The sequence below is a fragment of the Rhinatrema bivittatum genome, chromosome 7, assembly GCF_901001135.1.
Source record: "Rhinatrema bivittatum chromosome 7, aRhiBiv1.1, whole genome shotgun sequence".
NCBI classification, from domain to species: Eukaryota; Metazoa; Chordata; class Amphibia; order Gymnophiona; family Rhinatrematidae; genus Rhinatrema; species Rhinatrema bivittatum.
In genome coordinates, this window is record NC_042621.1 from 65,707,176 (window position 1) to 65,768,177 (window position 61,002).

General features: G+C 47.5%; 1 protein-coding gene across 2 annotated transcripts; it reads right to left on the bottom strand.

The window, feature by feature from the left end:
* Positions 1-27,239: 27,239 nt before the first annotated feature.
* On the bottom strand, positions 27,240-56,380 carry C7H16orf87 (chromosome 7 C16orf87 homolog). Of its 2 annotated transcripts, none has more exons than XM_029608466.1 (4): positions 56,106-56,380; positions 37,563-37,659; positions 35,879-36,061; positions 27,240-27,519 (listed from the first exon to the last, which is right to left on the bottom strand). In XM_029608466.1, exons 1-4 carry the CDS (start codon positions 56,169-56,171, stop codon positions 27,458-27,460), a joined length of 408 nt encoding a protein of 135 aa, XP_029464326.1. In that variant the 5' UTR covers positions 56,172-56,380; the 3' UTR covers positions 27,240-27,457. The 2 variants fall into 2 exon arrangements, with proteins under 2 accessions (XP_029464326.1, XP_029464325.1); XM_029608465.1 differs by having other exon boundaries at positions 27,240-27,849; positions 56,106-56,372.
* Between the last annotated feature and the right edge of the window lie 4,622 nt (positions 56,381-61,002).

Sequence of the window (61,002 nt, forward strand, 5' to 3'; positions counted from 1 at the left end):
GAATTGAATCAAAGTTTGTGTGTTGCTCTTTGTGTAGGGGATAAGCTCCTGGGCTCAAGCCCCCAGATGTAGTCCCAGTAATTGTGTGTGTTTGTATGAGATAAGCCCCTCAGGTGGGCCCCAGTGTAGACCTCAGTGCCAGAGTCCCCTGGGCAGAATGCCAGTGTGCACGGTCTGAACCTGTGACAGACCCCTGGAATGCCCCTAAGTTAGCTGGTTAAATTCTAGCCGGTTATCTTATTAGCCAGCTAGAATATAGCCAGATAAGTGCCCAAATATTCATTTATCAGCTAACTTCTGAGTTAGCTGGCGAAATGCTTTTGAATATGGACCTCCACGTTTTCTCTACGTCTCCCTAAAGGAGCTTTTTATTTTTTGACCAAGTCCCTCGAGCATGGAAATGTAAAGCTACTATATTTTCAACTTCATGAACTCTTGCACATTTGGCAAGAAAATCATCACCTAATATAGTTTAGGTCTGAAAACAGCCAAGTAGATCACAGGTAACGAGAAGAACTCAGATGAACCACGCTGCACATCCATGTTGACAAAAACAACATGAATTAGGGCTGGACTTCTCGTTAAGGTTTGGATCCCCCACTCAACAGGGCCGGGTTGGGCCCCGGACGTGCCACGAAGGTGTTACATACAATGCCCTGGAGCAATAGAAGATGGCTGTCCTACCAGCCAACCAGTACTTCTGAGCATGGGGGGCCTCAGAGGAAGCCTTCCTCCCCCTACCCCACCAGTCTTGGCAACAATGAGGTCCCTGGATTCCTTGGTATCACCATCTGGGGACGGACGGGGCATTAGAGACTGCTAAGAGTACAAAGAGTCTCCTCCCCAAATACAAAATAAATTAATGACATGAGGCTGGCAAAAGAGATTCTTATACATATCAAACTGTTAATTGATACATATATTGTACAATGCAGGAAGGTTGTATTACAGCAGCTAGCTAAATATTTTTGCATCATAAAAGCAAAGATAAGAGGAGGCCCATTTCTAGGAGACTTTTACTTAGTCCTGATTTTACTGACACCCTCTGATGCATTATAGTACCTACAGCCAGAGGTCCCCGTTTTCCCAAGGCAGAAATTTTCAAGGTTCTGGGGAAGATTTTTTTTTTTCAAGTTTCTGCAGCAATTATGTGGCAAATTTGCATAGTTTGCATAAAGATTCACACCTCTGATTATGCAAAAAAAGTTCATTTGTTATTGAAAACCTTTCACATTGTGTTTAAACAAAATTTAACAAATAGAAAAAGAAGTAAGAGATTATCAAGCCATATAAGTTGCAAACTTTTAACTGCGAAATGTCACTTTTGCTTTAAATTGAAATAAAGCACAATCATCCTTTTTTATATTTTCTTGCTAAAGTCATTGCCTTCTTCCAAATATATGAGCCTATGAAGGCTGAAAATGCCCTCAACATCAGCAGTTTGTCATTCTGTTAATTACACAAAGCTATGTGCACATATATTGGGCACTTGGTAACACATAGTGCCTCTTCTCTCCTCTGCTCTGTCTACTTCAGCCTCTGTCTCACCCCCTCCCTCTCTTGATTCCTGCAGGCCGTTTGTGAGGGGAGGGGCTGGAGCAGGAGGGAAGTGATAGCTGAAGGCAGGCACTGCTGTAGCTTGTTTTTTCAAATGATTGAATTCAGAGGTGGGAAAGCGTCAGGTATATTGATTGGCCAGGAGGTTGTAAGTTATGCAGCAACAGGATAATATGGCCTCAGATTCATGGAAACCTGATTTCAGAAACAGAACTATAAGTACCAGAAGCAATAGCACGCAAGCTCAAACCTGGAACTGGACAAAAATCTCATTCCTGAACTGGATGTCATCACACCACTGTAAAAGGAAGAACTAAATAAAATATGTCATAGCTTCCCAAACCTGTCCAGCTAGAGCCAATTGGAGTTTCAGGATATGCATGAGATAAATTAGCATTTAATGGGTTTCTAATGGATGCAAATTTCTCACGCATATTGATTGTGGATATCCTGAAAACCTGACTGGCTGTGGAGTCCCCAGGACAAGCTTGAGAGGCTCTGCAGTATGTTGACGTTGCCCAAGCCTTGTAGGAAATATAACTGGCTACACCACATGTTTAGTTTACAACCACTGGTTTTGTTTATACTTGTTCTCCTCGTAAACATTGTCCAATAAATGGATCCTTGCCTTTCCCTACAGACAGACAAATTAAGGCACAGGCAATATAGCAGTTACCTCTGGCACCAAATTTTGATAGGTGGAGTGCCGTCTTTGCCACCATCTGGGCCCGCAGCAAGAACGTCAGCAAAACTCAGTATAGGACCTGTGAGCTGGCGTGTGAACTCTCAGGTCCTGCTGTGGCCCTTCCCCTTCCTCTTGCCTGGGTTACCCGGGAAACCTGTGCAAGGAGTGGGGCCATAGCAGGACATCTGAGTGCACTTGCTGACTCATAGGCCCTGCACTGACTTTTCCTGACGTTCTTGCCGCAGGCCTGGCTGACGAGGGCTGCTCTAGAGGACTGGATTACCTCCAGTGAGACTCGATGCGGATGCCAAAGGGGGGAGGGTAAGATCTTGGCAGGGGCTCCTGCACACTCCAATGATTTCTGAGGGAAAGGGGGACTGCACCCTTCGGTGATTATGAGGGCCCAAGTTTTAAATCCGGCCCTGCCTACAGATATGTGTTGTTTGTAAAGCTATATCTTCTCTGACTTTATTAGAAAGCTGTCAGATGCTATTCGCTTATTCTAAAAATAAAAACAATGGGATGTGTCACTGGATATTCGTGGATATTTATAGCCATCCAAGGAAACGAGATCACCTCCTGCTCCAGAGCTTGGTTACTCGGCCTGCACCCATAATCCAGATACTTTAGAATGAGAAGCAGAACCACATGGCAGATACCGACCGGTCCATGACCCTTTGTTCTCTTGTCCAGCTGCAACAGGGGAGAGATCGAGTAACCCACAGATATTCAATCCACCCATGGACGTACTGCCACGGGGGAAAGTTGTCAAACGTACAATGCAAACATCTGTTGTCAGGGACAAAATAAATCCTCATGTCAACAAACATGTTTCACTTGTGTGAGAAAGAGCTATAAACCAGTTAACCCCCTGGGATCTTGGACAAGATCAATAAGACTAAACATGTCCAGTGTTTTGGAGGTTTCGGCATCATTCCTCTAACAGCAAACTCATGATTCACAAAAGAATGCTGATACAGACAGATCTGAAAGATCAGGGACCCCAGGTAACAAGCGTAAACTGCACGCCTTCTATCTTCCCCTGAGCTCGCGGACCCCAGATGTTCTCTCTCTCTCCTTCTGGCAACGACACAGTGCTCATGCATGTGTGTTGCCGTAAACACATAGGACACGTCATTTGAATCCAACTATCCTGTTTATTTTCCTAAACACAACACGACATTACCTTGACAGAGAAAGAGGGGTAGGGTAGGGTAGATGTTATTGATAGAGTTGATAAAGTCAAGTACAACCAATGCACCTGTTAGATGGCACTTAAACTCTGTTGCAGCCAGGCATTCTGTTTTTCACTTGCTGAGGTTCACCGGTAGCAGTTTAATGTACAACCATGGTAATCACTGGCGACGGTTTGACTGAAGATCTCCAGTTTAGGAGAGATCCAATTACGCTTTCTAGCATAACCTCCCTGGTGCCACTTATGCTCTGCAGAGAGCCGGATCGTTAGGCCTCCATGGTGTTAGGAAAGCTTGAGCAGCTCATCCTTCTGCTTTCACTCCAGCCGGAGCATTCTCCAAAGATTGAGAGGGGGGTGGGAGAGAGAGAGAATGAGATTCCTTCTACTGAAGCATGCTCAGCTGCACACAGAAGGAGGCTCTGTTTGGTACAATGCAAGTACTAAGAAGGGAATTAGTAAATTTGAGAGACTGAGATCATCTCCAACATACCCTGGGCTTACGAATGAGGTTCATTCCTGTCAAAGTATGCACAAAACAAACCCATTTGGAGAAACTTCCCGAGAACAGAACCATAATTCATCTCAGCCTAGGGGAGCTAGAATGGAGCAATGTAGCAAGTAACTATGAATTACATAGCCCATTTTCCCCATGGATCCAAAATGGGAGAAAACCTTTCGTGCATAGGTCCATGGCTTTTTTTTTCAGGGAGTAAGTGCCGATATTGAGTACCGGCACCATTTCCTTTGCTGCTTGAATTTCTCTGTGGTCCCTCAAATAAAACATGCATCCTAGGCCACTTCCACTCCCCATTCCTGTGTCCTTTCTTCTGTACAGACTTAGGGAAGACAGATTGTTGCCTGGGCAGGGATGTGGGGGAAAGAGGAAGACTGATGCAGGGATCTTGATGAAAGAGAGTGAGGAATTCACTTGACTGGGTACTTTTTGATTTTCTGTCACCCTGAAAATGTCATGGACTAATGGTGGTGGGGGGAGTGAGTTGGAAAGCAGGAACACTAAAACATTTACATGTTCACTCTCTCTCCTCTCATTCTCCCACATACTTTCATGCTCATTCTTGCTCACACAATCTCCACTCCTACACATACACCCCACAAACTCCCACTCTAACACACTCACACACACATCCACATTCCCACACACACACACTCCCACATACACCTCTCACAGACACCCACACTCACTCACATTCCCACCCGCACCCAAAAACCCACTCTCTCTCTCTCCCAGCTTCCTAACTCATCAGCAACAGCTGCCTCTTCCTCTGGGCCTGTATGGCTGAGGGTACTCCTCCTCTTTCTGCCGGCATCACGAGCTGATGCTTCCCTACTCCTTCTGCTGGCTGACACAAACCACTGCTACTACTTCCGACCGCATGAGCTGTCACTAATATGCTGCTACCCTGCGGCCAATGGGACGACTTCTCCCCTTTCATTCTGCGAGCCCACGCAGGTCCCCGGTGACTGCCTCTTCCGGGGCTGATGTGGGCTGTCTTAGCTAGCAGCTGCAGCTGGAGTTTTCCTGGGTTTGCCCAAAGACCCGACAATTCTTTTGGAATTCGAGAGCATCTGGGACAAATCCAAAGAGTTCCCAAGTATGGCTCTTCAGCCTGCCTGCCGGGAGGAAGGTGAGAAACAGAGAGGACCCTGCGGAGGTGGAAAGGGCAAAGTGGTCCTCTTTGGGAAAGGGAATGTACTGATATCTTTGTATTTTGCACAGTAGAGAAGGAAATGCATTTCTGTATCTATTTCTCCAGTGCTACACTGCATGCAGAGTATGGCTTCTTGGAGTTTATAGTTCAGTTTTTGTCTGCATATTTCTATTAATAAATCGTGGCCACGTCTGTGTTCGGTGAGGATCTGTGTGATTGAGGTATTCTGCTAGTGTGTGGTTTCTCTGTAGTGATCTAAGCAGTCCGGCTTGTTCTATTTTCTTTTTTTTTTTTTTTAAATGATATCTTTTATTAGGATCAAAGGAATAACAAACATGGGCAAAAAATATAGCCAACCAGTTGACATATAGATTAAAATACAGCCAAAATTGTCGGTATAACAGCAGACAACTCGATGTTTTCCTAGGGATCCAGTTTTCACATTATTGTAGAAACTCACTCCCTCCCAGCTAGTACATAACCTACACTCATACACACATTCATACATCACACACCCAGGTCCGGCTTGTTTTATTTTCAAATAGGAGGTGCATTGGTTTTCTAAAGTCAGGTTTAATATTTGCATTGCTGTCATTTCAAAGTTTTTGTGGCCAGTTGCAGGGGGGCAGGGCCCTGGGCGGATACCCCCTGTTGCGTAGGAGGTGGATCCTTGGGCTGAGGTAGAGTTGACGCAACCCGTAGGTGAGGGCCTACGGGTCTCCACCGTCAGAAGGCGGAGTGGGCTGAAGCTGGAGGCCACTGGAGCGTCACCTATACCAACCCTCGTTCCCCTCGGGTTGAGCCTTCGGGTGCCGGGGCCAGCAGGACTTAGGTGGGCCTCAAGGTTAAGTACAGGTAGTAGATGGTTCAGCCCAGAGACAGCAGCCAGCAGATGGCGTGGTCCTATCCTGGACGGGATATGGAACAGGAACTCAAGCACCAAGGAACAAGAAGGAACTGAAGGTGCCTGAGCAAAGGGAGGCCGAAGTCTTAGAAGTCTGTGTCCAGAAGATAGAGACAGAGGTGTCACTGTCAAGCTTGAATGGAAGCTGGCGGCACTTGGAAGGTGTAGCAAGCAATGTGGAACTCTGGACTCAAGAAAGTCTGAGACAAAGTCGTTCCTAGCAATGGTCAAGGCACAGAGGAGGCAGGTGTGGTCAGACATAGCAATGGTTAAGGCACGGAGAAGGTAGGCGTGGTCAGATGTAGCAATGGTCAAGGCACGGAGAAGGTAGGCATGGTCAGACGTAGCAATGGTCAAGGCACGGAGGAGGCAGGTGTGGTCAGATGTAGCAATGGTCAAGGCATGGAAAAGACAGGCGTGGTCAGACGTAATAATGGTCAAGATACGGAGAAGGCAGGCATGGTCAGATGTAGCAATGGTAAAGGCACGGAGAAGGCAGGCGTGGTCAGATGTAGCAATGGTCAGGCTTGGAGAAGGCAGGCAAGGTCAGGCGTAGTGATGGTCAGAACCAGGAAGTCAATCAGCACACAGACAAGATGAACACGGAACAGGAACCAGGAACTTGGAGAAACAGGAACACGAAGCAAGACTCACGGAGAAGCAACAAGTACAAGGAAACCTGGAAAAGGAGATCAAGGAGACCTGTTGCGAAGGCAACGCTTCAGTGCGAGGCCCGAGCATTTAAGCGCTGAGGGAACTGACGTCAGCATCCGGGTCCACGGCCAGGTTCCCGCCACGGGCCCTGTAAAGGTTTCACTGGTGTGTGCACGCGCGTGCCTAGGGAGGGGTGCGACGCCACTGGCGGCGTCTCTCCGCGAACCCCGTGGAGAGGTCCAACAGATGGAGGCATCCTGGCTGGAGGTCCCGGGAAGCGGAGCAGGGCCGGAGGTGCTGGCGGAAATCCGAGGTCGGGACTGGCGGCCCACCGCCGCCAGCGACGAGGAGCTGGAGCCCGAAGCTTGTGTAGAGAGGTGAGAGGGCCGCACCGCGGGGCTGCCATGGGTGGCGAGCGTAACAATCCCTTCACATCACATCCCCAAGGAGGGCCTTGTATGTAAATACTGACACCTTTTTTTTCCCAGAAAAATAGCACTGCATAGGTCCCTAGGCTTGTAGTTGTGAACTCTTCTGAGATTGGAAGCACAGTCAGATAAAGAAACAGCAAAACCTGGGAGAGCAATAAAGTCTGTGTATTAAGTCATCCTCCCCACCAGGGCCAGTGCAAGAGTATGTGGTGCCATAGGCGAAACGTTGGTCTTGCACCAACTTCCCCAGATTACCTCTGGCACAGTCGCTCCCTCCTACCAGCAGAAGTGACTCCAGAACCGTGCTCCCCTCTTTGGCAGTAGGGGTGCTGGCCCAGCACTCCTCTGGGCCTCATGCTGGCAGGATTGTGTTGCCCCCAAAACTTTGGCACTCTGGGCAACTGCCTAGTTTGCCTAATGGAAGCACCAGCCTTGCCCCCCCCGCCTTGGCCAACCAATCAGCAGGAGGAGCAATAAAAATTCTTTCTCCCGCGGCGCCACTGCTCTCCTGCATCACTGCCAATACCACAAGCAGATTCAGAATTCATAGGCCAATGCTTCTGCTGCCGATCGCACGAGAACACCAGCAGAAGTGCAGGCTCCTGAGAATTGAATTGCTTTGCGGAGCCAGCATCAATGCAGGAGAGTATTGTGTAACCTTGGGACAGAACCTAGCCCAGGATTGATAATGGGGGGGGGGGGGCAGGAGCAACCAAATGAAGATGCCCAAGATCTGTCTGGAAGGACACAAAATAGAGCCCACTTGCCACATGAGGATATCTTTAGGCGGTGAGGACATAGCCAAAACAGTTGAGGTGAAGGGTAGGGGAGAAACAAGCTGGAATGGAAGCAGAGGAGAAGAGAAGATCCAGGAAGGAGAGGAAAGGCAGAGGAGAAGATCCGGGAAGGAGGCAGATCTGGGAGACGGAAGGCAGAGGAGATGACGTGGGAAGGGCCCGGGGCAAACCAAAGAGGGTGGCAGAGAAGAGATTCCGGGCAAGGGTGGGGAAGAGGCAGAGTAGAGGAGAGGATCCAAGAAGGTGGTGGGAGAGAGTAAGGAAAGGATCTAGAAAGTGGTCTGGAGGGGCAAAGGTGGGTACAAGGGAAAGGAGCCTGGAACAAGCCTCAGGGGAAAGGAAAGGGAACTGTGATTAGAAGGCCCCATCCCAAGTTTCTGCCATGGGAACCATTCTGTCTAAAACCAGCCTGCCACTCAAAGTAGCTGAAGAAGAGACAGGGGGCAGATGCTGAGGAAGGGGAGAATGCTGAGGTCTAGCCTTCAGGAAGGGGCAGAAGAAAATGGGGTGAATACTGAGTCCAGACTGGAGAGGATGGGTTGAGAAAATGGAAACTGCTGGAGACCATCCAATGGATAGGGGAAGGAGGAGGGTGATAGGGTGGAGTAGTGCAAGAAAGTGCTGGAATCTCTTGGGATTGGGAAATTGGAAGGGAGAGAATGCTGGGATCCATCCTGGGGAGGGCAATAGGAAGGGGGAGAATACTGGAGTCTTTCCCCCCCACTTATTGTCACGGTTTCACCTGCCGTGCAGCCTCACCGTGCCCTGTTCCAGTTTGCTGTGACACCTCCTCACCAGCAGAGGTCTCTAGTGAGCTCTGCCCCCAGCTGCCCAAGCAGTTTCCTTGCTGGCTACTCAACTCTGCCTGTGGTACATCCAATTCTCCAGTGGGTGGGCCTCAGCGAGCTTCAATCCCAGCATTGCCAAAGCTCCTCCTCACTGCTCGTATCACACCCAGGTTCTGGACCCATTTAGCCCAGCCTTTCCACAACCACCTTGCCATTTCTTAGAGTCTCTTGGCGCCTTGACCTGGCCTCTGTCTCTCTTTCTAAGCCTTGTGGCCTCTGGGCCTTCTGTTCTCCAATTCCTAGCTCTGTGGCATATTCAGGCCTTCCTTGCCTTTTGGATCTTGCTTTGTGGCCTGCTCAGGCCTTCCCATGTCTAGTGGCCTTCAGGCCTGCTCCTACCCTGCCTTCGGGCCTCAGTGTTCCCTGTTTAGTGTTGTCTTGTCCAGCCCTTGTTCAGTCCTGACTGCCTTGCCTAGTCCTGTCCCAGTCCCTGTCTTGCCATTGCCTTGTCTTGATCCTGGTCTGCTTCTGTACCTTGTCTTAGTCTTTGTCCTGGGTTTGCCCCAAGAATCAACCCTGCTCCAGTCCATCTTTACCTTGCTCCAGCCCAGTCTTGCTTCAGCCCAGCCCACCCTTGCTCCAGACCTGTTTCCAGCTGTTTACATCTTCCAGCTTTGAACAGCCCAGCCTGTTCCAAGCGTCCAGCCTTGTACCACTCTGGTCCAGCCTGTTCCAGCTTTCAGTAAGAACTGCCCCCGAAGCCAAGACCTGCCAGCCCCCAGAACCCAAGGCCCAACCTGCGGGGGAAGGGGATGACTGGGCAGAAGATAATCCCAGCTCTAGCCATGAGGTCCTGCGCTGCTCCTCAACGCAGCTCCCCGTGACACTTATCTAGAACTCAGAAGTTGTCGGGCATGCTTCTTGGGATTTCAAGTTCATTTTTTGTTGCCGGGTTTCTATTTCTAATTTGAGGTCTTTTATTCTGTAGTTGGTGAGGATCTGTCAGTATTCTGAATGTGTGACAGGTGAACAGTTTTGGTAATGTTTAGTTTCTGTGTAGGGATCTGTAGTTCAGCTTGTTGTTTTCCCAGTAGGAGGTATATTGGTGTCCTAGGACCTGTAGTAGTAATAGTAGTTGCCTTCTCATAGGAAGGGTTGTTGCTGTGTGAGTCCTGCATGTTATGCTATTATGGTATGGCAGATTTGCTATAAATGTTCTGAGTAATTTTGGCAGGGTTTTGTGTGCATCACAACGTGGTAGCTGAGAGAGTTTGCTTTGCTGTTAATGAGATCTGGCATCTAATTTATTTAATATAATAAAAAATCCAATAATTCAATAGAAGAGGAAAAGGCATATCCATTGAAGCTGATACAACCCCTGATAAAGGCTATCAGGATCACTTGGCTTACAATTTAATCATCACTTGCCAAAACGCACTTCTTTAACTGACTTTTTCAAGACTGTTTATTTAGCAAGAGTAGCAGAACATCATATGAATGGTAACTGCTATCTCAAGCACACAATATTAAAGCTCAACTAACCACAAATCCTCTCTCTGGATACTGAACATCAAAACAGCATCGGATCCCAATGACAGAGAGCTGACCCAGTAATAACAGTGATGGTTTTCCCCACCCCGCAACGTGTTCACAATACTATCAAAAGATTTTTCCAAATCATCATATATTAGAATGTTGTTTCAACATAAATGTTAACTTCTCTATTAGGGCAGTATCATAAACTTGTTTCTGCCATACCTCTACAGTAGGTGCTGATTTCTGCAATAAAGCAATTGTAAATCTTCCTGCGTTTAACAAATGATCAGCCAAAATCCTCTTAGAGGTATACAATTATTATAGAAACATAGAAACATAGAAATGACGGCAGAAGAAGACCAAACAGCCTATGCAGTCTACCCAGCAAGCTTCGCACTTTTTTTTTTCTCATACTTTTCTGTTACTCTTGGCTCTTAGTAACCCTTTGGTTCTATTTCCCTTCCACCCCCACCATTAATGCAAAGAGCAGTGTTGGAGCTGCATCTAAGTGAAATATCTAGCTTAGTTAGGGGTAGTAACCGCCGCAATAAGCAAGCTACACCCATGCTTATTTGTTTACCCAGACTATGTAATTCAGTCCTTGTTGGTTGTTGTCTGTATATAGATCCACGTTTCTTCATCCCCCCCCCCCTGCCATTGAAGCAGAGAGCTATGCTGGATATGAAAGTGAAGTATCAGGCTTATTTGGTTTGGGGTAGTAACTGCCATAACAAGCAAGCTACTCACCGTTTTTTTGTGAATGCAAATCTTTTTCCACATTTCCTCTTGCCATTGAAGCTTGGAGCAATGTTGGAGTCGCATCCCCCATCTCCTCAAAAAGCATAACTCTGGTGTCAAAGAGAAAGCTTCACCCATAATATTAGATATTGATCCTCTAACACTTCTCTAAAAGACAGCAACTAAGGGACACAACCATCGCATATGGAAATACGGTTCCTCCAATCCACATTCGCTCCAATATAATATAGAAGAACTAGGAGGGAAAACAGTGTAGAAGAGAGTATATCTATAAGTGTGATGAAGTAGTTTCACTATCAACTCCACCCTCCACCTGCAAATCTAAATTTTATAAGCCGCTCTCCAGATCTGTCTCCATTTCATCTCATCCAGGGTCAACTGGAGGTCTCCATTCCAGTGCTCAATGCAAGTTGGGGGAGGTTCCCATGCAGTCATACAACCGATCATAGCTTTGTAAAGATAAGATACATCCCACATGGGAATATCTTCCTGAAGAAACACCTTCTCAAAAACTGAAGGGGGTACAGGTTCCTAGCTTCACACACCCCAAATTGCTCTATGGCCTTCCTCAGCTTCATATAGAAAGCTGAGTATTTCTCTTTTAACCCATATTCAGAACAGAGGTCTATAAAAGATTTATAATTTACATTCTCCTCTTCCCACAGCTGCCCTACAAATTTCAGACTCACCCTCTATCAATCCGCCACCTTTCTACAAAAAGTATGAATAGAAAGAGAGAGATGCCCCCTTAAACGTGAGAGCGAAGCACACCGCCACCCAAAGGGATTCCAATATTTTTGCACACCACCCTCTACAGCTTCGAGGTATGAGAAAGCAGGGATTAAGCCAGTCACTTTTTTCTCCTCCCTTCCATTTTTATCCAAAGTGATTGAGCCACAAGTCCTGCATCAGCTTTCTGATTTTTTTCAATGCACATGACGTCCTTGATCAATATCAATTTGGATTTAGGCAGCACCACAATACTGAGATGTGTCTACTCTCCTCTGTAGATATTTATTTATTTATTTAACAGCTTTTATATACCGATGTTCGTTGTGAACACCACATCGGTTGACATGGAACATAAATCAGCAACAGGCTTTACAGAGAACATGGAACCAATGCATAATAGGGTGGAAGGAGTGGGAGGGAGAGGGGATGTGGGAGAGGGGCCAAAGGATAGGTGATAACTTTTTACAGGAGCGTACAGTTTAGGATCCTGGGATCAACTATTCACAAGTGTATACAATATCGAATAATAAAATTAACAAATATTTTGATATAGTTAATTAATTAATTAATATCATTCGCAGAGGGTTTGACATGGGTACTATATACATGTTCATTTCTCTTGACATTGCGGCCACCTTTGTAAACCATTACATTTTACTATGTAGATTCTCCTCTTGGAATCGCTGGGTCTATTATAGCCTGGCTCAGATCCTACCTCTCCCATTGTACACAACAGGTGCGTGTAAATAGAGAGACATCCACATGGTTTCCTATTGTGACAGGTGTTCCTCAGGGCTCAGAACTCTCTTCCGTCTACCGTCTTACCTGGGGTGCACTACAAGTTACATGCAGATGGCATGCAATTTTTCTTTTTCCACCTTCAGTCAACATGGGCTCTTACCACTCAGTTTGCTTCCTTAAGTCTTTCTCCCATCCGTGCCTGGTTAAGGCAAAACAGATGGACTTTGAATGTAGACAAAACTTTCATATCATCAGCTTAATGATGTTCCCTCACATTTTTTTTTTGATGGGGTTAACAATAACATTAAGATCTCTATACAGGTGTGGAGTCTAGGCATCACTCTTGACTCTACTCTCTCTATGCACATTAAGGCAGTCACAGAAAAAACTCTTTCATGAAATTATGCATGTTACATCACCTCCATCCTTTTCTCAGTCCTGATGACTTTCAAACAGTGCTTCAGTCTTTAATCTTTTCTGGCATGGTCTGCTGCAATACTTTATACAACAGACGTCCTGCATAAGTCCTAAGGTCACTGCACATTAGTCAAAATGCCACATCGCGCCTTCTCACAGGAACTAGACTTTGAGAGCACGTCACTCTGGTTTTACTTGCTCTCCATTGCTTTCCTATTCATTGGAAGATACGATATGAACTGGCGATCACCATTCACAATTTGTTAAATAATGTCAAATCACCCTAGATCATCTCTGTCCTGAAAATACACCCTCCTATCCATAATCTTCAGTCAGCTAATCAAAATTTGCTTGATGTTCATTCTCCCAAGATTGCTTGCCTGACCAAGGCTCATGAGCACATCCTTTCTGTTGCCAGACCACTTATATGGAATTCCTTACCTCTCACAATCCGGAACATCACTGAACCAAAAATGTTTAAGCGAGCATTGAAAACCTTTTTATTTAATCAAGTGTTTGAGATTTCAAATTAGCCTCCATGCCCCTTGTCCTGCGGTCCAATTAGCACCACGGTCCTCCCCCCCCCCCCCCCCCCCCCCGCAAAAGAGGAGAAAGAGGTCCAGGAGCCAAGGAAGAACGCCCCGCCATGTAAGAAAAGCCTGCTGTCCACCCCACCAAGCTGCCCCGAGTCTCCTAACCCCTTTTCTCCATCTTTTGCTTTTCTCCTCTAAAAGGAAAATTTGCTGCAAACTTCAAAAGAAAAGGGGACGGGGAGGGGTGGCTGGGGCCATCATCAACCTGCACCCCGGCCTGATTCCTACCAGCGGTCAGTAAGGGCAACCTCTCCTTTAATTCACCCTCCCTTTAAGGCAGGGGTCAGGAACCTTTTTGGCTGAGAGAGCCATAAACGCCACATATTTTAAAATGTAATTCCATGAGAGCCATACAATATGTTTAAAACTAAATACAAGTAAATGTGTGCATTTTATGTAAGATCACACTTTTAAAGTACAATAAGTCTCTGAAAATATTACACCAGGCCTTAAGACACCAATACATCTCCTATTAGGAAAACGGACCAAGTCAGGCTGCTATAGAGTCCTACACAGAAACTACACGCCAGCAGAAAACCTCACCTGAATCACGTGCTGTCCCTCACCTAACATAGAATAAAGAGACCAAAACGCATAACAAGAAGCATGCAGACAAAAACTGAATTGGAAACTGCAACAAGCCAGAGTCTCTGTATGCAGTGTAACAAAGGAAAAAAGAAACATCACACATCCTTATAAAACAAATCAAGAAATATAAAATCATCAGCAGTAAAACTGTACTAACAAAAAGAACATATTTCGAAACAGCTGATGAGTGGAATATCCAATAATTAAAAACTCATATAAAACATTTCCAGATACCAACAAAATATTTCAAAATAGCAGACACAAAGATCCAGTAATGAAAAATAATAAGGATACAAAATTTTTTTGCTCTGCATACCTGGGAACGTTTGATATCCAGGTGTCCTGAGATTGTTCTGAATTAGCAGGAGGTGGGGTGGTTTGCTTGGAACTTTCTCCTCTCTCAGTCACATACCAGCGCTCTCTCTCACACTGGCTCTCAATGACACACCTATACACACATGCTCTCAGTCACTCACATATACAAATGTTTTTTCTCTCTCACTTATATAGGCTCTTAATTACACATTTACACACATGCTGTCTATCTTTTCACGCTTACACACACACAGGCTTTCAATCACATAAATACATGCTGTCTTTTTCTCTCACACACAGACTCTCATTCACATGCTTACAAACATGTCCTCTCTTTCTCTCATTTACACACAGGCTCTCAATCACATACTCACATGCTCCCTCACCTAAATCAGCTCTCAATCACACACAGACACACATGGTCTCTCTCTCTCATTTAAACACAGGCTCTCAATCACATACTCACATGCTCCATCACCTAAACCAGCTGTCAATCAGACACAGACACACATGATCTCTCTCTTACTTATACACACAGGCTCTTAATCATACATACACATGATCTCTCTCACACACAAAGGATCTCAATCATACACACATACTCTTTCAAACAAACAGGTTTTCAATTACAAACTTACACATACAGGTTCCCAATGGTAAACTTACATTCATGCTCTCTCTCTCACAGGTAGGATCTCAATCACAGACATACTCTCTTTCACATATACAGGCTCTCAATCATTCACATACATGCAATCTCTCACTCACACACACAGGATCTCAAACAAACATGCTTGCTCGCTCATTCATTCACTCTCTCTCTCCCACCCCCCCGGGAACTCGCGGCAGCAGCAGCCACCTCCCAACGCTAACCTCCTTCATTTTCAGCCCTCGCGGAGGCAAAGGCGGAGTCCCATCGGCCGCGGTTGAAGATTTTCATTTTCCTCCGAGCCGCGCTGCAATCTTCTTCCCGTCGGACACTAGCGTGCCTGCGCGGGTCTTCCCGCGCAGGCACCCGATGCTCTCCACTTCCTCCGGCGTGCTCTCTTCTTCCCGCGGCCCGGAAGAGGAAGTGGAGAGCATCGGGTGCCTGCGCGGGAAGACCCGCGCAGGCACCCGATGACTCCAGCGCTGGCACCCGGCTGGCACCCGATGACTCCCGCGCAGGCACCCGGATGACTCCAGTCGGCGTGCTCTCTGCTCCTCCCCCCCCGCGGCCCGGAAGAGGAAGTGGTGAGCATCGGGTGCCTGCGCGGAAGAAGAGACCACGCTAGTGTGGTCTCTTCTTCCCGCGCAGGCACCCGATGCTCTCCACTTCCTCTTCCGGGCCGCGGGGGGGAGGAGAAGAGAGCACGCCGGTGCCGCTGACTCCAGCTGTCCTGCCGCGTTCCGCCCGGGCTGACAGCATTTTAAGCCCGGGCGGCGGAGGACCGGGGAGCAGCTGGGTCAGCAGGGAACCGCGAAGTATGGCGACACTTGTCTGCGAGCCAGATGCAGCCCTCAAAAGAGCCATATCTGGCTCGCGAGCCATGGGTTCCCGACCCCTGCTTTAAGGGAACGTTTGGCCACACACCCCCCGGAGCTACCGCCCCTGACGCATTCTCCATGGAATTCCTCAAAAAAACTCTGCGCCGCCCTTCTGTCGCTATCGGCACACACATAACCTGCCACACATCCTACCTTAGGCCCCCACCGATCCTCAGTGAATCACCAGCTGGCGGCTCCGCTGCGTGACCTGTTCAATAGATCCCTGGAAACGGGAGTGGTGCCGAGTGATTGGAGAAGAGCGGCGGTGGTCCCTCTTCACAAAAGTGGGAGCAGAGAGGAGGCTGGAAACTACAGGCCAGTTAGCTTCACCTCTGTGGTGGGAAAAGTATAGAATTGCTGCTGAAGGAAAGGCCTTTCCCTTGCGGTAAACCCACACACTCACCCAGTCCCCCTTCACCCCAGACGCAGGTTCATGGTGCCCAGAAGCTTACAGAAAGGAAATACGATGCAACAATAGCACTATCTGCTTCTGCTGGACTGTTGTTGAAGAAACGAGTAGGCCACCTTCACATCTGTGAATACCAAGGTGGACCCATTGTACTGAACATGCAGCCTTGCTAGATATAACAGCGCATAGGGAATGTTCCACTTCTGAAGCTCCTTTTTAATTGTAGCGAATCCTTGTCATCTCTTCTGAACTTCAATCGAGAGGACCTAGAAAATAATATATTCCCTGGTCCTAGTAAAGAATGTCCTGCTTTCTCTGGCTAGCCTCCAAAATGCAAATTTTTGTCTTTATAATGATGCAGCTTGAGAATCAAGGCCCAAGAGCATCCTTTAGCAGTTGGAACTGGTGCCAGTGCTCTATGTGCATGGTCAATTTTTCAGCATGCCATTTTTTGTAATCCAGCTTGCCAGGAATTCTACCGGGTCTGCTCTTTCTGTCCTCTCTGGAAGCTCTACTATGAGCAGATTATTGCGCCGGCCCTTGTTCTCAATATCATCCATCTTTTCCACCGTAAGGTTATGGCCCCACTCTATCGCATGGAGACGCTGCCCCGCGAAGGTAAGGGACATCTCGATATTTTCCATGCGTTAGACCACAATGTCCAAATGCGCATTCGTTTTGGCCTGCTGTGGAAACCAGTTGCCCAACCCTATCCATCATGGCTTCCAAGCTGGTGAATATTTTGTAGCCCGGTCGCTGCATGATGGCCTTCGTGGCAGTGCAGCTTCATGCTGGGTCTTGTCCTCAAACGCTACATCTTCCAGAGCCGCTCTATCAGCTGCTATTTTCCTGCTCGATCTTAAGGTCTGTTCGCCCCAAAGCAAAGATATTGATTTCTGTGGCCCTTTATCAGACATTTTCTAGCAAATGTACACCTGTGGAGGAGGGGAAAAAAGATAAAATATCTGAGGAGAAAATGGGAGTTTGCTAGGGAAGCAGCTACCAACTGCTGGTGCATCACATGGCCTCTTTTTGAAATAGTTTTTACAGACATTTCTACTACTGTCCTTTAAAACCAAATGCTTTTGTAACATTAAACAAATTACTTATCCAAAAGTTAATGGTAATTTTGATAACTGTTAACTTCACAGGACTTGCCTTGTTAAACAGAAGTATCCATTCCCAAAAGATTTCGTAACCGTTTCCAAAAGAATCCACGAATTCCTCCTGACTTCACTCCAACCTAAACACACACTCCCTTTCCCACTCCTACTACAGTGTTTAACAACATCCATACAGACCTAAGAGTCGCACTTTTGAAACCAAGTTCACTCGTGTTTTTAAATGTAAAAACATGTAAAGTCTCCCAGCTTATTATGTCATGTGTTGTACGACTTGGGGGTGCACTTTTCACATGGCCATAGTTACCAAATTTCCTGGCTATGGCGCTGATGGCCTGTGACCAAGTTCAGTAGCCTATATCAGTGGCACAAGGCACAGAGTCTGGGAGAGAGATTGGAAAAGCCCAAGGAGGCTATTAATAGCCTTATAGAGCACATAACGCCTGGTCAGAGAAGGAGAGAGATGGAGACATCAGACACCCACCAGGGAAACAAGAGGGAAGAGGTCAGGGACTGGGCCCAGCTGAGCCGATTCAGTAAAAGGCTCCTGAGATGCTGTGAACTTAAAGGTCTGCTTAAAGGTCTGAAAAGGTTAGATCCAGACTAACCCCCAATCCCTCCACCAACACCTTGAGTAGAATCAGTAGTACATGTGGCAGCTATGACCTGAAATATCCCGGCCACAACTCCAGCTCACCCACTGCACCTGGAAATGAACAGGCAAATTCCAGTGATCCCTGATCTGCTCCAGGGCTACCCCTGGTGTGTGGCTAGGGAAAAACCAATCCCTGGGTATATGACTGCATCACAGACCCAACACTATCAAACTATCCTGAATTAATCAAGGCCTCTTAGTTCTTAAAACATATTTGCATAACAAAATGTCTATTTTTCTCCCTCAGAATGTAAAAGTAACTTTAAACATTCACATCAAATACATATTATGTTGCACTGATGGTTGTAACTACATATCACATTGCATTATATGTACATTACACATTTTTTATATAGATTAGGTATGCATTTCTACATATACTCCTCCAGATCCTGCAATCTTCCATGTGTTAGACCCTACCTCCTAGCAAACAAAAATTACAGTGCATGGCCTGATAACACGTTTATAATACTTTTTATTTACAAGATAAAATCCTGGGGTGGTTATTGTGTTAGTCCACCCACATATGTAGAAATAAAAATCCACCAACAACTAAGTGGGGTTCTTGTGGGGATAATATTCAGTCACTGGCCGGATTGCAAAGTTAGCCGGATTAACTCACCCAGCTAACTCTGGAGGGAAATTCAGTGCTGCAGCCGCACTAGTGAATCGTTACGCCCGGTCGCAGATGGCTGCGACCTCTCATGCTCACCTCTTTTTTCCCTGCACTGTCAATCCTAGGAAGAATGGCGGCTTCCGCCAATCTCCACCGACCTCCCTGGCATCCCCGGGATGTCGTGGATGCTAATGACCACCATCTTGTTTCCGGAATCACTTAAGGCACGCGCAAGGGCCTCCTTTGTACACGTCATGGCGGGATCCTCGGGGGCGTCCCCTCTGGATGACGTCAACTCGCTGCTGTACTTAAGCTGACCGGTCCTTTGCTTCAACGGGTTAGCAAGGAGTTCCCTCGTTGCTGAATCCACTCCATTCTTGGACTTCAGTTCCAGATTCTCTCTTGGCGTGTGGACACCCTGGGTACCCGCTCCTCGGGGGCCCCTTCCGTGTCCTGGCTATCCACTCCTCAGAGGGCCTTCCTGCCCCGCTTCTCGGGACCTTCCTGGAACTACCTCTTGTGAGTACTTTACTACAGACTTCAATGATACCAGCTTACTGAAGCTTCTCTGCGGTCTACCCCGTGCCTCGGGCTACTACCATTCCCTCTTCAGTGGAGGTTGTAGCTGCAGAGTAGCGCCATTCCAGCTACGAGATTCACTTCCAGGTTCCTGCACCTCTGACTACCTCACTGTCACCATCTTCAGTACAGGCATCCTCGGCGTATACCCCGCTCTGCGGGCCACTACCGGATCTTCACTTCAGTGGCATCACCCTGGGTATACCCATTGCTCAGAACTGTACTTATTTGCATTTCCCGCTCTGCGGGCTCTGCCTTCCTTCCTTCATAATAAAAGTCTCTCTCTAACAGCTGTGTCCTGCGCTGCTGAGACCGCGCCTACCGACGGTGAGGCTCACAGGACTCCCCCCTGTGGGCGGAGACATCTCTCACCTCGGCCCAGGGTTCACATCCTTAGAAAAACGTAGCATGACTATAGCTAGCTATCTTAAAGATGGCCGGGTAAGGACCGCTCTATGGCACAACTGGAGTTGGCCGGATAAATTGTCTGCCTAACTTTACTCCTGGAAAGCCCCTGGCACGCCCTTACGTAGCCTGCCTAAATTTTAGCTGAATAATGAGTTAACCGGCTGACCTTTAGCTGGAATAGTGGGGGAAGCACTGAGAAGTTGGCATTAGCTGGATGGCTTGTGGGTTATCCGGCTTAATGATGCTGAATATGAACCCCTTGTATGCTCAGCTGCCTAAGATGGTAGAGACAAATGAAAAAGATGGGAAAAAAAAACTGCGCAGGATAAGGAGAGATCTTCCAAGCAGTTAAGCTCTACGGCTAGGATATGTCCTTGCAGCGTGGACAGGAATAAGTGGACAGATTGAACGGATCGGTTTAGTTTTTGGGTTGGTTTTTTTTGCCATCATCTATGCGTTCCTATTTCCATCTTTCCGTTAGCCCAAGAAAACGGTATCATCTACAACTTGCTTGTTGACTCCTCTTTCTATTTATAAGATGAGTCGGTGCAGTTCATGTATCCACATTAGATTTCTCCAAGTCTGCCATCCCGGCATCGGCCCTTGTTTTTACGTCTGTAAAGCTATCCACGCTGGGCTCAGCGAATGTTTCCTGGAACCGTAGCCGTCCACGCCGACTGTGGAAAGCACTCACACCCATATCTCACTCATCCCAATCCTGTGATTAAATTGCAGACAAAGAACGTGGCGCTCAGTCATGAATCCATGAACCAGTCCGAGAAACAGAGAGAAATAAAATAATAATCCATCCAGCAGCCTTCATGTATCACCTTCTCCCCTGGGATGCCAAGTAACTCTAGAAATGTTTAGTCCTCCGAACTTCCAATAGCCCAGTTCTATATAGATACTGGACCAGCATAATGAGCGTCTGGCTCCTGAATGTCCCATCTGAGTTCTGCTACCTGAAAGCCATCAACACCTCTGCTTTGCAGGATAACCAAAATAATGCAAATTAAACCGGTTCGCAAAGCAACTATATGCAAATATCCCTGCTGAATATTCATGGTGGCTAGCATGCAAACCAAGCCCAATGGTGGATCGCGAGTCGGGGACCCCCTGCGTTCGTTCACACAATGCCCATTTTCAAGGCTATCTTCTGGCACCTTTTGAAATGCTGCTTGTGTTTCTTCGCAGTGCCATCAACCAATGCCTTGTCATTGTCATGAGGTTATAACCAGGCCCAGAGCTATGGTATTTCCTTTTTTTATCCAAGTCACATTTCATTAGACGGGTTAGGTCAATTTAGCCACACAATGCAATTACCAATTCTGCCATTCTCCAACTTCTGAGCAGATTTCTAATGTCCTGCACTTTGGGGGTTTTTTTTTTGGGGGGGGGGGTTGCATTCTGCTCTTTTGCAATCTGCCCTTTTGTTTGTTCAATCTCCTTGCTTACATTTTCACAGCCATCTCTGTTCTTGGGCTGCTTCATTTTATTCAAACTAAATCCTAGGAGCCCTTCGACCTTTGACCGAGTCAGGAAGGGGAAAAAAACCCCCCACTTCCTTTCCAAGCAGTGTAAAATATCTGTGCGTCTACTACTACCGGACCTTTATCTAACGCCACAGGCTGTATGCTGTCCTGTGCAAACAGAGGGGAAGACGGTCCCTTCTCCGTAGAGCTTACAATCTAGTCAGCAGACAGACGGACATTGAGCTGGCAAATACGGGTCCTGAAGTGTCGTGGAGATGTCAGGCCAGCATTTTTCTCTCCGCTTCTCTGATCCCTCTCACCCATCGCCACGATAGCTGGGTCGCCATGGGATTTGCAATGAGATCTGCAAGAGGAACGTTTATTAGAAGGGAAAACAGAACAAAAGCAAGCAAAGCAGCAGTCAGGGAAAGCAATTACTACCATGACTCACTAAAAGCAGGAAAGCACTGCATTTCTTAAAAATGGTGTCAGATCTGGAGTTCCACCCCCCCCCCCCCCTTGTCCTCCATCAAAAAAATATTTTTTAAAACTCCTGGGGCGTCTCTCTCTGCCTCTTAACCCTGTCTGCAGTGTCTTAGCCCATCCATCGGCTCCAAATGGGGAAGGGGCGATCCTGTGTTATTACTGCTCTGTCAATGCTATTTTCAGAAGGACCCTGGTCTCGGGTTCTCTGGCACCATTGCGGAAAAAAAATAGAGGCAGCAGCGCAGGAAGGACTGCGGATCCCTCCTGCCTCGTTTGTTGCTGGCGGATGGGTTAAGCGGGCGCGTGGAGGGCTAAGGGAGAAGAACCCGGGATTTTTTAATTTTTTTTTTGGTAAACAGAATGAAAACAAACAAAACTTTGTTGAACTTCCCTGTTTCGTTTCCAACGAAAAGCAACATCCCTAATGCCCGCAGGAGGCATCTCTGTCCCGCGGAGCCCATTATCTGGCAAAGACGCCCACACGAACTAGGACAGCAATGCAGGCCGGCCGTGATGGGAACTGAAATCACTGACAAAAAAGTGGGTTTTACGGGTGGGATTTGAATGTGGCCAGGGAGGAGGAAGAGGAAAGTGCTGAGGATGAAATGTTCTGGGGGATGCCAGGCGAGGACTGCAAAGTGGAGGAGAACATGGCGAGAGGAGTGTTGGCTAGGGCAGGGGTCAGGATGGCAGAGGAGGAGGCGAATGTAGACTTAGGAGCAATAGAGCTGAGGTTCCAATAGCTTGGAGCGGGGATGGAGCAGGCTGGTACGGTCAAGGGCTAGGCAATGAGGTTGGAGTAGGTCACTGGTATTCACTTCCAGCCCCTTGAGGGCTGCAAACCTGTCAGGGTTTTCAGAATATCCCAAATGAATATGCATGAGGTAGACTTGCATGCGCACTTCTTCCATGGCAGGCATGTTCATTAGAGAGAGTCTGAAAACCCTGACCGGTACGCAGCCCTAGAGGACCAGCCACAGATGAAATGTAATGAATCTCTCAGTACTGAGGAAAGGGGTCACTTTAATGGAGAAGAGCCTGCCACCCTATAGAAGATTAGATAAGAAAACCAGCGAGTTGTGGGAGTGCGGTCCCTACATGACTCTCAGCAACAATTTAAACAATCTCCCTTATTTTCTTGAAATTAAAATCAATCACTAAAGCGTGTATCACTAGTGTTATGAAATATCTTAGCTGTAGATGTCCGAACTATTGTGGCTGTCTAGAGAGGGAGAATCACTGGCGTGTTTTACACTCAGTTCAGCGTAATTTATAAGTCCTGGGCCTACCCTCCATGTATTAGGAGCCTGGGAGCTGAATTTCAAAGGAAATTGATAGGATATCTTAGGCTCTGCAAAAAAAAAAAAGTGAATTTTAATGGTACCTGGCAGCAGCCATTTTAAGGCCTGGACTAACTTCTATAACATCGCAGGCCCAAAAGTACACTTACACATCATGGCCGAAGCGATCAACCCCCCCAAAGCCAGCTGTCTCCCCACTTCCCATTATGGGTAACACATGGCAGTGATCAGGGCGGCTGCCAGAAACAGAACAGATAAGCATCCTGTAAGTAAATCAAACCTCTTTTAAGAGAACCAAATCCATACATGTCTTACCGCGGAAACCTTACCAGTTTAAACTGGTGACGCAAATCAGTGGGACTTCCTTCTTTCCAAAACGGAAGTGCCACAGGCAGATTGTGCATCCATTTAGGATCGCTTCTCAGTAACCCATTCTTCCAGTCTCCTTCCCTCTTCTCCACTCAGGTTTTGATACGGGCTTGGTATGTTACCATCTGTCGGTGTTTAACCCGTAGTAAGTGCCCACATTCTCCTATTAAACTGAACTTGTATGTTCCTGCCTGTGTATGCCAGCTTTAAGGGTTATAATGGTACAAGGTAGGTGTTTCTCCAGAGGATATTGTACTTTATAAAAACACAATATGATCTAAGAAAGGTGTACCGCAGCGTTTCTCAATCCGGTCTTCTGAGTGACAGTAGCTGGTCTGGTTTTCAAGCTACCCAGGATGAATATGCATGTGGTGAGTATTTGCGTACACCAAAGACTCCATTTATGCAAATATGTATGTATCCTTGTTCATTGCCTAGACCTATTTTAGTGTTAAGGTGATTCACAAATTTTAATAAATGTAAATGTCAATATATTATCACGCATGTTCATTGCAGAGATCATGAAAACCTGGCCAGCTAGGACACCGCCAAGGACTTAGTTGAAAACTGCTGTGAGAGACTGTTTACAAAGTTTCTTATGGTACAATTACGTAACACAAGACACAATATTAAGGGCTTATAATGAAGATGATCAACTACTCCCTCTATCTACTGATGAGGAAATAATAGGCTTAAACTGCAGCAGGGGTGTTTAAGGTAAAACATTAAAGAGATTCTAACAAGCTGATTCAGCTCGATCCAGTAAAGTGTGCTCCGTCGGAGCGCACTGTCACCCTGCTCTGGGCGCGTGTTTTCCCTTACCCCTTATTCAGTAAGGGGAGGAAAACACGCGGCCCACCCGCGGCACCTAATAGCGCCCTCAACATGCAAATGCATGTTGATGGCCCTATTAGGTATGCCCGAGCGATCCAGTAAGTAAAATGTGCAGCCAAGCCGCACATTTTACTCTAAGAAATTAGCGCCGCCCAAAGGTCGGCGCTAATTTCTTCCGGCGCCAGGGAAGTGCACAGAAAAGCAGTAAAAACTGCTTTTCTGTGCACCCTCCGACTTAATATCATAGCGATATTAAGTCGGAGGTCCCCAAAGTAAAAAAAAGTAAAAAAAAAAAAAGAAAAAATTTTGAATTCGGCCCGCGGCTGTCGGGCCGAAAACCGGACGCTCAATTTTGCCGGCGTCCGGTTTCCGAGCCCGTGGCTGTCAGCGGGCTCGAGAACCGACGCCGGCAAAATTGAGCGTCGGCTGTCAAACCCGCTGACAGCCGCCGCTCCTGACAAAAAGGAGGCGCTAGGGACGCGCTAGTGTCCCTAGCGCCTCCTTTTCCTCGTTTGCACCGCGTCAGCTCATTTGCATACTGGATCGCTCGCACCGGCCAAGTGCCGGTGCGTGCGCCGGGAGAGCGGGCGTTCGTCCGCTCTCCCACGGACTTTACTGGATCGAGCTGAATGAGAGAACAACTCACCTAGGAAGGATGGAATCTCCATCCCTGCAGGGTTTTAAGAGCAAGAGATCCTGCCTGAAGGCTGAGGAAACCCACACTTGATCACTTTTTTGAGATTCCATACAGCACCATCTCATCACATCGACTAGAGTTAATACCAATGTTTCCCTTTTCAATATTAACAAAACTGTTTCCACTTATGCAGAACATTTTTTTTGCAACTGAAAAATCCAAGAGGCAATGGATCATTTGCTCTCTCGCTAGGGCAAGGGGTTCTCCACCCAGTCCTCACGTCGCACCTAGCCAGTCAAGTATGCAGGATATCCAAAATGAATATGTATGAGATGGAGGCAGTGCATTCAAATCTCTCTCATGCCTATTCATCATGGACTTGCTGAAAACTTGACTGGCTAGATGTGTCCCAAGGACTGGTTTGAGAACCCCTGCTTAGGGGATATAAATTTGGTAATGTTTGGGTGTTGGCCACTGGGTGTTGCACTCCAAAAACCAGATTTGTGTTGGGGTTTCAGGAATATAGAAGATAGTTTTCAGTAGCTCGTCAAGGGCTAGGCCCACGTCCACTTTGAAAATGAGCGTGTACATGCCAAACGCGGCACAGCACACGTGTACACACTTACAGCTGCCCGTTAGCAGCTATAAATGCGTGCACATGGATTTGCACGGACACTTTCAGAAATCGAATGTTATCAGTGTCCGTGCTATCCTTGCCCCCAACTCCGCAGCCCACACCACCTCTCTCTCCAGTGCGCGGAAAAGGATGCGCGGAATGGCTTGCGCGTGCACTTTTATGTGCACAAATAGCAATTTTTCAAAGCCCAGTTATGCATCAGTAAAGAGGGATGAGACAGAGAGTTCTCAGCGAACATAAATTATTTGACTGTTGACTTAAGTAAAGACACGAGTGGAGACATCTCAAGAAGACAAGTCACTATGAGTTATTTTATTTGGATTTTTCCAAATAAAATAAAAAACTTGAATTCCTGGACCGATGACTAGAACGAAGGAGCAGGGGTCTTTGCCCTATGCCCTCATTTGATGGTCCTTTAAAACACACTGTTTTACATTTGGTTGAGTCTTTAACTTTGTGCCACGTAGACGTTGTGTCAGCTTCTCTTCACTTAGAGATGCATTGAAACATACAATTTGACCATGGATGCCTAAACGTTTGCATCCAACAACATGTCCCTGATTGAGCAGAGGCACTCCTGGAAGTGGGGGTGGGGTGGCGAGCAGAGTGGGGGAAGGGGTTTGCACTTATCTGCATTCTCTTTTGGATTTTAAATAGTACGCGTGTCACTTTTCCCCAAAAATTGGAATCTGGCATGAAGTAGTGGAATCTTGCTGGAGAACATGGTCAAAGCAGCTAGCACAGAGGGTTTTAAAAGAGGTTTGCACCGGTTCCTGGAGGAAAAGTCCATCAGACATTATTAGCCAGGTAGCCAAAGGAAAGTCATTGCTATCCCTGGGAGTGAGTAACAATAGATCCATGCTTTGGGATCTGCTGAGCGCCGGAGACCCAGACCGGCCACTGTCAGCCAGGATGCTGGGCTCCTTGGACCTTGGTCTGATCCAGCATGGCATTTTAGCAGCTGTGTAGGTAGATTGGGTGGAATTCTTTTCAAAGCAAATGTGTGTGCAAATCCGCTCTGAAATTTGGTGTAACTTAAAGAGGTAATTTTCAAAAGATACGCACATAAATGGGCTCTGAAAAATGCTACAATATATGCTACTTTTATGTGCATGGCTCCTCTGAAAATTCAGTCCTTACGAGTGTAATTGCCAGTTAACTTGAGTGACAAAATTAGCCCCTACGCAATGAAATGAGGAAATCCCTCAGTCTCTTTTCATGTCTAGTTATTTACCTGGGCTAATGAAAACTCGGTTCAGCTTTTCCAGAATCATTCCCTCTGCACGCCACTTCCAAAAATCCAAAATAACCAACTTTTCAGAGTGGACCAAAATAAATCTCAACTGCTTTCCTATAATTTCATTAAAGCTTTGCTCGGTTTTCCCATAGTCTGTGCGGGGCATGGATAGAACAGCAAAGCAGGTGGGATTATCATCTTTCTCCCATGTTTCGTCAGCTCAGGTCTGGTGCATAACCCTGGCCTGGAAAGGGATAAATGTTTACACCCCCCAACGGGCAGCTTGCAGTCCTATGAGTAAGTTGTACCTACAGGACTGCAAGCTCAATTTCAAAAGGGACAGCCCCCCCCACTCCCCCCCCATGCTGGCTTTGCCTTTAAAAACCCAGCCGGTGGCGCATAGGAGGTCCAATGTACCCAGGGTCCTTTTACCTGCACTGAAAAAAGAGTGGGAAGAGGGGAGTGAAAGTGTATGCCAGGTGTTTTAATTAAAAAAAAAATCTTTTCAAGGATCTAAAACTTCATTCCAACACTGTTTCCTATACACAGAAGTAAATTCTTTCCGAACAAACGAGGAGCGAGTAAAAAATTCCATTGCACTTGCAGATTTTTATTCCAAAAGTCCAATAAACTAAACATCGGTTTATTAAAAGATTAGATATTCTGTACATGTGTCAGTGACATTATAATTAAAAAATATCTGAAATATATTTATTTTCAACTAAAGTCCTTTCCCTTGCAGAGGAAAGTGGTTCAAACGCCAGCTGCATTCTGCTGCAAAATTCCTCCCATCAGGAGCCTCCAAGCTCACGTCGCTTCCAGTGCATGAAACGGTGACAATGCAGTTTCCATTCTGGGATGAAAGAATGCTAGGAAAAAAAAAAAAAAAGTCTTCTGCATTGCAAAACAAGAAGCCCTGATGAACAGAGGGGCAAGTCTAGGGGGCCCCCCTCCCCACGTTTGATGCAACCCAAATCCGGCACCATGGCCCAGGTCCACAAGCAGCCCTTTTGCATGTCCTGCTGACGCAACCCCCGGGCCAAGTCCTGCCTCGGGCGCTGCAGTCCGGGGAGGGGGTCAGAGGATCAGCCTCTGGTTGAGGATCTTTCGGTTGATTTCCGCCAGGGCCACCGAAAACACAAACGCCTTTTCATTCGAGAGGTTAGCGTACATGTCAACTTCCTTTTCTTGTTTTTCAACTGGACGGAAAAAAAAAAAGAAATACAATATATAATTAGGTCACCACCGAGCAGGACCCATGGAAGGGTGTAACCAAGATCTAACGCACATAAAAGATCTTATTTCAGGGCATCAAAGATATTAAGCAGTTCTCGCTTTTCCCTTAGGGAAGTCAGAACTACAGGTCCATGCTTGCAAAAAGGGGCAAAAGCCAGGAGCGGATCAACTTGTTCTGTGAAATGCAGTCGATTAGTAAAGTTAACGCTCTGTCTCAATTCGGAATAAATATTTGTTGGAGGGGGAGAGGGGGAAGAAGAGACAGCTCTCCTGAACAGAGGTTCCCATTGGAGTGGCTGATTTGCTATTTGCGGACAGGTAGAATAGCTACTGTACAGGCAAATGTTTTGCGTTTCACTCCCGCTCCTGTAATATTCCCCACAGGCACAATAGATTCTTTGGTTCTTTTGGTCACAGCACTGCAAGTTTGCACTGTCCTGCAATTATAGAAGGGGGAACTGGGAGCGTCCACAGAATCAGCACCTAAATCTTCCAGCAGATAGCACGGGTTGCCATGGCCAACAACTCTTAAAGCAAGATTGCTCGTTCAACCAGGGGCTGGGGGGGGGGGGGGGGGAGGGCGGGGAAGAAACCGATGCCGCTCCTGGATTTGTGAAACCTCTCCCCAGCAGGGTTTCGGTTTTGAATCAGCATGCTGTCGTGCAAACCAGGGTCGATATCAAAATGTTCCCTCCGAGATGCGCACACACACACAGCATTCTGCCAGGCGCTGCGCCTGCGGGACACCCGTCCCACGCAGGACCCAGTAAAGAGGAGCCTCTGCCCCGGTGGTGCCACCGCTCTGGCTTATCTAGGCCTAGGGTTGCCAACTGGCTCCAGACATTCAGGACAGTTTGATCCAGTCCTTGTTTTGGCCCACTGCATGCAGGAATTTGCTTTTCCTAAGGCATGCATAGGCAAGACAGAACTACAAGTCCCTGCATGCAGTGGGGTAAAACCCGGACCGGCTCCACCTGTCCTGAAAATCTGGAGCCAGCTGGCAACCCTACCTGTGCCGGCACTGTGAGCAAAGCTCCCGGGCCGGCGTGTCCTGCCGATGATACTGTGCGTCATGAGGCCGGCAGAAGTGCCAGCCTGCGGCTTTTGCAGCTGTCCGCAGCGCCGGCACAGACGAGACACCGCGGTCGCAGCCAGGGGAGTGGGATTTGCTGCTCAATCTGTTGATGCAGAGAAAGGGAGCGCAAGAGGCAAGGGGGCAGATGCAGGAGTGTGGGTGCGTTGTATGGACTGGGGATGATGTGGGGAGCGCAGGGAAGGAGAGACAAAAGAAAAGGAATCGAAGGCTAGGGAAGGAGGCAAGAAAGAGAGCCGAAAGATGTGGAAAAAAAATCAGAGGGAACATCAAATCGATACTTGCACCACCAAAAAGCCCTCCCACAAGTATTCCAGAGCTGCCAACTTCTCAATTATTCAGAGGAAGTCTCAGCAGGTTGGAAATCTAGGAGAGCACATAGAGTAGTGCCTCAGCCTCTCGGCACATTCCTGCTCCATCCCTTGCTCAGGTTTTACCCTGCCCGCACGGCCACCGCTGAAAAGGAAAAAGCCGCTCACAGGCTGTAAACATCACAAGTTCAGCAGAGGCCCCAGCGTCTCCTGCTGCGCCTTCTCCTGCAGTCTGTTTGAAATTAAGGACTTCTAGATGGCCCTGCATCTGCCACACACAAACAGATATACACACACACACACATACATATATACACACACACACACATACATAGATATACATATACATACACACACACACACATACACACACATATACATACACACATACATATACATATACACACAAACACACATATACACACACATCCTCCGCTGCCTTGCATCAAATGCCCTTCTGCTCCCCATCCCCCCCCCCCCCCCCCCCCCCCGAGAGCATCGCCTTGCAAAATGTTTTCCATATTAAAAAAAATGCAGGGTTCCCAAAAAAAAAAAAAAAAAAAAAGAGATAAAGCACAAACAAGAAAAGGAACAAGAAAAACCCAAAGGAGGTGCGAGAGAAGAGCAATGGATCGTCCAACTATAAACCTCGAAAATTTAGAGCCAACTTTATTAGAGGCAAAAGAGGCTCCAAAGTTTGCAAAACGTGAGTGCTAGACGTCCCCCCAGCAGGGACCGTGTTTCGCAAGAGCTGCGGCGGGAGAGACAAACAACTAAAAATCAAATGGGAAAAAGGCCAAATCAGCTAAGGCAAAACAACAAAACAAAAAAAAAAAAGGAACCAAATACATCGCATTCATTATTAGAAGCGCCCTGACACGTACTGTGCAGAGCCTGTGATTTTATCCCGGCCTCCGACTTAAAAACGAGCAAGTCTCATCGTTTTGTATCCAAGTATGAAAAACTCTTGCTTCTGATCCTAAGGCCTCTCCTGTCCCACTTGATCTCTGGCTCTATCATCGTTTCTCCCCCCCCCCCCAGCCATGCCTGCTCCCTGCACCCCCATATCTCACTCTCTCTCTGTTACAGCCAGCCCCCCTCACCTCAGCACCCTCATCGGCCGCCCGACCTCGCCTAGCGCTTCCTCCGGCTTTCTTGTGCACCGGGATTGCTGTTCCGTGCATTCACCACCCTTTCATTGTGGGGGAAAAAAAGTGTTCCCTAATATCACTCCCGAGCCTGTAACTCCCCCCCAGCAGTTCCAGGCCTTCCTTTCAAGATCTGCATTTCTTAAAAAATAAAAAACAACCCTTTAAAAAAAAAATAAAAACCAACACTGGCATTTGCACCAGCTTTCCAGATAAAACTATCTTTGGAAATGCACTTATTTCTAATAGGTATTAGCACAGGTTATTAGAGAGAAGAAAAACGTTGATATTTTGTTCTAGGACTGCTGCAGGGAAAAAAAAAAAAAGCAAGCAACACAGGCATACGCCCAAGGATTTAACAATTCCTCCATGGCCTACTCGCCAGGGAAGAAATGTACTGGCCTTGTACTGCGTTCCTGTCCTTCTTTTGTCTAGCTGCTTTTATTTACCGTCTGAGGGGAAGGTTTCAAGGCCAGAGGAGGGGCTTCGGATTCGTTAGCGCCTTCGCTAGTACTGATCTTTCATTATTTCTTCAATCTTCATCCAAAGATAGAGCAACTAGAGCGACTTTCATTCGGGCCGATTCAGTAAAGTCCGCGGAAGAGCGGGCGAACGCCCACTCTCCCGGTGCGCGCACAGGCCACTTGCCTGTGCGTGCGATTCAGTATTCAAATGAGGCCCGGCGGTAGAAACAGGCAAAAGGAGGCGCTAGGGACACTTGCGCGTCCCTAGCGCCTCCTTTTGGCCCGGAGCGGCGTCTGTCAGTGGGTTTGACAGCCGACGCTCAATTTTGCTGGCGTCGGTTCTCGAGCCCACTGACAGCCACGGACTTTTTTTTACCCTTCGGGACCTCCAACTTAATATCGCCAGGATATTAAGTCGGAGGGTGCACAGAAAAGCAGTTTTTACTGCTTTTCTGTGCACTTTCCTGGTGCCCGAAGAAATTAGCACCAACCTTTGGGTAGGCGCTAATTTCTGAAAGTAAAATGTGCGGCTTGGCTTCACATTCTGTTTTCTGAAATGCGCGGGAATACCTACTAGGGCCATCAACATGTATTTGCATGTTGCGGGCTCTATTAGGTTCAGGGGATTGGACGCGCGTTTCTCGCCCCTTACTGAATAAGGGGTAAGGGAAAACGCGCGTCCAAAGGCAGGTTAACAGTGCGCTCTGTCGGAGCGTACTGTACTGTATCGGCCCGATTGTTACTTTTGCGCTGGACTCAGATAGGGATCCTTTCTTCATCAGTATTTCCAATGGAAGGGCAGTTTTTTTGCAGACAAAAGATCCAGGTATTTCCAGGCATCTCTAGAGAGACGCAGTAAAGAAGGAAACCGTTTCTCCAATTGAAATCTCGGGTTTTGGCTGGTGGGGCTTCATTCTACCTAACATTTCCCTCTGAGTGTGGTCAGCTTGCAGGGTCACAGGTTTATTTTCATGGATCCTGCACATCTTGAAGCATTCTTCGTAGGCAAAGCCTAATTATATGTTGGCGATATGTGGCCAAGGTAGGGTTCAAGCTTTTTCTTTTCTAATTATTGCCTTATTTTCTTTACTGTCCCCTTGTCATGAGGACTTGTTCAAATATTTTTTTTATTGCTTATTTGTTTGATGGGAATTGTAATTGCTTGATATAGTTGACTTTCCTTTTTTTTTTTTTACATCATTTGTTTGATGATGTAAAAATGTAATAAAGAATAAATTATTAAAAAAATATATTTTTCAAGCCTTGCATAGTCAATAAAACAAGAACTCCGGGTCTTTTGTTGTCAAAATAAACAAACAGCTGGATAAACTTTCTGCAGCTTTTCCCCTCCTAAGATATTTCATGGGATGTGAACCCTCGGCCCATTGATCTCCCAGGTGCCCTGTTCCCGTGTAAAAACAAGGAAACAGCCTTGAAGCTGGCACAAGGGGAGCAAAGACAAGGCCCACGAGCTGGACGTATCACCCCGGGGAGACTGTGATAGCTGGGGGAGCCTCCGGGCAGAAAAAGTTGACCCTCCTCAGAGCAGCATCCTCAGGAAGACGACGCAGGCAAAGACATCGCAGCACTTCTGCTAACGAGCCATGCGGATATCCTCTGGGATCCGAAGGAGCATCTTTTGAAGCCGCTGATCTGCTCTGCAAACGAGGTTTGGGCAGAAAATATTTCAAGCAAAGTCAAAGGGAGACATTTTCTTCAGAAAGTCGATCCCAGCAAAAAGATGACAAAAAAAACAAACAAACCACGGGTTTTAATTCAGCATGGGTCAGTCAGAAGCAGAGTATCAGCTGCAACGAACACCGTGCAAAATGTAAAAAGAAATAAATATAACAGTCTGAAATTGCCTAACCTAAATTAGTAAGTGAATGCCAGCAGAGGCCCAGCGTCCTGACAGACCGAGTGGTGGTTGGGATCACTTAACCACCCTCATGCTCAAAAGTTCTTTCTGGAACATTCTCCCGGGACTCCTCCAGTGACGCAGGTTACACGACTCATCCCCGAGAGTCTGAGGAGGCTGCTGGTTTTCAGAAAAAGCATCGCCTGATGCTCCAAATGCAAAAGTACCCAACAGTGGGACATAAAAAAGACTGACAAATCAGAATATCTGGATAGAAAACCTACGAAAACGTGTTTCTCTTTTTGCTGTTCAGGAAGGTAATGGCCCCTACTTTCATCTTACGGAGAGACCAATAAAAGATTATTCCTGCCTGGTCTCTCATCAGCAAACGCCCTAACTATTGGCAACAATAGCTTCCTGGATGAAGAAGGTTTAAACTGCAGTTTTCATTAGGGATGTGAATCGTTTTTTGACGATTTAAAACAATCGTCAGATATATTTTACATCGTCAAAAATCGTTAGAGCTGCGATACAATAGCAATTCCCCCGATTTATCATCAAAAAATCGTAAATCGGGGGAGAGTGGGAAAACCGGCATACCAAAACAACCCTAAAACCCACCCCGACCCTTTAAAACAAATCCCCCACACTCCCGAACCCCCCCAAAATGTTTTAAATTACCTGGGGTCCAGTGGGGGGGTCCTGGCGTGATCTCCCGCTCTCGGGCCACGGCTGCGTTAATAGAAATGGCGCCGGTGGCCCTTTGCCCTTACCATATGACAGGGCAAAGGTAGCGCTGGCGCCATTTTGGTTCCTGGCACCCGACGTCACGAGATCGCTCCCGGACCCCCGCTGGACTTTTGGCAAGTCTTGTGGGGGTCAGGAGGCCCCCCCAAGCTGGCCAAAAGTCCCTGGGGGTCCAGCGGGGGTCCGGGAGCGATCTCCTGCACTCGTGACGTCGGGTGACAGGAACCAAAATGGCGCCGGCGCTACCTTTGCCCTGTCACATGGTAAGGGCAAAGGGCCACCGGCGCCATTTCTATTAACGCAGCCGTGGCCCGAGAGCAGGAGATCGCGCCGGGCCCCCCCCCCCCCCACTGGACCCCAGGTAATTTAAAACATTTTGGGGGGGGTTTGGGAGGGTGGGGGATTTGTTTTAAAGGGTCGGGTGGGTTTTAGGGTTGTTTTGGTGTGCCGGTTTTCCCGCCGATTTACGATTTGACGATTTTTTAACAAAAAAAACCATGACGATCAGATTTCCCTCCCCCCAGCCAAAATCGATCGTTAAGACGATCGATCACACGATTCACATCCCTAGTTTTCATTACAATGTTTTTATCCTGTATGTCTGCTTAAGGATGCTGCCGCAGGAATGGGCAGATGCCCGCTTTTGGGATGGAATTTTCTTAACCACAAAAAAAAAAAAAGAAAATTTGGATTCCCTCAGATAATACTTGCACAGTAACATCTGTAATAGTGCTGCACCTTAGGGAAACAAATGTTTCAAATAGGCCCTGAAGGTTTCTTTTAAAGTAAGTCGATTTGCCCATGGCAGTTTCTATAAAGTATGCTTACGGAAGATCCTTACCAGCCTCGGCCATCTCAGGATCAATTTTACTTAAGCACAAACACACAGCTGGTTTAAAAGAAAACACTTTTTAAGGCTCCCATTTCGAACCATTCCAGCTTGTACTTATGCGGCCAACCAGCCGACCTGAAGAGGCAGAAAGCCCTACTGCTAGGCCTCTGCAGGTAAAATATTCAGGGGGTGCGGACGTGCTCAGCTGCTACACAATATTCCCTCCAACGTGGTTACTAATTGGCTCTGTTTTTCCAAAAAGACTGGAGATTCCTCTTTTGCATCTCCTGGCGCCTGAGAAAAAAAAAAAGCGGGGTTACGCGCCCACACATGCAAGGGGATAAAGATCAGGTTCAGGGGGAGCCTGCACTAAAAACACATCCAAGCAGCTGGGAGCGCTGCCAGAGACACGGCTTCCCAAACCCGTCCTGGGGACCTCCCAGACAGCTGGGCTTTCAGAATATCTCCAATGAGAGACCCAGTGCAAGCAAAATGTGTCTCGTGAATATTCACTGAACCCCTCTCCCCCAACTGGCTGCGGGGTCACCCGGACAGGTTTGGGAAGCTCTGAATTAGGAGGCGAGTGCGGTGGCAGGTAAGGGTATGAAATCTAGCGAGCGGCAGAAGGATGGACATCGGGCCTCTTGTGCTCCACCACCAGCTCTTGCACGCCTTGTGCTCCTTTTCCTCCATCCCAACCATGATCAGGTAGTAATAATAATAATAATAGCGCATGCACACACAACCAAATGTGACCCAAGCAGCCATCAAATGCCACAAGTGCCTCTCTGACCCCTGCAGGACCCCCAGCAAAGCTGACCTGGCAGAGCCTGAACTCCTCAGATCTGGGAAGCGAAGCTGGGTCAGGCCTGGCTAGCACCTGCACGGGAGACCAATGGCACCTGCGGGCGGCAATGGCACGCCCTCTGCAGCCTCCTGCCAAGGTGGTCGGAGCGGGGCCGTGATCTCACACGTCTGTGACAGACGAGGCACTCCCCTCCGCTATCATACCTGTAGGGCATTTGGGGGACTTAATTGAGATGCAAGGCACTACAGAAAGCTATCATCCTAGCATCCTGATAAGAAGTTCCTTCACCCCAGACAAACCCGAGTGCCATCTCTACGTGGTACCTGGACGATTCGGGCTTCTCAGTAACCCATCATAGCGGCATTTGCAAAGCTAAGAGTCTCTGATGCCCCAGGTGGTCCCTACCGTCCACAGGTGCCAACTCTCGGTGCAGCGAGCGCCTGGGCACCTTAATACTGAGCAAACTCCTTCACCAGGTCTAGGGAGGGGGTAATTTGTGTGGAGTTTAGCACCCCAAATTGTTTTTGAAAAGTTGGCTCCTATGCAGCGCCTGTTTTCCTAGCAAAAAACAAAGAGAGTGACCCCAGGGCTGTACAAGGAACACGCACGGAGGGGCGCGCAGAGCCACTACCTGCACTGGCAGCGCGTCGCTTTCATCACCAGCGGTCAAAAAGATGGTTAAAAGCCACCTAAACATTTTATCCCAGTGCAAACATTGAAAATGTACCGACCTCTTTCCTCTTCCTGCTTTTTTGCTGATACAGCCTTGGGTCTTCCTCTTCCCCTCCTGATGTGATCCGAATGGCTGTTCGATCGCGACCTTTTCCTGTTTTCTAAATCTCTGCTGCCGATGGAATTCGTTCTCTCCCTCCTGACTCTCTCCGTCCGCCTCCTCTTGGCCTCAGACTTGTTTTCTGTTTTATGAAGAAAGGGAAGGGGGGGGGGGGGGAAATAAAAGCATGAACTGAAAGACGCATTCGTTAGGGGTTCCCGAGCCCCATGCCCCATTCGCACCGACGCCTCCACATCCGCCACAGAGCGTGGCGCGACCGAATGCTGGGGGGGGTGGGGGGGAGAAAAGGCGCGCGCCGAAGCCCTGATCCGGTCGGGGAGACCTCATCTGAGAGGCGCTTGCGCTGCCCGACGGCTCGCTCGGCAATGCCGGACCCAAGATCACCAACACCTCGCGTGATCTGCCACACGGACGGACGGACGGTCTGGAGAAGCTAAAGCCGCCGACTGGACTCGGGTCAAACCGCTCCCCTGTGTTTTGTGTTCCTGCCACCCTGGCTCCTTTCTTTCAACTTTTGAAGCCCGGGAGGACGAGCGACGCGTCTTCCTGCAAACCTCGGGTTCACGAGATCATAAATCGGGAGGAGCGGGCCGGACTCGGGTTCCTATAGAGTAAGAGCTTGGATTTTACCCGGGGCTCTCCACAAAAAACCAGGATAATTTCGTTTCTTACATTCATACAGGGCTCTGCTTCTTTTCTTGTTGTTGTATTATTTTTGATAAAAATGTGCATTCAGGGGCAGCCTGGCTGCTGACCTGGATTTTTTATTTTAAATTTTATTCTGTCAGCACTTGCGGGGCTATATTTTTTGCATACAGCCACATAAGCTTAAAGGTTTTCAGGAACACGGTCTGGAATAACTTTAAATCTGCTCTGGGGCCAGCCCGAATTAGCTGAAAAACTCATTCGGCTAATTCTAAACATCAGAGTTAGCCAGATAAGTTTCCTTGGCAAACTTTGGGCCTTGTTCCCGTTCTGTGTCTATGGAAAAAATGCTTAGTAAAATGAGGCCCTTAGCCCCTAAGTTTTCCAGCTAAACTGTATCCAGTTAACAGCTCATCTGAAAAAGTGCTGCAATATTTGAGAGTCAGCATTTATCCAGATAATTCACAAGTTCTCTGATTAAATGCTTTTGAACATCGACATCTGTGTGGCAGAAATGGTAGGACATACAATTTGGGCAGTCACAAGCTTTACACGCTCCAGCAAACTTAAAAAAAAGGAAAAATTCATTTCTGAGCAATTCCTAAAATTAAAATCGAACTTTTTCAGAAATCAGATATTGTTTAGGAGATTACTCTGGGAAGCTCGAATCCCTCCATAACTGTTTTAAGCCATTTAGCTTCAGTCAGGAAATCGCATTAGTGGTGTACAGGAAAACAAACCAAGTGGAAAGCAAGCGAACGTCCGCGGCACAAACACACAGGAAGCAGGGGAAAAAAAAAAATAGAAGCCAGCGGGAAAACAGAAACGAAGATCATCCCAAACCCTCACGCCAGGGAAATCAAACAAACATCGGCAGTTCACAGTCTTACAGACGCAAAAATCCACCCAGGCCATGCCACGCTGCACTGTTTTAGCGACCAGTCAAAAGGGAAAAAAAAACCCAGGCTCTCACGCACCTGTGGCATGCGAGGTCCTCTGGGCTTGCTTCGCATGTAAAAGCTTTCGACTAATAAATATGTAACCGCATGGACAGGATTTACACGCAACGGGGACCTGGAAAGGAAATGCAAGAGCACCCAAACTTTAGAAACACATTGGAAATCTTCTCTCTTACCATCTGCAGGCAGACAGGCCTAGTTAAGGAATGAAAGTGCAGGGAGCCAGGTGCACTTGTGGGGGCGACATGGGAGGGGAAGGGGGGTCTCTGCCTTGGGTGGAAAACAGGGAAAAAAAAAAATAAACTCAGCTGAGCAGCTGGATGGAAAAAAAAAAAAAAAGCAAGCGAGATCATCAGCAGAGTTCTTTTTCTCCCTCTTCCAGCTACTAAACGTTATGTGCTGTTTTGCTTTCATTAAAGGCTTGTTAATCCTGCTGCTCCAAGCGCCCAGTGCTATCGGGTGCAAGGGAGTGCGGAGGCAAAATGTCATCAAAACGGTGCGCTTTTCGCCCAAAAATGCTGAATCAGAACAACAGGAGCTACAATTAATTTGCCTGCTGGAAAGTGACAAACAGTTGCCAGAAGCTGCTGATGTTTACCTCCAAAGCAACACACCAAAAAAAAAAAAAAGGATTTTTGTTATGGACTCAGCAGTTATTTTGTGCGGGAAATAAATCTTTTTATACTTTATGTGAGTCAAAGCAAATCAGGTGTGAGGAGGGGTCCTGAACTCATCGCCTTCCCTCCTGGGTGAGGGGTAAACGAGCTGGCAGAAGAAATATTGCAAAAATATGGCAATAATTCTGCCTGCCTTGTACATATTATGCTTAAATATTTCTGTACGTGCAGGCAGAGTGACATTTTTTTTTTTAAAATAAAGGTTAACAAATAAAAAACCAAACAAACATAGAACGCGATACCTTTTTATTGGACAGACATATCTTAGCTAGCTTTAGAGAACTAATACTCTCTTCCATAGGTCAGAATTTGAATGAGCAAAAGAAGATCCTACCACAAAATACAGATGAATCATAAAAGGTATTCCAATGTTAGTGTGAAGGGGGGAAGGCGGATGGGGTGGAGTTCATGCCAGATCAGGCATAGAGTTTTATGGCTCAATCGGGCCTATACAGTAAAGTCCGCGGGAGAGCGGGCAAACGCCCACTCTCCCGGCACGCGCACAGGCCACTCTCCTGTGCGCGCGATTCTCTATTCAAATGAGGCCCGGCGGTAAAAACAGGCAAAAGGAGCACGTCCCTAGCGCCTCCTTTTGGACCGGAGTGGCGGCTGTCAGCGGGTTGGACAGCTGACGCTCAATTTTGCCGGCGTCGGTTCTCGAGCCCGCTGACAGCCACGGGCTCGGAAACCGGATGCCGGCAAAAATGAGCATCCGGTTTTTGACCCGACAGCCGCGGACCGACTTCAAATTTATTTTTTTTTTGGTAACTTTTGGGACCTCCGACTTAATATCGCCATGATATTAAGTCGGAGGGTGCACAGAAAAGCACTTTTTACTGCTTTTCTGTGCACTTTCCTGGTGCCCGAAGAAATTAGCACCGACCTTTGGGTAGACTCTAATTTCTGAAAGCAAAATGTGCGGCTTGGCTGCACATTTTGTTTTCTGAATTGCGGGGAATACCTAATAGGGCCATCAACATGCATTTGCATGTTGCGGGTGCTATTAGGTTCGGGGGGGGTCGGATGCGCGTTTTCGGCCCCTTACTGAATAAGGGGTAACGCTAGCACGTCGAAAACGCGCGTCCAATGGCGGGTTAACAGTGCGCTCCATCGGAGCGCACTGTACTGTATCGGCCCGATAATGAGATGAGAAACCTAGGTCTTCGCTGAATACTTCTTGTCAGCTCCAAAGTGTTTGATCATTTTAAATTTCCTAAAGTCTTGCATTCCTGCAGAGTTTTACAATTTCCCTTTGATTATCCTGACCATAAGGCCATTGATGAAGTCCTCTGGCTCGTGTCTCCCTCACGAAGGCGTCATCTTCGGTCTTCTCTTGTGCTGCTTGGACCTTACTATTTTCTGTGAGAATGGGCTCTCTTGCCTTTTAACGACTGGCCTCTCTCCCCCCGCACGTCCTGTACTGAATAATACACACTAAATTAGGGGAGCAGAATAAGCAGGATCCTCTCCTGCTGGACGTCCTTCCCATGGAGGCCTGCGGTTTGTGCTGGCTCAGCGTGCCGCATGGTAGGACTGCATGAGTTTCCACTTGGGAGCTTGTTTCTTACTACGCTTTGCTTCAGATCAGGAGGCGGTTGGCCAAAGGCAGTACTGGTGGAGCCGGGAATGCCTTCTGTCAGCGACTCGTCCACCAAGAATAGTGGCGGTGAAGCCTTTGATGATTTTTCTTTGTTTTTCCCACCTCTGGTTTGTAGGTGACTACAAGGGGGGCCTCGTCCAGTGGTTTTCCTCTCTTTGTGCTGCAGATGTGTCCTGGAAGGATTCAGTCAGGACTTTGAGATGTCCATTCCTATCTTTTGGATCAGAGCTTATAGTGTTGTTTTATGAGTAAAGTCAATAGTGGACCCTTGGGCCGGCTGAGGTGGACAGCGTCCACAGGAGTTAATAAGCCGGGAGGCGGCACTCAGCTGGAGCGGACTGATGGCGTCTTCACCCTGGAAACCCAAGACCCCCGCAGGAGGAGCCCGTAGGGGTCCGAGTCGCTGGGACTTAGGAGAATCGTGAATGAGTCCAAGGTCTGTGGCTGGCTGAAGACAAAGGAGAATCGTGAAGAAGACCAAGGTTCGAGGCTGGCAGAAGACAAAGGAGAATCGTGAAGAAGACCAAGGTTCGTGGCTGGCTGAAGACAAAGGAGAATCGTGAAGAAGACCAAGGTTCGTGGCTGGCTGAAGACAAGGAGAATCGTGAAGAAGCCCAAGGTTCGTGGCTGGCTGAAGGCAAGGAGAATCAGGAACCGGAGCTGGAGTAAGGATATGTAGACAGCAAGTAGAGCCCAGAGCTGGAGCCAAGGCACAGCAGGACCAAACAGAACCTGACCTGGAAGCAAGGCACGGCTGGGACAAGCTGGAACCGGAGCTGGAAGCAAGGCACGGCTGGAACAAGCAGGAACCAGGGCTGGAAGCAAGGCACGGCTGGAACAAGCTGGAACCGGAGCTGGAAGCAAGGCACGGCTGGAACAAGCAGGAACCAGGGCTGGAAGCAAGGCACGGCTGGAACAAGCTGGAACCGGAGCTGGAAGCAAGGCACGGCTGGAACAAGCAGGAACCAAGGCTGAAAGCAACGCTGGGAAGCAACTAAGCACACAGTAGAGTGACCTCGTTGCAAAGGCAAAGCAAGGAAGTCAGACGCTGGTTAAAATAGCCGGCCAGCGTCTGACGTCAGGAACGGGGCGGTTCAGCACTTCCGGGTGCTGGACCTTTAAGAGCCCCCTGCTCGCGCGCGCGCGTTGCCTGGCAGTGGGAGGAGTCAGAGTCGTCCCTCGGCAGCGTCTCCACGTGGAGAGAGATGCTGCCATGCGGCCCTGCAGGCCCCAGGAGCAACGGAACGCGGCGAGACCGGGAGAGGCAGCAGAAAGGTAAGGACCCGGTCGCTAGCCTAGCGACCGGGACCGCAACAGTACCCCCCCTTTTACGCCCCCTCTTCAGAGGACTAGGCCTGTCCGGATGGTCCAGATGATATTGCTGTAGGAGAGTCTTGTCCAAGATGTTGCGGGCAGGCTCCCACGTATTGTCTTCGTCTCCACAACCTTCCCAGGCCAGCAAATACTCCCAACGTCTGTTGGCGAAACGAGCATCCAGGACCTCTCGTACCTGAAACGTAGGATCCCCATCCGTGGTGGTGGAAGCGTCGTCAAGAGGCCTGGGGTGGAATCTGGAAAGAATTACTGGTTTTAAGAGAGAGACGTGAAAGACATCATGAATGCGTAAAGTGGTTGGGAGTCGTAGACGGTAAGAGACCAACCCTACTCTTTCTGCTACGCGGAAGGGACCACAGAACTTGGAAGAGAGTTTCTTGGAAGGTTGCCTCAAATGAATGTTCTTTGTACTAAGCCACACTCGATCGCCTGGGAGGAAGGTGAATGCAGGTTTTCGGTGTCGATCATAGTAGCGTTTAGCAGTGCGTGCGACCTTCTGAAGACGGTGTTGAGTTGAGGACCACAATTTACTCAATTGGTCCGCGGACAATTGAGCAGCGGGTGAGGAGGTTGGTACAGGTAGAGGTAACGGTGGTTTGAGCTGTTTACCGTACACAATTTGAAAAGGGGATTTCCCCGTCGCCGTATGTATCTGATTATTATAGGCGAATTCAGCCCAAGGCAAAAGCTCCACCCAATTATCTTGTTTGTGGTTAATGAACGCTCGTAGGAACAACTTTAAAGAAAGATTCATGCTTTCCGTTTGCCCATTACTTTGCGGGTGAAAAGCGGAAGAGAAACTCAACTGGATCTTAAATTTTTTGCATAAGGCTTTCCAATACCTGGCTGTGAATTGAGGACCTCTGTCTAAACAATGTCCTGAGGCAGACCATGAATACGGAATACATGGTGTGTGAACAGAGAAGCCAGTTCCGTGGCGGAAGGTAATTTGGGTAAAGGCACAAAGTGAGCCATTTTAGAGAAGCGGTCCACCGTGACCCATACCACAGTCTTGCCTTGCGAAGGCGGGAGTTCCACCATAAAGTCAGTGGCAATATGTGTCCAGGGTTCCGTGGGTATAGGTAACGGTTGTAGTAACCCTCTCGGGGGGCCATTAAGCGGTTTCTGCAGAGCGCAAGTGGGGCAAAAACTCACGTAAAGGGAAACATCACGTCGAAGACCTGGCCACCAATAGAAACGATTTATAAGATCCAAAGTTCTTAGTCTACCAGCGTGCCCCCCGGTCATGGAGTCGTGGCCCCAAGACAGGACTTCCCTCCGAAGCCTTTTAGGAACCGTAGTCTTACTTGAGGAACAAATGGAAGTAGTAGTTAGTTGAACACAGGCAGGATCCAGGATGGTTCGTGGAGAGTCGTCCTCTTCTTCCGGCTGACAGGTACGAGATAGAGCATCGGCTCGAACGTTCTTCTCAGCTGGTCGAAACTTGAGGATGAAATTGAAACGACTGAAGAAGAGTGACCATCTTGCTTGCCGCGAGTTTAGTCGTTGAGCTCGGGCCAAGTACAATAAATTTTTGTGGTCAGTGTACACTGTCACCGGATGATTAGCCCCCTCCAGCCATTGCCTCCATTCCTCGAAGGCTAACTTAATGGCTAGGAGTTCCTTGTCTCCGATGCCATAGTTACATTCAGCAGGCGAAAACTTTTTAGAGAAGTAAGAACATGGCATCAATTTGCCCGAAGTATCGTGTTGACTGAGCACCGCTCCAACAGCCAGATTCGAGGCATCGACCTCCAAGATGAAGGGTCGTTGTGGATCTGGGTGTCGTAGGCAGGAGGCGGCTAGGAATGCTTGTTTTAAGTCTTCAAAGGCAGCCGAGGCGGTAGTGGACCAATCGTGAGCGTTAACCCCTTTGCGAGTAAGCGCCGTGAGAGGAGCTACCTTCTGGGAGTAATGTGGTATAAAATGCCTGTAAAAATTGGCGAATCCAAGGAATCGCTGTAGCGCCTTCAGGCCAGACGGGCGAGGCCAATTGACAATGGCCGCCACCTTCTCTGGGTCCATCTGGAAACCGGACGAGGAAACAATATATCCCAAGAACGGAAGCGACTCGCGCTCAAACTGACATTTTTCAAATTTAGCGTATAGATGATTGTCCCTTAGAGCCTGTAAGACTTGTTTGACGTGTTGGCGATGGGAAGAAAGATCTTGGGAATAGATCAGGACGTCATCAAGGTACACTATGACGAAGGAATGAAGCATCTCCCGGAGTACCTCATTCATCAGATTCTGGAAGACAGCAGGGGCATTACATAAGCCGAAAGGCATTACTAAGTATTCGTAATGTCCATCTCGCGTGTTGAACGCTGTCTTCCACTCGTCACCGGGACGAATACGAACCAAATTGTATGCTCCACGCAAATCCAATTTTGTAAAGATCTTGGCCCCCTGAAGTCTATCGAGCAGTTCTGGGATCAGAGGCAAGGGATAGCGATCTTTCTTAGTGATGGAGTTCAGACCTCGATAGTCTATGCACGGCCGGAGGGAGCCATCTTTTTTGGACACAAAAAAGAATCCTGCTCCTGCAGGGGAGTGCGAAGGACGAATGAACCCTTTGGCAAGATTCTCCGTAATGTAGTCTGACATTGCATGGGTTTCTGTCAGAGAAAGAGGGTATACCCTACCCCGCGGAGGAGTGGAACCAGGTAGTAAATCAATGGCACAATCGAAGGGCCGATGGCATGGAAGCAGTTCAGCCTTTTGTTTGGAGAACACGTCAGCGTAATTCTGGTACGGCAAAGGAAGGTCCAGGGCAGAGTGAGAGAGTAATATCTCCGGTCTAGGAACGGGATCCAGGCAATTCTGGAAACAGGAAGGACTCCATTGCGCAATTTGGAGAGAGTCCCAATGGATCACCGGAGCATGTTGTTGCAACCAAGGGAGTCCCAGGACCACAGGGTGCACCGATTTATCAAGTAGCAAAAAGGAGATTGTCTCAGTGTGAAGCACTCCCGTCCGTAAAGTGAGAGGCATCGTAGTTTCAGAAATGGATCCAGGTAGAGGGGTTCCCTGGATAGAGGTAACCCGTAATGGAGGTATCCGGCGCTTAGTAGGTAGTCCTAATTGGTGTACCAGTTCTCTCCAGATAAAGTTCCCTCCAGCTCCGGAATCAATGAAAGCTAGAGTCTGAAAGGAGCCACCTGGATACTCCAACGTTATAGGAACGGTACATTGAGGAGTAGCATTAACATAGCCTAGGGGAACCTCCTCATCTCTCCCTAGACTTGAGCTTTTCCCGGTCTCGCAGGACACTGACCCAGGAAATGACCCTTAGTGCTGCAGTATAAGCACAGGCCTTGAGTGCGGCGATGTGTCTTCTCCTCCTCGGTTAGGGGCGCCCGACCAAGCTGCATAGGTTCCTCAGAGGGGCTGTGGGAGGCTGATGGTGTCTTGTGAGGTAAAGTCAGAGACCTGGAGAAGGAGGGTGCCAAAGAGACAGGCCGACGAGGAACTCGACCCTCCTTAGCTCGTTGCTGCAATCGCCGGTCAATCCTCCCGGCCAAGTCTATCACCCCGTTCAGAGTGAAGGGCAGGTCGCGAGCCATCAGCTCGTCCTTGATACGGCCTGCAAGGCCTTCCAAGAAAATACCCCGCAAACAGTCATCCTGCCAGCCGAGTTCCATCGCCAGAGTACGAAATTAAATAGCGTACTCCGCCAGAGAACGGGATCCTTGTCGTAGCTGTAGAATTTCAGTGGTAGCGGTGGTAGCACGAGCTGGCTCGTCAAAAGTCTGTTTGAAGTGAGTCACGAAATCCTGTAAATTGTGCAGCATGGCGTCCTGTTTCTCCCACATGGGAGAGGCCCATAGCATAGCTCTCCCATCGAGCAGAGACAAAATATATGCTACCTTGACGGCATCAGACGGGAACTGCCCTGGTAGCAAAGTGAAGCGGATGAAACACTGATTCAAAAACGCCCTGCACGATCTGGCATCCCCGGAGTATCGAGTAGGCGCTGGAAGCTGAGTCTGCGCGGGAGCTAGAACCGCCGGTGGAGGCGGGGGTTGTGCCACCGGAGGAGGATTGGCGTCCAAGCGACTGGCTAGGCGATCCACCGTAGCAGCCAAGACTTCCAGACATTGCTGTTGCTGCTGGATTCTTTGGGCCATGCCAGGGATGGCCTGCATAGGAGCGGAGTCCGCCGAGTCCATGGCCTTTGCAAACTGTTGTGTTATGAGTAAAGTCAATAGTGGACCCTTGGGCCGGCTGAGGTGGACAGCGTCCACAGGAGTTAATAAGCCGGGAGGCGGCACTCAGCTGGAGCGGACTGATGGCGTCTTCACCCTGGAAACCCAAGACCCCCCCTGGAGGAGCCCGTAGGGGTCCGAGTCGCTGGGACTTAGGAGAATCGTGAATGAGTCCAAGGTCTGTGGCTGGCTGAAGACAAAGGAGAATCGTGAAGAAGACCAAGGTTCGAGGCTGGCAGAAGACCAAGGAGAATCGTGAAGAAGACCAAGGTTCGTGGCTGGCTGAAGACAAAGGATAATCGTGAAGAAGACCAAGGTTCGTGGCTGGCTGAAGACAAAGGAGAATCGTGAAGAAGACCAAGGTTCGTGGCTGGCTGAAGACAAGGAGAATCGTGAAGAAGCCCAAGGTTCGTGGCTGGCTGAAGACAAGGAGAATCAGGAACCGGAGCTGGAGTCAGGATATGTAGACAGCAAGTAGAGCCCAGAGCTGGAGCCAAGGCACAGCAGGACCAAACAGAACCTGACCTGGAAGCAAGGCACGGCTGGGACAAGCTGGAACCGGAGCTGGAAGCAAGGCACGGCTGGAACAAGCAGGAACCAGGGCTGGAAGCAAGGCACGGCTGGAACAAGCTGGAACCGGAGCTGGAAGCAAGGCACGGCTGGAACAAGCAGGAACCAGGGCTGGAAGCAAGGCACGGCTGGAACAAGCTGGAACCGGAGCTGGAAGCAAGGCACGGCTGGAACAAGCAGGAACCAAGGCTGAAAGCAACGCTGGGAAGCAACTAAGCACACAGTAGAGTGACCTCGTTGCAAAGGCAAAGCAAGGAAGTCAGACGCTGGTTAAAATAGCCGGCCAGCGTCTGACGTCAGGAACGGGGCGGTTCAGCACTTCCGGGTGCTGGACCTTTAAGAGCCCCCTGCTCGCGCGCGCGCGTTGCCTGGCAGTGGGAGGAGTCAGAGTCGTCCCTCGGCAGCGTCTCCACGTGGAGAGAGACGCTGCCATGCGGCCCTGCAGGCCCCAGGAGCAACGGAACGCGGCGAGACCGGGAGAGGCAGCAGAAAGGTAAGGACCCGGTCGCTAGCCTAGCGACCGGGACCGCAACATATAGGGCGATACTACATGGCTTAACCTGAGAAGAATTCACTTTTTTCTACCTGTGGCACGGAACCGTGAAGACGTTTTCAGATCTCAATTGTGGTATCCAAAAAGTTAACTCTTTCCGTGGGAGCAGACCGTGCTGAATCTGACTGAAGGATGGAGTTCGTCAAAGGAGTTGTGAGCTGACCGAGTCCTCCTCTTCCCATGATCGGATAGGTCTCGTGCGATCCTTTCCTCCAGGTTATACACGGTTAGATCTTTAGTCTATCCTCATGTGCTTTCTGGTGCAGACCAGGGCATCCCCAAACTTTTCAAGAGAAAAGCCACATGGGACATTTTAAATCACCGAGAGGGCCTGGGGGAGAGGAGGGCTTCCTCAGAGATGGCTGAGCTGGGGGGAAGGGAGCATCTTGAAGCTCTTTGCTGAGAAGGGTTTGACAGAGGGACCACGTTTGGCCCTTTCGGTGATTTGAAATGCTAGGGGGAGGGGGGGAGACAATGAGTAGAGCTCCCAAGGGCAGGGGGCAGAGCAGACGGCGTCAGTAATAATATTTATAGATTTCTCCAAATGCTCCCAGCAACCTTGCCCAATATCTGCCCGCCGGGGGACGCAGAGGAGGAGAAGGGTGAAAGGATGGCAGGAAGAGGGTGTGTGTGTGGTATCTGGTTTATAATAATTAGGGTTTGTTTGCACTCTGAGCCTCCAAAGCCCGCATCCTTTCAGGATGATGTCGATGCCCACCTGCCCCACAGCTCCAAAGAGACGAGGGTATGGTTGCAAGCTCCAGGAACCACCAAATCTTTGCCCGGCTTTTCCCGGCAGTCTCAGAGAATCCCTGGCTTGTTACCACCACCACTGTTTGCCTCCCTGTTACGTATAACGCGGGCTTTCAGCGGTGGCTTTGCCACTGCCGTGCTCTGTCCATGCCCCTCTGATAGGCCGCCACTTACATTTCCGACTTCTAAAGTAACTGAGCTGGCAGTAGCGATGGAAGGAGCCCCTGCTGCCACCGTTACAGGCCGGATCGCACCCCCGTCGTCTCCGCTGTGAGCCGGCTCAAGCGCCCTCTGTCATTGTTGCCAGGAGCCGGATGAAATCCAGCCAAGGGTCACATCTGGCCCGCAGGCCGTACCTCGGGAACCCATGGTGTAAGACCACTGATTTTAGTTGCTGCCCTCTGGCCTGACTTCATCCAGCTTATATCAGACACTTTGGAACGGACAAGAAAAAGATATAATGGGTAGGATTTTTAGAGCCGCGGGCAGGAGCACACGTATGCGCGTTTGCCGGCACACGCACATGGACACGGAGATTTTATGGTATGCACACGTGTTATAAAATCTGCTGCATGAGCGCACGATTTTATATCAACTCGCACATGTAAGTGGGGAGATTTTAGTAGATGCGCGCGACGACGCATTAGGGTCTATTTCCCTGTTCCCTCCCAGTCCGCCCCTGTAAAGGACAGGACTTCCTAAACCCCCTGCCTAACCTGCCTGCCTTTTACCCTACTAGCCTCGACCCCTAAAACCCCGCTGACTGCCCTAATTTTTTTTTTTATTTTACTACTTACCCGCAGTCCATAGCAGGAGCAACGTACGTGGTCGTCGGATCTCGGCGCGAGCTTGTGCGCGACTCGGAATTAACGGTGCTGTTCCGGCCCCGCCCATGCTCAACCCCCTTCCCCACCCAGACCCCACTCCCTGACCCCTCTTTGCGAAATCCTTTCCAACGCGCGTACCGGGAGATGCCGCCCCCCCCCCCCCCCCCCGTGGCTGCGGGCCTCTTCAAATCCGCGCGACGCGTGCATATGCCAGTCACACGCGCAACTCCCGGATTTGCCGCGCGAAGGGCTTTTAAAATTCGCCATTTAGGGTTTCCTATCTCCTTACGAACTATAACATCGTATTGCCTGTCACTTTCTGATCACCCATCACCCCCCTCCCACTCTTACCCTTCCCATTATCATTGGAATGGCTTTTATGATTCTCTTATATTGTCTGGTAAATGTCACCTTCACATGGAGGTGTGCATTTTTTTTTGCAGCTGGAAATTCCTCTCCCTGGGCGGTTTCCAATCACCTTATCTACCTTGTTTGGCCACCTTAAGATCATCAGATATGACCACCTCCCCCGATCCCGCTCTTGTCTTGTCCACATCTCAGCTTCACTCCCATTAACGTGCTGCTCCCTGGGTGTTTCTGCATCTGACCTTGCATTTTCTGCGTACGACCTTGCATTTTTTTTTTAAGCGATAAATCTTAAAGATGCCAAAAATCCAGACCTTGCCTCAAGTTTTCCACCCCTACTAGGAGAAAAGTAAAGAGAGAACATTTTCCTCCACACACAGCTAGAGAGAGAAAGAGCGGTTTGCTCCTGCAAGCCTGAAGAGCAGCGTTTAGCATTAATGAGCTTGTTAGTCACGGTTTATGACATCTGCACAGTCATCACTTCCTGCCCTGGGCCAGGATTTAATGATCAGAGGGAAACGGCAGAGATTCCTGTGCCTTCAACTTATTTAGTGGGGAGAACTTGGGCTGCTTTTGCACTTCGTGTCCAAATCGGAGGAGCACATGGACTGATGGTTTTAAACGGGTCCCGGGTTAACTCACGTCCAGCACAATATGTGAAAAAGTTAAAATAAAATAAAAAAAAATAATCCCCCACTGTTTTATCGCTAAACTTGTACCAAGGCCATGCTTGGAGGAAAGCTGGTTGGAGGCTTCACAGGTAGTGTGCGGCGCCAAAACACTTCTACATTTATGGCAACCTCTGCGTTTTGGGGTTTTTTTTACCCTTAAAACAATCTTTTTGAGCCCTTATTGGATTTTCTTGAATTTTGCAGAATCTCTGCTGGAAAAATACTATTCAAGGTTTAAAATGAAAAATATATATATATATATCTATATCTGCTGAACATGGAATTCTGTGTAAAAGGTATGGTGTGAACATACAGTAAATTTAATTACAGCTGGTGGAGTAATAAAAACATAAGAGCATAAGCTGGTTCATCCCAAAGGTCCATCAAGCCCAGTATCCCGTTTCCAACAGTGGCCAAGCCAGGTCACAAGTACCTGGCAGGAGCCCAAGGGCTAGAGAGATTCCAAGCTGCTTATCCCAGGGATAAAAGTGAATTTCTGCAACTCCCTCTTAATAATGATTAATGGACTTTTCCTCCAGGAACTTGTCCAAAACTTTTGTAAAGGCAGCTACACTAATAGCTTTCACCACATCCTCCAGCAAGTGCAAAGTGATGCATATAAAGGAAAAATAACCCTTGCTGTAGTTACACGATGTTAAGTTCTATCTTAGGAGCTACCACCCAGGAAAAAGATCTAGGCGTCATAGTGGATAATACATTGAAATCGTCGGCTCAGTGTGCTGTGGCGATCAAAAAAGCAAACACAATGTTAGGAATTATTAGGAAGGGAATGACGAATAAAATGGAAAATGTCATAATGGCTCTATATCGCTCCATGGTGAGACCACACCTTGAATACTGTGTACAGTTCTGGTCACGGCATCTCAAAAAGGATATAGCTGCACTGGAGAAAGTGCAGAGAAGGGCAACCAAAATGATAAAGGGGATGGAACAGCTCCCCTATGAGGAAAGGCTGAAGAGGTTAGGGCTGTTCAGTTTGGAGAAGAGACAACTGAGGGGGGATATAATAGAAGTCTACAAAATCAGCAAGTTTTTGTAAAATCGGGCACTCCATGAAGTTAGCATGTAGCTCATTTGAAACAAATTAAAAAAAAAATATTTTTCACTCAGCTCATAGTTAAGCTCTGGAATTCATTGCCAAAGGATGTGGTTACAGCTGATAGTGTAAATGCTTGGATAAGTTCCTAGAGGATAAATCCATAAACTGCTATGACGGTAATTAATAAGCAATAGTAGCTTGTGAACTATCTAATGTTTGGGTACTTGTGACCTGGATTGGTCACTGTTGGAAACAGGATGCTGGGCTTGATGGACCCTTGCTCTGACCCAGTATGGCATTTTCTTATGTTCTTCAGTTGGATTTCCCTGTATGACCCTCAATGTGTGATCTGGAGAAAATCTTTTCATCAATACCCATGCACACAGATAGTGCACAGGGAAAGTTTCTTTATAAGCGCTTGGACAGAGGAGAATATGCTTCCTGGATGCTTATATTAGAAGAGCCATTATTACAGTGCCAGAGAAAAGAGCTAATTTCAGGTCAAGTTGAAGTGGCCTTTCAAGCAATGACAGCGCTCGGTACAAAACTGCATCAGTAATTCAGGCATTACTTCATAGCCACAGTGACAACAAATCAATAATCGGGACACAAAGACCTCTCACCACGCATGGCTGCTGCTATTAAATATGTGAATTTCTTAATGCAGTCCTGAAAGGAGGTGTTCAGTCATTTTTCATGACACTGAAAAGCTTTATTCATGACCCAGGTGCCAGGCTGTCTGGGGGTGCCTAAAAGTTGGCATCTGCCACTGGGCGGCAGAACCTGGAATGGGAGGAAGCGCAATGGCCCAGACGGGGAAGAGGGGCCCGGAGGAGCAGCAGCTGCCGCCAAGCTGCAATGGGGAGAAGGAGGAGCAAAAAAAAAAACAAACATGTCAAGGGCTAAATCAGAATTAAAAAAAGCAAAGGCTGTAAAGAACTATTTTCCCCAGCTCTGATGCTTCTTCTCAAAGCACCCCTCCATGACCCCTTGCCATTTCATTCACTTGTTTTCAAAATGTACAGTAGATGGCGCTCTATCCAGGGCTCCAGGCGGCTTTCAGACAGACATGCATAATCAATTTCCGAGCATCGCCAAAACATCAAAACAACAATGAAAGCCAAACTGTAAAACACAGCAAAACAATCGCTCAGCAATTCATCAGCATGACTTTACAAACAGTGCAACTAAAAGGAGGTACTTCAAAACTCAGTGACTTCTGACAAGTGATAAGCAAGGGGGTCTGGGCGGGAAATATCCCAGAAGCCAGATCACATGGAGGTTCCTATTCAGTCACTGTTAGCCAAATCAACTTATTTGGCTAACTTTGCAGGTCTATTCAATAGTGCAGGTGTACTAATGATCGGAGCCGGCTATCTGACAGGCAGCCAGCTAACTTTACCCGGATAACTTTAGGGCAGCTCTTTGGCCCAACCAGCCAGATAAGTTATTCAGCTAGCTCTGAATACTGGAGTTAGCCAGATAACGTAGCCGGCCAAAAGTAACACCTCCCTGAAACACACCTGGAATGCCCTTAAGTTATCTGACTAAATTTTATCCAGATAATAAAACGGCTGACTAAAATATAGCCGGCTAGGTGCCCAAATATTCATTTAGATAAATATCTCAGATCAATCTAAATGTTTCTGAATATGGACCTCTACAGTGCCTACATTTCAGAAAAGAAATACAAAAACGGAACAAGCAACAAAATATTTTTTAAATTAAACTAAAAACTAGATAAAACAAACAAAAAAAAACAAAACAAAAAAAAGAAAAATAGCAATAAAAGAAAGAGCTAAAATAGGGGGGAAATACTTTCCTCTGACTCCTAAAAATTTTGGTCTGGGACCTCTGTTTTTCTACATACATTCATTCCTACGCCTAAAAAAGTATATGGTATTAAATTATAGTGCAACACACTCCGAAAAGATTGCAGTAACCATAAAATATAGGACTTGTGTTTTTCTTGATAGACTCCTAATAATTTCTTTTTCTATATTTTCTAGAATGCCAACAGGTTTTCAAAATGCCGCTAACTGAAAGTGAACATTTTTCTATACTGTTGTTATGTTGGAAATATCTGCAGCAAGTTTGCCTTTCACCCTAATGTCACAGGACAGCCTGCACAGTCATTAGTCATGTTTTTGCCCTTTTTCTTTTCTATGTCCATGTGAAAAGCCTCCCCGGGATGCTTTTAAAAAAAAATGGGATGGAAAGTCATCCATTTGCTTACCCTAAATAAAACTGGTATTTTCAAATAATTATATGCACACCAGCCGGAACGGACAAAAGAAAAGGCCCCTACTGGTCAACGACAGCTTGGGAAGTTAAATAGTAACTATATATGATTTTAAAAAATAGTACAAAATCAGAACAGATGATTATAAAATGTCTATAACGGAGGCTTAAATTACTATTAGCCAGACAAGCTGAAATGATTAAATATATGATTTGGGTGTTTAAAGGAAATTTAGTGAAAAAAGGAAGTGAGAGGATATATATTTATATATATTAGATTATTGACTTGAAGTAATGATCTTCCTTCGATATTGGACTGATTATACCTAATGAACAGCAGAAGTAAACGTGCACAGGTATCAGCCATATGCCCGCTGCGTTCGCAGGTTATAAAATGGCAACATATGCACATAAAACCTGGCCCTGCACAACCCACTCCCTTTTTTTTTTTTACACAAGCAAAAGTATTCGCACACCAGTACTTACACAGGTACGTGCGAGGTTTATAAAATAGCACTAGCACGAATATGCGCGATATGGGCACGCATTTGCTATTTTGTGCAGACGCATCTCTTTTAAAATTCACCTTTAAAACAGTGTATATCATGTGCAACAAAACTGATCCATTTTTTCCCCTAACATACGGGCCGATATAGTACAGTGCGCTCCGCACTTTTAATCCTCGATTGGACGCACGTTTTCGACTCGCTAGCGTTAACCCTTATTCAGTAAGGGGCCGAAAATGCGCGTCCAACCCCCCCCGAATCTAATAGCGCCCGCAACATACAAATGCATGTTGATGGCCCTATTAGGTATTCCTGCGCGATTCAGAAAGGAAAATGTGCAGCCAAGCCGCACATTTTGCTTTAAGAAATTAGTGCCTACCCAAAGGTAGGCGCTAATTTCTTCGGGCACCGGGAAAGTGCACAGAAAAGCAGTAAAAACTGCTTTTCTGTGCACCCTCCGACTTAATATCATGGCGATATTAAGTCGGAGGCCCTGAAAGTTACCAAAAGTAAAAAAAATAAAAAATTTTGAAGTCGGCCCGCGGCTCGAAAACCGGACGCTCAATTTTGCCGGCGTCCGGTTTCCGAACCCATGGCTGTTAGTGGGCTCGAGAACCGAGGCCGGCAAAATTGAGCGTAGGCTGTCAAAGCCGCTGACAGCCGCCGCTCCGGTCCAAAAGGAGGCGCTAGGGACGCGCTAGTGTCCTTAGCACCTCCTTTTATCTGTTTTTACTGGCGGGCCTAATTTGCATACTGAATCGCATGCACAGGAGAGTGGCCTGTGCGCGTGCCGGATCGCCCATTCTCCCGCGGACTTTACTGTATCGGCCCGATACTTGGCCCAGCCATTATTTACAAGGGACTGGGAGGGAACTGGAATGTTGAAATAAGATGTGGAGCTGAGTCTGTGCACCTTTCACAAGGCATGCAGGGAGTACTCTCAAAAAAGGCATTCAGTACTAGAGTCTGGGGACATGGGAGATATGGGAGATCATCATAGCACAGCTCCTCTCCCAGGTACAAGAACAGGCTAACTTAACCCTAGCGTGTTCCAGGGCTCCAGCTGACATCATAGATGTGGGGAGTGCTTCCGCTGGGATTCCAATGCAGCTCTTTCAGCTTGCCACTTCTCGCCCCTTCCCATATGTGTCTGGATAAACCTCGCCGCACGTAACATTCAATTCAACGCGCAGCTTCTGCAGCGCATTAAGAAAGAGCTCCGAGTACGCAGCAGCAGCAGCAGCAGGGCATGCAGCAAAACCTACCTAGTCACGGGCCTTGGGGCTGAGGCAAAATCGGTCGCCGTGTTCACCGCTGCTAACCGTGCGGTCGGGCACGCTAGACATACGCCCAATGTGATATCGAGGTTAGCGTGCCCAAAACGCGCGTCCATATGGCGCATAGCTAATAGCACGCATAACATGCAAATGCCATGTTGATGAGGCTATAAGCTAGAACTCCGGATGTAAAATAAATAAATAAATAAATGTGCGCCCAACGCGCACATTTTAACCCTCAAAACTTAAAGTCAGCCCAGAGCTGGTGTTAAGTTTTGAGGCACCCCAAGCCATGCTCAGAAAAGCAAAAATACAGCTTTTCTGAGGTTCCACCTAATTACTATTATTGCGATACTAAGCAGGAGGAACCACAGAAAGCCGCAACATGAAAAAAAAAAATCTTGACAGCAGTCAGGTTAGGAAAAGGGAAGCTCAATTTACGAGCATCCATTTTCCTGACCTGTGGCTGTGCATGGATTATGAAAACCGATGCTCCTCCTGGGCGCTCGATGCCATGGACACGCAATTTATCCATTGGACGTCCCTTTTAGCGCACCAGTTCGTTTGAGTATTACATCGCGCGCCCAAGAGAGGGGATGTGCGCATGATATTGCATCGGCCCCACTGTGCTTAGCTGCATGCGACAGGGGTTGTAACAGCTCCACCAAAGCAGACAGCCCATCCAGACATAAAAGCAGAGAAGGGCCAGAGTGACCTTCTGAACCCTGGTCAGCCAATGTCAGTAAGGGGGCATGGCTTACATTTCGCCACAAGAACATACGAAAGTTAAGAGGCAAGATAAATAGAACAAAATAATCCTAGCGTTCAATTTACGTAGGACTGGAACAGAGCAGAATACTTAAGCAGCAGGAACACAGACTGCAACAGTTCAGGCATTAATCATAAAGCTGGAAGTTGGACAAGAAAGACTACCGACGTCAGAGACAACTTTTCTCCAAATATAGCAGGGAATGTATGTTCACCAAATAGCCATCCATATGCATGCCAATCTTGCATTATAAGGAAGCGAAAAACATGCAGCACATCATAATGATCATTCAGTATTCGTAGAGCAACTATCATTTTATAGTAATGATATGATGAAGTTCGTTCGCTTTCAGGGATTTGAGTATCCTCAGGATTTTGTAGCGCCCTAAGAATTTTATCGCATGCCAAAAAGGAAGAAACTCCCGAGAGCTGGAATGGATCTAAGGACTGGCACTGGCTGGGTATTTCCTATTAATGAGAAGGAAAATTGCTAGTTCGAGTACTAATATGGTTACTATTTAAAAAAAAATGCTAATGTGCAATTTCTAAAGAAGTTGAAAATTAGAATCCAATCAAGACGAGCCAGAAAATGGCACAGAATGAAGAAATTAATAAAATCCACCCCCCCTCCCCAATTCAACCACCCTAAAGGAAAAATCCGAATTGCAAAAAAAAAAAAAAGGCTGAAAAAAAAATCCTTGGCAACCAAGGCAACATTGTGAAATACCTTTCCAGTGTTTTATATTGCATAGCTCAAGCATAACTGGGAGCAACAGAACAGCTACAATCAACAATGGCTAGTAAAAGCAGATTGTGAAGGGCTCCGACGTGTCAAGTTTTATGTTGGCTGCACTGAAATTAGGCGACCTTTGAAATGGATGTTAAATTAAAAAGGTTGTCAGCACAAAATAACAATAAATAAATTCTGCCAAAACGAATAGATTCAGAGTCGGATGGGGCATGCGATATTGCTGAATTTTTCTGGAGCGCATCGCCCTTGCTTTCCCAAGTTAGAGAAGGTTCAGCACCCAACAGGGTCCCACAGTGGAAACAGCCCCCCCTGCGCTCCACTTTCCTCGCATGCATTAGTCTGAGTTACAGTACAATAAAAGCAGGGCTGCCGCTGGGAGAGGAGAGGAAAGCCGTCACCTGTTGATCGCACTCCGGGCAGGATTTGGTGGCCATCTTCACTTTCTTGGTTCTACTTGCAGACATGCTCTCTCACCCGCCCCACGGTGCTTGCACCCGCCGCGCGGGAGCGCGCGCTCCGGCCGCCGCGCGCCGGCGGCACCCGCAAGGACTCGCCAGTCCCCACCGGTCCCGATCGGCTCCAAGCACCCGAGGCGCCACTGTCAGGCGGCGCATGCGGCTGCCGCAAGGGCCAGCCCACCGCGCCCGTCCCCCGACCCCGGCCACCCACCCTCCCGCCAAGGTCCTGGAGCCAAGCAAATCAATTGACAGGCCGCGCGCGCCAGACAAGTTCCGCAGAGCTCGATGACGTCAGGCTCAGGGAAGGCGAGAGGAACAAACGAAAAGCTCGAGCTCCGCCCACACGGCGTTCGTTTTCGTTTTTTTTTTTTCTTGTACCTACTTTAGAGAGCCACAAAGGCTTTAGCGTCACAGAGAGGGCGGAGTGGGCGTGGGTGCGACGAGGCTCGCTTACTGGCTGATCTTTGGGCAGTCAGCCAATGGAGTCGTAGGAGGGGGCGGAGCTTTGTATTTTACCACTTGTATGCAGGACAGATTAGTTACAGTGCCTTTTGTGGTCTTAATCTTTTAACTTGCGTTACAGTTATATTTTGGGAGGGCTAGGAACTTCTTTTTTTTCAATTATGTTTTAAAGTAATCAGTAAAAGAAAATAATGTAGTGATATTTCTTTATAACAGATTATGATGATTTTGTAATACAGAGGGATTATCATAGCAGAATTTTGATCCCTGTAACAAAATAGAATGCTAGGAATTATTAGGAAGGGAATGGAGAATAAAACAGAGACTATCATAATGCCTCTGTATCACTCCATGGTGCACCCACACCTTGAGTATTGGGTACACTTCTCTTTTTTTTTTTTTTTTTAGTAATTTCAACAATTCAAGCAAGACATCACCTTACTACAGAAAACAAAAATGGCTTATCAGAAACAGAAAAAGTGACACATATTACAGGAAAATTAAATCCCATTGATAAGTCATTTTCCCAGAAGGAAATTCAATAAACAAATATGCAGGGGGTGTAAATTTGGGAGAATTAAATACATCACAAATACAAAGAAATAGGCTTAACGTGAAATTGGCAACCTTATATCATGGATCTAATGGACCTAACTTTTCCCAGGAGAGGAAAATAATATACTCTTGGAGTTAATGAAGGATTTGAGTCGCTCAGGAAAAAAAAATACAAAACATTCATTCTGAGAACAAATTATACATTTACAAGGATAACTTAAATCAACATACGGAAATTGTTTCATCCTCTTTATCATTTTGGTTACCCTTTTCTGTGCCTTTTCTAATTCTGCTATATCTTTTCTGAGATGCCGCGAGTAGAAGTAATCTGAGGTCAGAGAGTAAGGAAATTACGTCTGTGTTCTTGAGTAACTCGAGCAAAGTCCGGAAAAATACAAATTATCTGCCCATAAAAAGGAACAGAGCTATTCTTAAAGTATTCCCTTCATTACTTCACTTAGTTCTTGTTCTGAAATAAAGGAAACAAGACGTCGCACGATCATAAATCTCTGCAGTAGAATCCTCAAGAAATTGAATTAAATCAGTAATAGGTTCTGGACGTTGATCTTGATAAAAAGAATTTATGGAGGGAATTTTTCCTTCCTCAAACTGTAGTATTTCTAGAAAATATTTCTTTAGAGTTCGGTAGGAATCTTCGCTTACAACCTTAGGAAAATTTAAAAAATCAGAGATTTAAGTGTCGAGTATGGTTCTCTAGAAATTCCAACCTTCTCAAGCAATTGCCAAAGTCTTTGATCAATTTAACATTACAAGACTGAGTCTCAGAAATAACTGTTTCCAGGGCCCTTGTCTGGGACTGTAATTCCCTATGTTTCTCATCCCATTTCACCTCAATAGAGTCTACTTTCGTGGTAAGGTCCTTGATTTTCACCTGGCAGTCTTGATCTTGAATAGAGCAACCAAACCCAGCAATAAAGTCCCATAGGGCATCAAGGGTAACAATTGCTGGCTTGGGTGGGAGATGGAAAAACTCACCCGAAGTTCCATGAGAAACCATCTCTGGGACACCACTTGCCGACTCTGCGGGAACCCCTCCATGCTCCCCCGCAATCTCGGCCGGAGAGGAGGTGACAGAACACACAACCACCTCAGAAATATCCAAAACTGCCAACAGAGGCAGGGAAGGCAAGGGCACCACCAGCAGAACTCCACTCTGGGCCCCCCCTCCCCTGCAGTCACACAAACAGCATCATCATCCTGCGCCACAGTCCAACGTGGAGAGTCAGCAAACATAGGAGCCAGCAGGTGCTGAAGATCTGGGGGACTCAAGGTGATTTCCCCAAGCGATACCGGTGCTCCCTCACCGGTGATCACAGTGGGGACTAATACCCCCTCAGATAAAGCCGATCCAGAAGCGAAGCTGGTGATCAATCGCTGACCAGAGAGAAGGGAAGACTCTGAGGGGTAAAGCTGAACCTTTCCTTTGCGTTTGCATGGCATTTTGAAGGGAAAAAAAAGTGAATAGAAATGGAAAGCGGTTGAGCACGTCTGGCTCACACCGCCATTTTGCCCCAAATTGGACGAGTATCGTGTGCACTTCTACTCGCGGCATCTCAGAAAAGATATAGCAGAATTAGAAAAGGCACAGAAAAGGGTAACCAAAATGATAAAGAGGATGAAACAATTTCCGTATGAGGAAAGGCTAAAGAGTTAGAGAAGAGACAGCTAAGAGGAGATATAATAGAGGTCTATAAAATAATGAATGCAATGCAACAGAAAACGCAAATCAGTTGTTTACTCTTTTAAAATGTACAAAGACTAAGGGAAATTCAGTGAACTTACTAGGTGACGCATTTAAGACAAATAGGAGAAAATAATTTTTTACTCAATGCATAAACTCTGGAATTCATTGCAGGAGGATTCGGTAAAAACTGTTCGTGTACCTTTTAAAAAAAGGGTTGAACAAGAAAAGTCCATTATTAAGGTGGACTTGGGGAAATCCACAGATTATCCCTGGGATAAGCAGCGTGGATTGGCCATTGTTGAACACAGGAAATTGGGCTTGGTCTAACCCAGTATGGCAAACCTTATGTTCTTAAGTAATATTGTAATTTATAGTCCACTACTGATATTTTGGCTCTTATTTTTAACTGACCTGATGAAAGCAGCACAGCTCTGACAACACTTGTAAAATTGTCATGCCAATAAACAGCCCTATACAGTACCGATGCGTAAAAAAAGTGCGGCAGTGTATGTCGCCCGCTCGTTTGATACATGCACATTTTGGTTCACAGTCCGCTCTATTCAGTATTCAAATTGTAGGCAAATCCAAGTGACGGCTGAGGTGCGCCAAATGCGCGCCTAAAGCGCGGTTAGAGTTCGCTATCAATTTTACTGTATAGGCGTTATCAAACGCTTATACAGTATCCAGGGTGCACTGCCCAAATTGCTCTTCCCTATATGTCATTTCCCTACATGTCATTTCAATTGACATTTGAAGAGGAGTTGTCATTACATTTCGAAAATGAATTCCAATATTCACTTGCCATGCCAAAATTAAAAATTGTTCACAAGAAATCAATAAAGACCCCTCTTGACATTGCCTGAAGAAAGGAGCACGATAGACTTTTTCTTCTAAAAACCCATACTCGCGATGCGTTCAGATTCCAAAAATGTATATTAAAAGTTATTTGTCAAGTGTAGCATAATAAATAGCTATCCAGCGTTCCCAGCCGCTCCGCCATACAGCTACCAACTTTTCTGGATGCCGTACAGCTATCAACTTTTCTGGAAGCTCAAGGCAGCGCCTTTTTCTGCCCACTGTCCATGGCGTGGACGTCCATGGTTGCCGGCCTGGCTAACTTCCAACCTCCATGGGCTCTTGAGCACCCAGAAGGTTTGGTAGCTGTAACGACATGTCTGTACGGCTACCAACTTTTCTGGACGCTCAAGGCAGTGGCCACTCCGCCGCAGGCCATGGACGTTGTAAGGTAGCATGGCCTGCGAACATGATCGTTCCCGCCTTTTTCTGCCCAGTTCTTCATTTTCTGGACGCTCAAGGCAGCAGCCCAGCTCCCAACCTCCATGGCCTCTTGAACGTCCGTAAGGTTTCATTTGAACAGGGGTTGTCATTTCGAAATGGACATGTCCGTACAGCTACCAACCTTTCCAGACGCTCAAGGCAGCGTGCCTCCTTGGCCTCTTGAGCATCCGGAAAGGTTGGTAGCTTTACTGACATGTCCGTACAGCTACCAACCTTTCCAGACGCTCAAGGCAGCGTGCCTCCTTGGCCTCTTGAGCGTCCGGAAAGGTTGGTAGCTATACCGACATGTCCGTATAGCTACCAACCTTTCCGGACGCTCAAGGCAGCGTACCTTCCGTGGCTTCCTTCTCTCCGGCATCCGTAGAGGCGTCCATAGAGGTGTCCATGTCTCTGCTGGAGCCGCGGAGCCTCAGAGACGCCCAGAGTACCGTTGGATACTCACAAAATAGAACACAAACATACCTCCTCTGGTCTTGCAGCTGGGTTCTCCTGTTGGCTGTTGTCTCTAATCGGCCGTCTACAGTTCCCTCGCTGAGCATTTCTTATTCTGGTTCTCATCCGAATGAAAAAGATCGCCAAAGCCAATATATAAATGTTGCCCATGATACTGTCCGGTCCGATTCTGACTGTCACAGAGCATAACACCAAACTAACACCAGGGTCAGGGTAGGCGGTAAATATAGAGGTTAAAGACGCGCTAAAAATACTGGTTAAAGACGCGCTACTTTGGGCGTGCGTTACTGTATCGAGGGGAATAGCTAATCCGATCATTAACATACCATATACATGCGGCAGGCGCTAATGGCAGCGCGTCTT

Excerpts from the sequence above, each read along its gene's own strand:
- C7H16orf87 (XM_029608465.1), bottom strand. The coding sequence starts at position 56,171 with ATGTCTGCAAGTAGAACCAAGAAAGTGAAGATGGCCACCAAATCCTGC. Across the intron at positions 36,062-37,562 it reads GAGGACCTCGCATGCCACAG|AAAACAAGTCTGAGGCCAAG; the intron begins GTGCGTGAGAGC and ends TTCATAAAACAG. Across the intron at positions 27,850-35,878 it reads AAAGCAGGAAGAGGAAAGAG|TTGAAAAACAAGAAAAGGAA; the intron begins GTCGGTACATTT and ends TTTTCCGTCCAG.